We start from the raw sequence: 60948 nt of genomic DNA, 5'->3' as shown, positions 1-60948 counted from the left end.
GGGAGAAAGAACTCAATTTATGTGGGGAATACGTCGCCACGTCACAACGTCTCCATTCATGCCGTCACGATGTCGTCCGTCATTGTAGTGTCAGGAAGCTTCTCGTCATGAAATCATTGTCTATTCGACTGAAAATACAAGGCACACCCCACAAATATCCATCTTAACGTGTATTTACCATACCTTCTTCTCCAGGCTTCGTCACGAGCCAAACTCAGTCTTTGTAGAATGTCAACCAAGCCCAAACTGTTCTCATACTTGGAAATAGAAAGACTCCTAGTCTTCAAATCAAGGTTGTATAATTCAACCAGGGCCAGTGATACACGAACAAACGCATGCTTTACAACATGAGAGAAAACATCGAGGAAATCAACTCCCTCCACTTGACTGTCACCCTTTGCGACCAACCTTGCTTTAAGCACTCTGCTTTATCTAAAACTGGTATAATCTGAAATTTGTAATTCCATCGAACTTCTTAATATTGAAATCTATTGTCGTCATTCTTAAATGGGTCGATTGCGAAATTCAAACCAAGCTTTGATACCAGTTTATTGGGAATCGACTTGTATAAACAACGAAATAGAAAAGGTAGAGAATATCGAACACAAATTTTACGTGGAAAACTCCTCCAAAGAAGATAAAAACCATAGACAAAAGAGGCTTCAGCTTTTCACTAAATGAATAAACAAATGAAAGTACAATATGGAGAAAATAAACTTAAATATACTAAACATACAATACCAAAATCTTGAAAACAAAGCGCTAACTCTCATAGACCAATCCCGAAAATAAAACCCTAACTTTCATAGAGTTTTCTCAAAAATGGTACAAAATTTTCTCCATAGTTACCACAAAAACTCTCACCAAAACTCATTTGAGTCTACATCTTGTTGCCCTTAAAAGAAAAGCCCTATAGTACTAAATCTTTTATTACCTCTTAATTGACCTCTCAAAATAGTGAGACAATGACCATTTTTATAGGCTAAGATTAGAGGTCTAATCAGACTAAAATATCCCTAAAGTATTGAGAGTTTAATTGTAAAAAGATAGAAGACTTTAATAAGTATATTTGTCACATAAATTTTTCACCTATGTTGTTTGTGTGCCACAATCTAATGTTTTATAAACGGTTTTTATGTTTGCACATTAATAAATATCAAATAATAAGCATGATAATGATACCACAAAATAAGGTTAAATGAGTAAATTAGGGTACAACCTCTTAAAGATTGTTCAAATAAGAGCTAAACATTTTAAAATGAATACATAAGGGCTAAACGTTTACGAAAGTGCTTACATAAAAGCTTTGCACACATTTCAGCCGGGTTTGTAAAAGTTAAGTGAATGCTTGATGTCTTAAAAATAAAATATATGACAATTGAATAAAATATTACTTAAAAAGGAAAAGAAAAGAAAAACATAATTTGAAATATGATATATAACATTTAAAAAGCTATTATTTGAGCATTTAAAAAAGATTTGACCCTTATTTAATAATTTTGAAAAGTTTTAATTTTCTTTTAAGAAAGAGAGAGCGAAATGTTTAGCTTTTATTTGAGCATTTTGACAATAATTTAACCTTATACAAAATTTTAAAAATTCAAGTAAACACAATTTGAGCATTTAGACAATTTTTAAAAATAATAAAGATACATAAATGATTAGACCATAACAAATTTATTTATTTGCACGAAATATTCAATGTATAAAAGTAAAATTATTTTCGATTAAGTTTTAGTTCAGTTGGCATCGGTATTGTTGCCAATACAAGAGAACGTGAGTTCAAGGGTGCCGAAATGCATTATCCTCTTACTTATTTAGGGGCTGGGATGCTCCACTCATATGAAAGAAGTAAATAAAAAAAATGAAATTATTCAATTCTTAGCAATATCTGTTATATATCTCTTTGTAAATTCTGCTTGTACTATATATTACAGTTTAAATTGCAATTACATAAATTTACAACAGTTAATATCAATCTTTTTTTTATCAGTGCCCTATGTCATTTTGAAGCTATGAATGAGAGAAATCAACTCATATATATGAGTCAGATTTAGTATAAACAGTGCTATTACATAACTGGAAACAATCTGAAATGGATCAATCACCCCTAATCTGAATGTATAACTAGTTTTTTGGCCACCAATCTGATGCCCGCATTCTACTGATAATCATAAGTATCCAAGCTGAAGAATGCATCCACAAAGATCCCACATCTGGTTAAGTTACCAAGCTCTGCAACATCAAATTCGCTGAATATAAGCTTTTGCATAGTACCGGAGCTATCTTTCTGATGAATCTCAGCAGCATAGCGGGCGATATTGTCGTTGACTACAATCAGTATGTTGCCAGAAACAAATCAAAGAATCAATGAAATGATTAAAAGATTCAAGTCAATATCTTAGAACTATCTGAAACATAACATTTAAGGTAGGGGAACTTATTGCAGTCTCACGGTCGGATTGTTTATGTAATGATAATTTCTGCCCAGGATAGGCTTCCACTCGGAACTGCTTCTGCAATCTTCAAAAATTGTTTTGGCAGCATTGTCACAAGCATTAAGAATCTCTCATAAACTCGGAGAAGCGTCAACTACGAAGCTCAAACGTGGCCAGCCACCTTGATCAAGAAACTTCTCATTGACTCCAAACCGTACTTTCAAACTAGGACAAAAGAGTTACAGACCAACATTATCGTGTAATAGTTTTATTTGTTAGGTGCCACGGTGACATGGGACCAGAGATGCATTAATAGAAGTAAGAGAAACTCCATCAAGTGCTAAGAACCCTGCATAACTACTGCTACCTGTTAAAATCTGGCTTTTTCTAATTATTCACAAGAAATTACACTGATATATATACACTCCCCCTCAAATTGGGAAGTGGATATCATCCATTCTCCGCTTGCTTACTAGTTTCTAAAAGAACTTCCCAGACAATCCTTTGGTAAGTATATCTGCCAGTTGACCATCAGTGGACAAAAATAGAGTGCAAATTAAGCCACTGTCAAGCTTTTCTTTTATAAAATGTCTGTCAACCTCAACATGCTTCGTACGATCATGTTGAACTTGATCATGTGCAATATTGATAGCAGACTTATTATCACAATACAACTTCATTGGACCTTCCCACTTGATCTTCAAATCTTCCAAAATGATTTTCAACCATAATAGCTCACAAATCTCGAATGTCGTTGCCCTAAATTTAGTTTCTACATTAGATCTAGCCACAACATTCTGTTTTTTACTCCTCCAAGTCACAAGGTTACCTCCTAGGAAAGTACAACAACCCGAGGTTGATCTTCTATCAACAATAGACCCTGCATAATCTGCATCAGTATAGGCTTAAAGAGTTAACTTCTCCCATTTCTTAAATAAAATTCCTCTGCCTGGCGTGCCCTCTAAGTACTGTAGAATCTGATACACGGCTCTAATATATGATTCTTTGGGGTTGTGCATGAATTAACTTACAATACCAACTGCATAGACAATATCCGGTCCAATATGTGACAAGTAGATAAGTTTCCCCACAAGTCTTTGATATGAACATTTATCAACTGCTGCATCTTCTAGTGCATCTCTAAGTCTGTGGTTAACCTCTATGGGCGTCTTTGCTGGTTTGCATCCCAATTTGCCCGTCTTTGTCAACAAATCAATTATGTATTTTTGCTGACATATGAAGATTCCTTCCCGAAAATGTGCCACTTCAATACCGAGAAAATATTTTAATTTACCGAGCTCTTTGACTTCAAATTATTTTACTAGGCATTTCTTTAAATTCTTCATTCCTTCCAGATCATCACCAGTGTCATCTACATAGACTAATAAAACAGTCACTCCCCCTGAAGATAAGTGCTTTACAAATAGAGTGTGATCTCTTTGGCTCTGTTTATACCCCAACTTGAGCATTACTTTGGTAAACCTTCCAAACCAAGCTCTCGAGGACTATTTTAGTCCGTACAAAGCCTTTTTTAGTCTGCAAACTACCTGTCCTGTATTTGGACCGAATCCTGGTGGAACATCCATATAGACTTCCTCCTCAAGATCACCATGTAAAACGGTATTTTTGATGTTAAATTGCTATAATTTCCAGCCTCAATTGGCAGCTAGTGACAACAACACTCTCACAGTGTTCATCTTTGCAATAGGAACAAATGTCTCAAGGTAGTCTATTCCATACATTTGAGTGTACCCTTTAGCCGCCAATCTTGTTTTGTACCTCTCCAAAGAACCATCTGACTTATATTTCACTGTGAACACCCATCAACATCCCACTGGTTTCTTTCCTCTCGGTAATTTCATCGAGTCCCATTTCTTATTTTTTAAGGGCTTTTATTTCAACCTGCATGACATTTTTCCAATTCTTATCATCTAATTCCTTGAATATGGTTTTGATAACGGAGATGGAATTTAGGCTAGTAAGAAAGGCTTTGTGCTTATGGGATAATTTTTTGTAAGACATGAATAAGTATAGGGGATGTCTTGTGCAGGCTTTAGTTCATTGCTAATAGCAATGGCAAAATCATAGTCTCTCTGATCTAAATTTTCAGTAGTTTCAGTATTAGTATTCAAAGTAGGTTCAGCAATTACCTCGGGTTGTATAGTAGCAGGTTGTATAGAAGAAGATGATGATTGAACTTGCATCGATGCCTTTTTCCTTGAATAAACCAGTAAAGGACGAGTAGTGTCCTGAATCCCTTCTTGTGATTTGGGTGTATTAGGCTTTGTTTCAGGTTTCATAGTTTCAAGTTGGGCAGGCTAGTTGACTGGCAGGGACTGAGTGTAGGACTGAGTGTTCGGCTGGGCAGAGGACGGAGTGTAAGTGTTTGGCTGAGCATGAGCTGGAAAATCAAAGAGAAATAATTCTCTGTCCTTATCTTCCGTGAATGAGGTCTCGCCCCGAAGATAATGACTAGTAAATTAATTCTCTTGTTCTGCAAAAGTAGCATCAGCTGATACATAATATTTTTTTGTGGCTGGATGATAACATTTGTACCCCTTTTGAGTGGAAGAATAACCGAGAAAGACACATTTGACAGCACATGGATCAAGTTTTCCCCTGTTTTGAGAATGTACATGTACAAAGGCAACACAACCAAATATTTTGGGAGTAAGGTTATTTGAAGTATTGAAATTATGAAAGAATTTTGCTAGAACTTGTATAGGACTTTGAGATTCAAGGACTTTTGTAGGCAATCTATTTATCATATGAGTAGTAGTTAAAACAACCTCCCCCAGTATTGTTTAAGGATATTTTTTGGAACAAGTCTTGTAATAGCTAAAATGTGACCATTCTTTCTTTCGGCAACACCATTTTGTTAGGGTGTGCTAACACAAGATGACTCGTGTATAATGCCTCTTTCTTAGAAGTATGGTGAGAGAAATTGATTAAAATAGTCATTGGCATTGTCTGACCTAAACTTTTTTATTTCAGCACCAAATTGTGTTTTGATCATATTGTAACAGATTGGAAAGACAGACCTTGCATTAGATTTCTATTTTAAAAGGAATATCCAAGACACACGGGTACAATCATCAATAAAGGATACAAACCACCGAGCCCCAGAAATGTTTGAAATAGTGGATGGTCCCCAAACATCACTATGAATAAGAGTAGAATGAGCGGATGTTCTTTTATTGCTTTCCAGAAAAGAGGTACGTTTATGTTTTGCAAGTTCACAGACATCACAATGGAATTTTTCAACAATTAACCCTTTGAACAATGAAGGAAACATAACTTTAAGGACTCTAAATGATGGAATTAGAGTCTGTGGTAATTTTTTGGATGGATAGAAGATTGGTAAACAGTTTTGGAACATGAATGACATTTCTAAGAGTAAGAGTTTTGTTTATAACAATATCACCCTGACCAACCACTGTGATAACAAAACCATCAGCTACTGCTATCTTTCTATTACTAGGGCAAGGTGTATATGAAACAAATTTTTGTGAGGAATGGGTCATGTGGTCTGTAGCTCCTGAGTCAATGACCCAAAAACTTTTGGTGGGTATATCCGAGACTTTAAAATCTTGAGAAGAGGATATACTTGAAAAAGCCAAACTACAAGTACCTGTTGGAGAAGATTTTTCCAATGATCCCAGCAGATTCTTCAACTTCTCAATTTATTCTTTATTGAACTCAACAGATGATTCTTGAGAATTCCCTTCTCCAGCCAGTTGTCTTGCTGTATGTGCTTGCCCTTGTCCCTTTGGTTGTCCACATTTTTTTGAAAAATTTTTATTCGTTGTTTTTAGCTTTCCATGGAGTTTCCAGCATCTTTCTTTAGTGTGACGGGGTTTTTTGCAGTAGGTGCACCATAAGGAATCCCTGTTAATAGGCCTTGTAAGTTCTGTCTGCCTACTAACTTTGCTAGTTGGCTGCTCCAGGCCAAATCTCCTCTCATTTACAACTTTTGTAACCAAGGCTGAACTATCCACCTGACTATTCTCAATCATAACTCCTCCTCTTCCTTCATTGGCACGAACAATCACAATTGTCTCATTTAGTGATGGTAGATCCTCTTTTCCAAGTATTTGAACTCTTACTGAATCAAACTCAACATTTAATCCAGCAAGAAAATCATAAATTCGATCCTTTTCAACGAACCTTTTCAAGAGTGTTGCATCTTCACTGCACTTCATCTGAATGCATTGGTAGTGATCCATATCTTGCCATAAGCTTTGCGACAGATTTGAATACTCCATGATTGATCGACTTCCTTGCTTGGTAGAAGAAATCTTAGTCTTGATTTCATAAATTTGGGCAACATCTAGAACTTTAGAATAAGTCTACTTCATAGCTTCCCATATTTGTAACAACCCGATTTTGGGCCTAGTCGGAACAATGGTTTCAGGACCACAAATTCGACGAGGAAAAATTTATTTTTATTATATTTTTATGGTCTAAAACTTCACTAAATGATTTTTAGAAAATTTCGTTCGAAAATTTTGACTTTTGGGCACTCAATTTAGTAAAAAGGACTAAATTGTAAAAAAGTACAAAAGTTGAGTTCTACATGTTAGAGGTGTCCAATTGTTATGAAATTTTAAATTGGAGGTCTTTATATGATGATTAGACCATTGGTTAAGTTATGGACAAAAATGGACATGAGATAAGTGAAATAGGAAAATTTTAAGTTAGGGGTAATTTGGTAATTTAGTAATAAAAGAAATAAAAAGGGAAAAAATGGCAAAATGTGCTCATCTTCTCCATGGTGGCTGAATATAGCAAGGGGGAAGCCATAGTTAGGGTTTTCAAGCTTCCAAGCTCCATAGTAAGTGATTCCAAGCCCCATTTTTAATGTTCTTTACGTTTTTAGAGTCTCGGTAACTTGATTTAGCTTATTCTAGCAATAATTTAACCTAGGGTTCATATTTGGAAAAATACCCATAGGTAAAATGTGTTTATTTTGATGTTTTATGATGAAATATGAAGTTTGAAATTATGTTAGAAAACTTTTGCTAGGCGATTTTAAGTGAAAATGAGTAAAATGACATAATTGGTAAAATACCTAATGTTCATAAGTAAGTGTTAGAGTGGAATTTGATGTTTTCATAGAAGGGAAAAATGTTCAACATGTCATAAAACATAAGAATAAGGGATGATGTTTAATTTCCGAGCTTTGGGGCAAAAATGTAAATATGCAAAAGTTTAGGGGCAAAATCATAAGTTTTCCAAAGTTTGAGTCAAGGAATGTTTTGATAAATGTGAGTATTAAATAAGCTAAATTTTCTATTATTAATCAAGAAAGACGAGAAATTGACCTTGATCAGTGAAATAGAGTAAGTGAAATTATGAAAGAGTAAATTTAGCAACAAAACAGTTTTGGACAGCAACAGTTGTGTGATTTTGAAAAATCACCAAAAATGGTGGAAATCGAATTATAGGTTGAATAATATATTAAATTAAATATGAATGAGTCTATTTTCACATAAAAGAAACAGAGTAAGCAAAAGAGTTATATATTTTGAGATATTTGAATTTTAGTAAGACAGGTCAGAATAATTTTAGAATCCCTGTTCGACTTTGGAAAATCATTAAAAATTGTAAAAAATATTTATGAATTATAATTTATAAGTTTGAATCCTAAAAGAGTCTATTTTAAAGATAAATAAACGATAATGTCATCTGAACTCTGTAAAATGAGATAATTAATTTTAGTGAAGAAAGGTCGAACGCCAAACAAAGTGAAATAGGGAGAATTTAAAGAATAAAATGTACTTATTGGATAAGTAAAAATTATTAAAATTTTATGGTAAGAAGATATATGAGTATAGTTTCTGGGAAAATTAATGGATATTAATTTGGAGCTCTGTATCTCGAGATATAAATAATTTAGTGACTCGACTCGGATAGACACTTTGAATTTATATATAAGTAAACAAAGAAAATATAGTTAATGTTGTTTAAGCGTGTTATATACATTAAGGATGTGGAATGGAGAGGAGAAGGAGGACAATAAAATATATGAATGAATTGTGTATAAATGGTTATATACCCGATTTTAATCGGTAAATGTTAAATTTAATGGTAAATACGTATTGATATTGAAAGAATTATTGCGGTATTGAAAAGCAATTGATCAAATATTTAAGAAATTTAATCATAGTATATATATGTGTAGTAATTTTGATATATGGATGTATTTTGGTTGTGGATTGATCTTGATGATAAAGGTTAGATATATTTGGTCTATTAAATGACATAATTGAGAAGTACGATAGGTGGGTCATTTTATGTGTGAGATGATGGTATGATTTGGCTTGGTAAAGTAAGTTAAAAGGATGATTACATCATTGAGGTTGCATTGATTGATTCGGTAACTAGGTGAGGTGCATTATGATTTGCGAAGCATATCTATATTCGGTAATAATAGATAAAATATATTTATGTCATGGGTGAATGGTTAAACATTTGGGCTAGTATAAGGTGTATATTTAGTAATGTTAGTTGGTAATGAAATAACAGGTTTTGGTTTAACATCGAATAGAGAAAATTTGTACTATATTTCTGGCTAATATTGATAGCTAAATGGGAGATGAATGGATAATGTATATGTGACACTTAGCTTATGAGATATTAAGTAATTGATATATTACAATAGTTAAATAGGAAAAATGTGACGGTATGAGAATATGTAATAATATGGATCAATTCAGGTACTCGTGATGAAATCAACAAGTAACTGAAAATTTATAAATTCATACGACGAGGAAGTGAAAGATTGTGAGTATATTGGGCCACGTAAACCCTAATTAGTGACTCAAGAATAACAATTTGAAAGTTTTAATTTAGATAAAATTTTATAACTCGGTTTAATACGGTTAAAAGTGTATGTGTTCTGGTAATACCTCGTACCCTATTCCAGCATCGAATACGGGTAAGGAGTGTTACAATATTTCTTTGGCTGTGTTAAGAAACATGCATGTATCACTGATTTCTGGCATCATAGAACTCCATAACCAAGACATTACCATAGAGTCTTGTTCATCCCAAGCATCAAACTTTGGATCTCCTTCTTTAGGTCCAGTTTCGACCAGGTGACTTAGTTTTCCTCTTCCCTTCAAGAACGTGCGAACCAGTTGAGACCACTTTAGGTAATTCTTCCCATTTAACCTGTCGGCTGCTTGGATATTCTGCAACTCACTTGTTGGGTTTGAGTTGTTCACAAAGACTTCTGAGATATCCCCAGTGTTGCTGGTTTTGACAGTTTCAGCCATGTTTCTTTTGAACAAATTCTACATGCTTGAGGGTTGATCGGGAATGAGAAGAAGTTGCCAGACAAAGAATAAAAAAATCCCAGAGATTAAGGGAAAAAAGAGCTCTGATACCATGTTAAAATCAGGCTTTTTTCTAATTATTCACAAGAAATTACACTGATATATATATTCATAGTTGAGCCTAACTTAGGAAACTCTATACTAGGAAACAGACTAATTCTAGGAATGTTGACCCTAAAAATAGCCTTAAAGTTAGGGATAACAATCATTGAAATATTTACAGAATCCTAGCTAATACACACACAATATTCCTTATTTAGGAAACTGTAATCTGACACTACCTTTAGCAATATCTATGTCCTGAGACTCTTGCTCAGTTTTTACTTTCATGGTGACATCTGATTAAAGGGCATCAGTTTTATTTCATTTCTAAGTAGACCCATGTTAAAAGGATCCGGTTGGACCGGATTAGACAAATCAGTATTTTCCCCTCCGGTGTGATGAGTCAGAAGAGAAATTCTAGGATGGTGTTCACTATTTCCTACACCTGCTAGAGAGATTTGGAACATTTTCTGAAGTTGGACTTGAAGAAAGGGTATGCATGTTTGGACTAGGCTGCTCGGGAGATGACTTGCTGACATCACTACTCGGTGATATCGGGGAACCCTGTGGTTCCCCGTGATTATATTTGGGAGACTTGATTCCTGAAGATAAATATAAGGCTTTAGTAAAAAAATGTCTGATTAAACATTTCCCAAGTTGAGGCAAGTGAAATATGGTGCTTAAATTTTGTGATACCAAAGGCACATCGTTGAAAAAAACACAAGTGTTACAACATTTGCCACTCAAAAACTAGTACCATACCAAGAACAAAACGGTTGCACAATGCTTGACAACTTCGAGGTTCATGCGAACATCATCCAAGCTCCTGAAGGATCATATAGCAAGATGTTTATTTCAGTGAAACAAAAAATTCCCTCTCATCCAAGGTGAAAATAGTTTATATATTCATTAAAGACTTGCATGTGTGACTGCACTCCAATCTCAAAATAATTGGCAAGAGTTGCCATCTGTATTTAAGTTCATCAAACAAAACTCCATATCAAGTGCCAAAACTTGCAATATGTTGGAATTAGAAAAAAAAATCAAACTAGTCGTGTAACACCTCTTAACCCTAAACCGTCACCGGAACAGGGTTACGAGGCATTACCGGACATATCAAACAATTTACAAATAATTTTTAAATAAATAACCAACATATTAAAATAAATCATAAATTCATATAAATTTTAATAATTGATTACATTCATTCTTTTTTTTTTTATAAAAATTTCGGCAGCATTTCTGTTTATTTTTACATATAACCCCCTGCAAAAATTTCAAACATAACCAACCCAATTCCAGTATTTCAACCAAAGCATTTATACTTAAATCTTACTTGACATATTGACATAATAACTTAATTAATAAAAGTCCTATTATCATTTCTAATTAACACAAAACTAATCAAGCTATTTCAATTTAATACCAATGCCATAAAAGACTTCTACCATTTGACTAACATAATCATCAAAACACATAATATCTTACTTTACAACAAAACTATATAACATACCAAAATAACTATTATAATTCTTATGTACATGCCACTTTCAATTAAGGAAGAAGACATCACCAAAATCTCTATGTCGGAGTCAGGATTGTCCTGGATGCTGAACCGAGACTCTGACCCCTTTTTTTCCTTTCCCCTTTTCTTCCCCTGTTTTCGTCTCTTTCTCTGTTTCTTTTTAGCAATTCTGTTTCTATTTCTTCTTTTGTTTCTTTTATTCTTTTATTTTATTCCTTTTATGCATTAGTTAATAATAATAATAATAATAATAATAATAATAATAATATATATAATATTATTTACTTAAATGATAAGTAAATATGTAATAATTACTAATATATGTATTTCATTTTTCCACATGTCTTCATATGCACCATACATTTGTCAACTTTTTTATTTAAAATATAATAATAATAATAATTTAATAATACTAATTTAACAATATATTTTTAACACATAAAATTTTAGATTTTTTATGCTTATGTCACTAATCTTAAGCCATTGGCTTATTTACCTATTTAGTCCCTCTTATTTTATTTTAATCTATAATTAAACTTTCACTTCTATTGTAATTTAATTCTTTTTACTAATTACTCTTAATTAAGCTAAATTCACCTATCTAAAACCTAATTAAACACTCAACTAGTTTAGTAAATAAAAAAAATATATTTCTAATAATTATTTTCGAACTCAATTTACTAAGACGGAGGCCAGATATTATACTTTTCCGATGCCCGTGAATTTTTGGGTCATTACATTTCTCCCCCCTTAATAAATTTCGTCCTCGAAATTTACCTAAGAAGAGATGAGAATATTGTGCTCTCATCGTCTCTTCCGGTTCCCAAGTCGTTTCTTCCATACTATGACTTCTCCATAAAACTTTGACTAAAGGAACTCGTTTATTTCTTAATTCTTTCACTTCTCGAGCTAATATCTGAACCGACTCTTCTTCATAAGTCAAATCAGATCAAATTTCAACATCTTCAGTGGGAATAACATGAGAAGGATCCGATCTATATCTCCGAAGCATCGAAACATGAAAAACATCGTGAATCTTTTGTAATTCCGGAGGTAAAGCCAATCGATAGGCAACCGGTCCGATTCTTTCAACTATTTCATCCCGGCCTCAAATAAATTTTAGTGATGTGCCTTTCTTTTGATATTGTGGCATGTATCTAATATCTAGGTAATGTATTGATTAAAGTATGCTATGTATGTTATTTATTTGTGAATTAGTGATAAGTCATCCGATATGTTCGGTAATGCTCCGTAACCCGGTTCCGGCGACGGATACGGGTTGGGGGTGTTACAAGTCGGACTTTCGATCCCCGGCTCAACTGGATAAATCTGGCAGTCTGATATTTTCTTGATATTTTAGGGTTTTAATGCTTCACACACTGATTATAAATTGACAGCGACTATATGTGTATGGATGATATGTATACATAAGGTTGATAAAAGATGGCTAAGGTTTTCATAAAAATAGAAAAAAGGCTAAAAGCTTTTATAAGCAATAAAAATACCTTCATATTATCGGCTTTCCTTCCGAATCTTTGAGTCAATAACGCCAATGAATCGATAATTCTCTTAGGCTCCGAATCTATGTGAAAATTACGTAGCTAATATGTATATATATATTTGATAAATTATGATTTAACACTCTTGGTTGTTGGTTAAAGATCTAACAATTCAATCATTTAAATAAATTTTTTGAATAATTTAGTAATCATTTTGTAACATTTTGAAGTTAAGTGATCAAAGTATAATTTAATAATAATTGTAAGAAAAAAAGGATAAAAAGAATTAATTAAAAAGAAAAAGAAGGGCCTAGAGTAGGGAGAGCATTTGATTTTTGGTCTTTTATAAAATTAAACTCACTTAATTAACTATAATATACAAAACCAACCCAAATTAGAGCTCCAGAATCAATATAAATGAACCTACTTAAGTTATTAAGCTTCAATAATATATATTTATTATATATTATAAAATATAAATATATTTTAAAAAATTTTAAAAAAGTAAATTAAGTAAAATTTTCGATCGAGCCAGTTTGAAAATTTAAAAATCAGTAACCAACAAAATGGATCCAAATCACCCTAATCAAAATCGACTAAATTAATTGGATCCATTTTCTGGGTTTTAACTGAAAATTGATCTCCCGTAATCTAGAGAACTCATGACGCGAGAGAGAAAAAAGACGGAAAAGAAGGGAGATTGTATCCCGGGTCCTGAACCTTTTGGGTTTTCGCGTTTCAGTCATTGGTTTTAGCCAAAATTAAACATGGTATGTTTCAGATTTCTCAAGGTGCCGAGTGATCTTTGAAATTATCAGAATAAAATCAACTTCTAGAAAAAATGAGAGAAGGTGAGGATATGGATGACATATGCGTATACCACATTTTGATTTTTGGAATAATTTATGTGGCATTTGAAATTCTTTATACATAGAATTTATTTTAAGAAAATGGAAATTGCTATTTGAAAAATCTCGAGTGATTTCGTTGAAATCTTGAGGGCATAAAAATTATTAATTTTCAAAAAAATAAAAGTTATATATATATATATATAAATATTTAAAAATAAAATAAGGCAATATTTCCACGCGATAATGAAATATTCTATTGGAGGTATCAAGAAAGGACAAATAAAAATGCATCCTCCTATTCCATCGACATGTGATACCAAGTCTTTTAAATAAAAAATGATTTTCCTTGTATCAATGAATCCATATTTTGCATTTATGGACCATAAATAGTTGTTTAAATAAATTTTAATTCGTTTTTTAAATTTATTAAAATAATAGCGAATCACACGTAATAAAAAAAAATCCGCGGTGGCTTGTGTTTTCCAAGATTCGTCTAGCGCTCGAAAAACTGTTAGACAACAGCCACTTGTAATTTTAAACGATATCCAACCCGTTGAGCTATAGGCCTCACCTTGCTGACACCGCGGTTGGTACCTTTCCTCTCCCCAGCCATCCATTTCGGGTTAGGAAGATATGAAAATGCACGTGTGAAGTGGGACAGGGGATTTCTTTACTTGAGAAGGTTTAACCATCTGGACTTGGTAAATGATGAGTTAGGGTTGAAAGGATTTACCATGTTTTAAGCCTCTGAAATGGGTAATTACGGAAGGAATGACTGCAAATCCCTGCTCTATGTATTACTCGACAACTGGCATTGCTTCGAATATGTCTAACTCGTACCCTTGTTGCTTTGCCTGTCTAGTAACTTGCCAAAGGATATCATAGATTGAAGATGTGTGTCTACTGGTGTAGTCACCTGCCTGGAAATCATGAATAACTCCATCAATTTGAACCCGACTCCGACCTGCAGGCTTTTTCACACCCGATTCGATCATTTTCTGTCTCACATTAGCAACATCCTGCCACCTCTTGGCCGTAGCATACACATTTGACAACAACACAAGATACCCAGCAGCATTGTTGGGATCAAGCTCGACATCAAATTTTTGAGCCACTTGAGAGGCAAGTTCAACATTCTTGTGAATCCTACAACCGCCAAGTAGGGCACCCCATACTGCATCATTAGGTGTTAAAGGCATGGTTTCAATAAGATTCAATGCTTCATCAAAGAAACCAGCACGGCTGAACAGATCAATCATACAGCAATAGTGCTCAATCCTGGGCTTAATTCTCCAATGTGTAGTCATTTGAGTAAAATAATGCTGACCCTTCTTGACAAATCCGGCATGACTACAAGCAAAGAGAACTCCTATGTAGGTTATTTCATCAGGCTTGACTTCTCTCTCACCCAAGCTTAGCATACATTCAAACACAGTAATAGCTTCTTGCGCAAAACCGTGTTTTGCTAACCCCGTGATCATGCTTGTCCAAGAAACCGTACTTCTTTCTGGCATGCATCGAAGTACTTCATAAGCTTCCTCAATCAAACCACAACTAGCATACATGTGAATAAGTGCATTGTTCAAAGACACCAACAATTGTTGGTTTCGAAATTGAGACGTCTCTTTTATGTAGGAGTGAATCCATTTCCCCAATTCCAAATCACCCAATTCAGCACAAGCTGATAATGCCGCCACCAACGCTACCTGATCCAGTTCCACACGTGCTCTCCTCATCTGTTTAAAAAAAGACAAAGCTTGCTTACACTTCCCATTCCTAGCAAACCCGGCAATCATTGTTGTCCACGACACCACATTCTTATCCGGCATCTCATCAAAAACTCTCCTCGCCGTATCAACGTCCCCACACCTAATATACCCAGCTAACAGCGAATTCCAACTCACCGCATTTCTCTCCGCCATTTCATCAAACAGTTTACGCGCACGTACGATGCCATCGCCGACCCTAACCATTCCATATAAATTAATCAAATTTGTTCTCACAAACACATTGGAGGAATACCCATCAACCAAAACTCTCCCATGAATCAGTTCCCCTTCTCTCAACATCCCCGACCTCGTGCAAGCACTCAAAACATACGAATAAGTAAACCCATCAGGAATTGCCCCCAATGCAACCATCTGCTTGTACAATTCAAGTGATCTTTCAGGGATTTCAGTTCTTGAACATCCTCTGATGACCTGGTTCCAGACTGTAGTACTTGGTTTTTCGATAGATCGAAATAGTTTAAACGCCTGTAGGAGATTACTAGAAGTAGCATAGAATGAAAGAAGGTGAACTAGGATGTAATTTTTCTGGGAAAAACCGTTGATGATGATCTGGGTGTGGACTTGGGTAAGTTTTTGTTTTATGATCTTAGGGTTTTGAAGAAGGGAAATGAGGTGTTGCTGTAGAGCTCTGGAGTTCGGTGGATTGGCGAGAATGGCTTCTTTAACTAACATTTGAAAGACAAAAGTTAAACAAGACACAAATGAAAGTGGGGCTGGTATGGATATTACAAATAAATATTAGCCATCAAAACGCAAGGGGCCCAAAATGAACTCCAGTGCTCCTTAGATTCTTTATGAAAATTATCAACTGAACACGGGTTCAGTTGTATTTCACTTTGATGATGAAAATCTTTAAGAGGGTTCATTTAATCCGAACGAAACTGTACAAGTTTTCTGCAAGTGCCCATCAATCCACATCCCATCTTCACTCAAACCTTAAACCACCCAAAGCAAACCAAACCCTTAAAACATACCTCACCTCCAATTGCAACGCCAAAGCCATCCTCTTCTTTAGACAATTATTACGACACAATCCTTCGTCTATTGACAGCTTCTCTTTCTTATTTGTCATACAAGCTTGCACCAAAAGCCCTTTCTCTCTTGAAGGCCAACAATTACATGCCAACCTAATAAAATTTGGGTTTCACTCTGTCATTCACCTCCAAACCTCACTTTTAAACTTCTACTCCGCATTAGGGAATCTTCTTTATGCGCATCACGTGTTTGATGAAATTCTCAGCAAGAATACGATTTCCTGGACAGCCTTGATTTCGGCTTATGTTGTCAACCAGAAGCCCCAAAAAGCTGTAGAGTTGTTCCAGAAGATGCAAATGCTTGATGTGGAACCTGACCAAGTGACACTGACGGTTGCTCTCTCTGCCTGTGCTCACCTTGGTGCACTAGAGATGGGAGAGTGGATTCACGCATTCGTTCGGCGAAAACCAGAGCTCATGGCAGACGCGGGCCTTAATAACGCTCTCATTAACATGTATGCGAAATGTGGTGAGATACAAACGGCAAGGAATTTGTTTGATAGCTTAGGAGAAAAGGACGTGACAACCTGGACTTCCATGATAGTGGGACATGCATTGCATGGACAAGCAAATGAAGCTCTTGGGCTTTTTGGTGAAATGGAAGAAATAAAATGGAAGAATAGCAAGAATAAGGAAGAGGGTAATCGTGGAAGTTCAACGATTCTTCCTAACGACGTTACTTTTATTGGGGTTTTGATGGCTTGTAGCCATGGAGGAATGATTGAAGAAGGAAAGAAATATTACCGACGTATGGTTAATTATTACGGTTTGAAGCCTAGAGAGGTTCATTTTGGTTGCATGGTTGATCTTTTTTGCCGAGCTGGGCTGCTAAAAGAAGCTTACAATTTCATCATTGAGATGCCTGGTCAAGCTAATGCAGTGACATGGAGGACATTGTTAGGAGCTTGTAATATCAATGGAGAAATTGAGCTTGGTGAAAAAGTTAAGCTCCAATTGCAGGAGCTGGAGCCTGGATATGTTGGGGACAGTGTTGCAATGTCGAATATCTATGCTGCCAAAGGGATGTGGGATAAGAAAGTGGAAGTTAGGGATCAGATAAAGCAGCTGAGAAGGGCTCCTGGGTGTAGTTCAATTGAGGTAGCTAGTGAAATCAGTGAGTTCATCTCTGGGGATGATGATCATCCTTTAAAGACCGAGATATATGAAGCCCTCAAATATTTGACCATCAGTATGAAAGCATATGACTACTCTCTTCAAATATCAAGCCTGCTTGAATTCTGACCAAAAAGGTTTCAAACTGTAAGTCTGTTGCGCTATGTTATCACGGTTGTGGCCATTATTTGAATTTCAGATTCGGTTCTCCTGTAAACATATCCCTTAGCTGTTAATAATCATAATATTCTGAATCATGACACTTCGACCAATCCAATTGCTGTTTGTCTGATGATAGGAATTTGGACAACGATAAAATTTAGGCAAATGGGTCGTTTCATTTATAACAGCCGTCGAACAGATAGGCCTGCTAGCTCTGTTGTGTAATACATACAAAATGCATTACTTGCATAGAAAAAGCATGCCCATCGATTCTTCCTGTTATTATTCTCATTTTATCCTATTTGAAAGGCAATTACTGTTGCATAACTTGAAATGAATAGCCAACGGAAATCTATATTGAATTACATTGTGTTTTAGGATCCTGGAACACTAGGATTGGCCTAAATTTGCTATGTTCCATTCCATGCTGCGTTGGAGCTACTCTCTGTTAAAGACTTCATGTCCTAGGTTTTCTGGTTCAAAAAGGCAAAAAGCTTTGCCTGATCTCTCTCTGAACGTAAGCCGGATTTTAGTTAGTATGAAGAATGAAGAGCCTTAGATCACTGCTCGGTATGAAAGTATTACTCTCCAAATACATGAAAAAACTTAGAAAAAAAATTAAACATACCCATGTCAGATGCATCCATATCCGACATTATAGCCAAATCCAAGTAACATAGTCAACAGAAAGTAGGAATTGTATTATAGTGTCCTCAAAACAAGCCATGTTAGAAAAAGATTTAATGACAAAAAACTGGCATGAAAGCTTGCTTTATTACTGAAATGAATTGCAGTCTGCAGTTCATTGAAAAAAATGCTTCACATGCATATGAAACATTGAGTTCCTGAGAAAGACATGATACACTAAGCATGCTTCATTTATCGACCATATGACATCAAGATTCAAGATCTATCTGACAAGATATTAATGATTTGTTTATTAAACAGCCATGACATGCATATTATCTGCAAATACTGAGACAGCCATGACAAATTAAACAACAAAATTTATCAGAAAGAATTCAAACTAGCTTTTCTTCATGTATCTGCATTTCTGTTCTAAATCATGTGTAGCAGGATTCATGCAATCCAACAAGTATATACAACATTCAGTTATACAATCGAGCAAAATTCTGTAAGTTAGAGGGTAACATACATGGGAATGTAAAATATAGATATCATACATTGGAGCCGATCACATCTCCTGCAGTATAATTACACTGCCACTGCTTCTGGCCTTTTGCTGGTTTTGATTCCTCTAATAGCTGTTTAAAATGTTGGTGCCATAAAATTTTATTAAAATGCATTCATTTATATGCATGAAAAATAATAAATAATACCTTATCTTTACCTTCAGCATAATCTTTTGCACCAAATACAGCTGAACCAGCCACTAGAGCATTTGCTCCCGCCTCAATAACCTGCCGGCAAAGCGAGAAGGGGGTGAGAGGGAGAGTTTTAACAGAGAAACCACCCAATTTTTTTTAATAGTTATGAATATCATGAATAATATTAATAACATGAAGAACAACTCATATCCTACACTCACACTCATCACACCTGAGTCAGAGTAACATAGGTCAAGAAAAAGCAACAATAGGGCTCAACAAGTGATAATGTCAGAATTTAGGACACAGATTATGCATGGAGTGTATAGATTAATGTTGTCTGAAGTTAAACCACATGATTCTAATGGGGTACCTTATATGCATTCTTTGGACCAACTCCACCATCAACTTCAATCCATGGATTAATACCCTGCAAGGAAAATATATGAAGAAAATTTGACCAAATTCTAAAGCAGGAATAGATAAAAAGATGAATATATAGATAGAAGCAACTGATACCTTCTCCGCGCACATACGTCTCAAGTCAGAGATTTTCTTGACTTGACTCTCAATAAAGCTCTGCCCTCCAAAGCCGGGGTTGACCGACATAATCAAGATTAGATCAACCACTGTTCAAATGCAAAACAGAGATTATCAAGTCAGTTTTTCTTTTTCCTTCAATTTAGCCAAATGAACTCAGAACACCTGTACTGGAAAAGTTACAATGATGCAGAAGGACCTCTCATCATTCTACGCATAGCAATCAATTGCTTCTGTTTTAGTAAGATAAAGGAGGCCATTCTTAGAACATCCTTTAACTATTCCTTCATCCTTTATTCCTGACTTATCAATAGGCAAGGCCTAGCATCGATCAACTACTTGGCTCCGGTATGCAATAAGCTGCATATAAAATCATCCTTTGACGGAAAGACAGGAAAGCGGAAAAGAAATCGAAAATAAAAACTCACCATCTAGTACATATTCTATCGTACTAAGCGGGGTTGCAGGGTTTAAGACGACTCCGGCTTTAGCGCCCAGATCTTTTATCTACACAACAAGAAAAGTTTTCAGAAATTTGTGGGCAGTTTCATAAAAGAAACGCAGGCAATAGAGAAAGCGAGGAAACAAGATATGTTATTGAGCATAGGATGGCAAACAATAAAAAAATTCGCAATAGTATCAGCAACACCTTGATGGTCATAAAACAAAAACCTATAAAAGGAAATTTTTGGACATGCTGACCACAAAGTTTTAAGAAGCAATAATGCACGGTTTAGAGTAGGAGAGAGGCTGATAAACCTAATACTTTAAAAAGCTTTAACTGCAAAAATTGAGAATCAATGACTGATTCTTAAGTCATGCCCCGGAAGAATAGTTAAGGCAAATAAGTTCAGAACATAGAGTTAGCTTGAACAGGATGAATTCAGTAGGATTTATTGGCTCCTACGAATCCTGAACATTCCTTCCCAATGTCATGTGGTACAAAGCACGATACACCAAAAATGATTCATCGTGCATTAATTTCTTTATCAGTAATTTTTAACTAAAAGTCAGAACCCGTGCAGCAAAAAGCTTAACATAAATAATATGACAACTTCCAGTTTAAAAAGCAAGTGAAATTTTGCATTAAAAAACAAAGGTTTTTGAGCTCCACTTGATTTGAAGATAATATTTGGTAGACTCCATTTCAAGATTGTATGTATAGTGTTAACTTTATCATGGAAAATATGTAAGAACGGCTCGGGGAAAGAAATGTCTTACTTGATTAAGTGTACGATGCAAATGAATGGTTGATGATTGCTCACAGTGAACACTGACTATGTCTGCTCCAGCCTTAATAAAATCTGGAACTCGCTGCTCTGGTTCCACAATCATCTGCAGTGCATCAAGCTCAGGGTGAGAAAATATCTCTATTACTGATACTGGTTAGTTAGTTATGCAAAGCAGCATACCAAATGCACATCTAGTGGAAGATCTGTCACAGGTCGTAAGGCATCAACCACAAGAGGTCCAATCGTAATGTTTGGAACAAATCGGCCATCCATTACATCAACATGGATCCAATCACAGCCTGCCACTTCTACGGCTTTCACCTAGAAAAAACGCGACATGTGAACTTCAAAGACAATATTCAAATTGAATTCAATACCTAAAGCAATAATGCAGCTGAATCAAAACCTGCTCCCCCAACTTAGCGAAATTAGCAGAGAGTATAGATGGGGAAACAATGATATCGCTTTTCGAAAATTTATCGACTCGAGCAGTTGCCTTCACTACTGTAGCAGTTCTCCTAACCATTTAAGAAAAGAAAGTTACAAAAGCATATTAAAATTTCTTATGAGACCTTGAAGAACAAAGTTCAAATCTGATTGAAATCATACGTCTAATTTGTATCTTTTCACTGCAATACAGTGATAACATCTATTACATTTGCAACCCTAAAAGGCGCATCCAACATAGCAATTTTGCTCCAAAGTAAGCACAAAACCATGCAACTAAAGTTTCATCGAATTGCTTAGGCAATATACCAAACATTAAATAATCAATAACACTGTCATAAAACCCCTAAACCTTATTTGCTTTATTACAATTTAAGTACCAAATATTCTAGATATATATATTTAATTGTACAAGCCCTTTACTTTCATCACAAACCACCTTCATTTGTGTTGAAAACATTACAGAATAATTTTAAAAAAATGAAACTTTTTGCTGTAAAAAAGGTTTAATTATCGAATTGCAAACAAAATTAAGGTCCTTCACAAGAAAATGTCAACATTTCTGAACTGGATTTTTTCGCAATACACCAATAAATTTGCTTCTTTACCATCTAAAACTCCAAGGAATTCAGAAGAGCAACCCAGAAAAGGAATTCAAAAATGAAAAAGATTACCTAGTAAAAGAAAAGGACTTGGGTTGAGAAAGATGGGTTCTTAGAAGCCTAAGTCCCCCTCCAAAGCCATTAACTTGAGTTGATGAACAAAATGAAGAAGCTGTTGACATCTTTAATTTCCTTTTTCCCTCTCTTTTCTTATCAAAAACTGCTCTATCTATTATATCTAATCTGTAAAGGAGTTTGGAAATTAGAGCCTTTGTGTTTTTTTTTTTTTTTTTTTTTGTAGGTTAAAATCTCACCAGAGGGTGACTTGGAGAGAGAAAATGTCAAAGAAGGCAATGACAAAGACAATACTAAATTCTTCAACAAAACTCGGAGAGACTCAAGAAGGAAATTATGTAATGGTAACACGTGTCGCTTTGATCTGTGGGTTACTTTGCTTATCTTCAATGGCTGGCGCTGCGTACTGCTCAGATGTGCAAATTAATGGACACAATTAGAGTTAGGTTTAGGTGTACTTCAGCTTTTTCTTCTTTTTCCATCAAAATTGCAATATCGGAGAGAGACGAGGGACCATAAGATTTGAATTATGTCCTTAATTTGCTTATTTATACTCGGCTTAATTTATGATTTCACTAAGTATACATATTTTTATTTTATTTTGGTACTTACTTTTTTATCTCAATTTAGTACCTAAATCATGCAAAACTTATATTTTCCCCTCTTTTAGTAGACGTTAACAAAAAAATATTGGATAGATTTGACCAATGAAAATGTGCCATTTAGCATATTGTGGCCAATAAAAAGCACGCTTGACCTTCTTTTATAAAATGTGTCATTTTCTTTGAGAAAATATGTACAAACTATAAAGAATTGTAAAAAATAGAAATAAAATATAAAAAAACATATATGTCAATTATAAAATTATAAATGTATATATAATCTGAAATATGTATATACATTTTTTTTCTTGAATTTTTTATATTTTATTTCTATTTTTATAATTTTTTATGATTTATACATATTTTATCAAAGAAAAATTATATATTTTATAAAGAACACCAAGTGACACTTTTTCATTGGCCACAACATGTCAAATGATACTTTTTCTGTAACACCCCTAACCCTTATCTGCCGCCGAAACAGGGTTACGGAGTATTACCAGACTTTTCAGATCAAATACGAATATTTAATATCATTTAACATACATATCAGAAGCTAATCTTAATCACTCATATTGTCCTTTATATGAGCCCTTGAAGCCCAAAATACACATTTGAAATAAATTGGGACTAAATCGGGAACTTAGAAAATTTTTTAAAAAATATCAAAAACTTTCAAATGAGTAGGGAACACATGCCCGTGTGGCCAAGCCGTGTGGACATTCGAAATAGGGGCACACGGCCTCGTCCCAGCCTGTGCCCAAATTAGGCTGCTTACCGACTTGGGTCACACGGCCAAGCCAGATGCCCGTGTGCTAGGCCATGTGAGCATACTAACTTGTAAAATTAAGATACAGGAGTCAAATGGCCAAGTGACATGCCCATGTCTCAGGTCGTGTGGCATATGAGGTAGGGCACATGCCCGTGTCCCTAACCCATGTAACTCTCTGACTTGTAACTTAATTAAGTGCAGGGGTCACACGGCCAAGTCACACGCCCGTGTGCCAGGCCGTGTGAAAAATACTGAGAATTCTGTTTTGAATTTTAAGATGTAAGGGACACACGGCTAGAACACACGCCTATGTGCTAGACACACGGCTGAGACACACGCTCGTGTCTTTGCCCGTATGGACAGAATAAGGCTAGTTTCAAGCCTTATTCATCACCCAATTTCACCTTTCACCTACATAAACACTTAAACATGTTCACCAACCAATTCAAGACTTTTAAATCAAGCCAAAACTAAGTCTTATGCATGACAATTCATCGCAAGTATTCATGTATTTAAGCTTACCTAATTAACCAATTTCACATATCCAACACATTAAAGCCATATTTATAAATATACATATATTTCAAAATATACCAAGTTCAAGCCATTTCAATGGCTAATTACAACCAAAATATTTGTATGCCAACTTTGGCTTACCAAACCTATACATGTCATTATATCCAAAAATAATTTCATAATTATACCGAAGTGAGCTAATGGATAATGTGAGTGATCTTCACCAAGCTTCCAACCCAACAAGCTTCCGAGTACTATAAAACAAAGAAAATAAAATCGAGTAACCACTTTGTGCTTAGTAAGTTCGTATAACGGGAAATAAACTTACCATTCATTTGTACATTAAGTAAACATACACATGCATTCCAAACAACTTGGCCATAGTCTAAGCACACAATCTCATCAAATATGTTAGTCTCATCAAATATGTTAGTTATTAATTTCATCTAAATATCAATAACAAAGATGGGTTCATCAAATACCAAGTTCCATGCATTTCATGTATTTTTCATATATTGATTTTATTTTGATTTTCACTTGTGTTCATGTCAGAATTTCACCCGTTGAATCATTTGAAATATCGATGGATATGAGGGTAGTACACATAAAGTGTACAAATCAGAAATCCGTCAATTCATGTCCGGGAGTACTCATTAGAGCACTTAAACAGAAAGCTCTCTCTCAAGCACTATAACGGAAAGCTCATTAAGTCATGTAACGGGAAGTTTATCCGAGCTTAATAACGGGAAGCTCACAAAGAGCCTATATCGGGTAGCTCCGAAGAGCACTTAATGGGAAGCTCCGAAGAGCATTTAATTAGAAAACACCGGATAGTCATATAACAGGAAGTTCAAGCGAGCACTAACAAGAAGCTCCAATGAGCCTTTAACGGGAAGCTCACAAAGAGCCTATAAACAAAACACTCATAAGAGTGTAGGTGTGTCTACAACATATGCAGAACACAACCAGTCGGGATGCTCCGAAGAGCATTTAACGGGAAGCTCGCAAGAACACTATAACAGGAAGCTTGAGAGGGCTTGTAATGGGACGCTCTTTCGAGCTATGGTATGTCCGTAGCATATGCAGGACCACTACCGTTTCGGGAAACATAACCCTGTATCTAATCGAATTTCATTCATTCAAACGGGATTAAACATTTATCGGATATGTATTCAGATTTCATATTCATGGCCAATACACAATTCATTCGAATCAATTCAACCATATAATTACACAATTAAGTTACACGAACTTACCTCGACTAATTGTTCGTGACTTGTAATCTACTAATCCGATACTTTTTCTTTCCAATTTAATCCGATACTAATTGTTCGTGACTTGTAATCTACTAATCCAGATCTATACGAGTAAATTTAGCTCAATTTAATACAATTCATATTCATTTCTATCCAAATCATATTTTAGGAAAAATTACCATTTTGCCCTATACTTTTAATTATTTATGATTTCATCCCTAGGCTTGGAAAATGAAATTCATGTAATTTATTCCTTATTCCAAGCCTAGATATTCTCATATATATCAATAAAAACTCAAGAATTCCATGAAATTTTAGAATTTCACATAAATTCAATAACTTTTCAAATTAATCCCTAAAACATGATTTCATCCAAAATTCCTTAATAAATATCTTTAAATATTCATTAAAATCTAAATTTTATCATCTAATAACTAAAATCATATGAATTCATCAATGGTATCTTCCAAAACTTTCAAAAAATCAAAAACTAATGAAATAGTAAGTTGGACCTAGTTGTAAAAGTCCAAAAACATAAAAATTTCAAGGAAAAAAGCAATAATTAAACTTACATGAAGCTAAAATATGAAAGACCAGCTTAAAACCTCTTCAATGGCTATTTTGGACAGAAAAATGACGAAGAAAATGTCTAGAAATTATTAGAATCACATTTGGCCATATAAGCTTTGTTTTAATTCCAATTTTACCCTTAATCGCATAAAATCTTTAATTTTTTTCAGGCTATGCCACCTCAACCATATAAAATGGGTCCATTTGCTCTTTTAGCCCTCCCTTATTTAATTGTTAAGCTATTTAATCACTTTAGCAAGTTTTGCACCTTTTCCAATTTAATCCTTTTTAATTAATTGAATATCGAAACGTTAAAATTTTCTAACAAAATTTTAATACTACCTTAATGACACTTCGTAAATATTTATAAAAATATTTATGGCTTATTTTATAAAATTGATGTCTCGATACCTCATTTTCTAAATCAATTAATCTAATAAATCCTTAAAAACACAAATTTACTAATTTAAAAATCTTTTAAAGACCACATTTGGCTCATAAATATTAAATAATAAATTTACGAGCTCATTTTTTGGATTTGGTGGTCTTGAACCACTGTTTCCAACATTATTGAAAATCGGGCTATTAGAACTTACCTAATCTTACCAAATCAAATAACGACTTACGGATAAGAGTACTCGTTATCAGAAGCCCGAAGGTTGAACAGAAGCTCATGAGAGCTAAACAGAAACCCATAAGGGTTGAATGGAAGCTCGTAAGAGCTGAACGGAAACCCATAAGGGTTAAACAGAAGCTCGATAGAGCTAAATGGAAACTCATATGAGTTAAACAGAAGCTCGTGTGAGCTAAACAGAAAGTAAACACGAAAGTTTGCAACAAATGCTGAACCTCGATTTACTTGGGTAATTTGCTGTAACTTTCCTCCAATGCCGTCAATTCATCGGTTGCTAAATGTACTTAAATCCAGCGTTCCATTTAATCTGAATATTCAATTCAAATTTTATAACTTTAACAATATTTTATTTTCAACAATAGAATAAATACATAATACCATTCATCAATTCAATATAAATATTAAAGTTTCACCTACGAACTTACCTGGGTTAAATTGTAATATTTACAGTAGTTTAAGGACTATTCCGCTATTTTTTTTCACGAGTATCTACGGGATCTTGATTTAGAATATATAATTACTCATTCATTAGCATATATTTTAGTTCCAAATCACTTCACAATTAGTACCCTTCAATTTTTCAAATTTATACAATTATCCTAAACTTTTACAACTTTTACAACTTTTACAATCTAGTCCCTTAACTAGTTAATCTATCAATTGAATAATTTTCCTTAAATAATAATTTATCTAAATATTCTAGGCTATCGTACATCCCTTAATAAAATAGAAATTTAATACCAAACTCTAATATTTAACCTTTTCACAATTTGATCCTAAAATCAATATTTAACAAAATTACTTTATAAAATTATCATATAACAAAATTAAAGCTCTAAATCCATGTTATGTATCTAAAAATCTTATATTCATCAATGGAAACTTCCAAAATTTTCAATGAAATCAAAAATTAATGAAATAGATAGTTGGACCTAATTGTAAAAGTCTTAAAAATATAAAAATTTCAAGAAAAGAGGAATAATTAGACTCACATGGAGCTAAATTGAAGAAGAATTGCCTAGAAACCTTTAAAATTTCAATTTTATATGTTTAATTTCAATTTATTTACAAATTTTCTCTTAATTCATATTATTTTATTATTTTTATCATGTCGTCCCACTATACCAATTTGGGTATATTTGTCCTTTAAGGCCTCTTCTATTTATTATTTAGGTCAGTTAATCACTATTTCTTAGAATTAACAAGTTTTGCACATTTTTCAATTTATTCCTTTTTAATTAATTAACTATCGAAACGTTAAAATTTTCTATCGAAACTTTAATACTACCTTAAGGGCACTCTGTAAATATTTATAAAAATATTTACGGCTTGGTTTATGGAAACGAGGTCTCGATACCTCATTTCCTAAAACCACTTGACCTAAGATTTTATCACTCGAACCTAATAATTCATTATAAAACTTAAATTGCCAATTCAAAATCTTTCTAAAACCACATTTGACTCATAAATACTAAATAATAAAATTTACTAGCTTACTCGTCAAATTTGGTGGCCTCAAACCACTATTTCCGACACCACTAAAAATCAGGCTATTACAATTCTCCCCCATTTAGCAAATTTCGTCCTTGAAATTTGTTACCTGAGAATAGATTCAAATATTGTAATCTCATTTATTCTTTGGTTTCCCAGGTAGCTTCATCTAAACTATGTCGATGCCACAAGACTTTTACTAATGGTACTTGTTTATTCTGCAACTCTTTAACCTCTCGAGCTAAAATTTTCACCGGTCCTTTTGAATATGTCATATTTGATTGTAGCTCAATCTCACTATGAGGAATCGCGTGTGAAAGATCAGATCTCTACTGTCTGAGCATCGATACATGGAACACATTATGAGTTTTCTCAAGTTTAGGAGGCAAAGGTAATCTATAAGCTATAAGGCCGATTCTTTCGACAATTTCATATGACCCGATAAATCTTGGTCTCAACTTCCCTTTCTTAACAAACGGTAACAGTTTTTTCCATAGAGAGACTTTTAATACTCGATCACCAATTGCAAATTCTATACCTCTTCTTTTCAAATCTGTATACGATTTCTGACGATCAGAAGTAGCCTTCAAACTATCCTAGATAATTCGAACTTTATCTTCAGTCTCTCGAATCAAATCACTCCTACCAGTTCGGATTCACTCAGTTCAGACCAATACAATGGAATTTTACATTTCCTCCCATAAAGAGCTTCAAATGGTGTCATTTTTATATTGACACCATTTTCCAGCTACCTCCAAACTCAAGTATACAACATCTCAACATATCTTCCATAATCTGAATCACTCGTTTTGATTTCCCGTCAGTCTGATGATGAAATGTTGTGCTGAAATTAAGCTTAGTGCCTAGAGCCTCTTGCAGTTTAGTCCAAAATCTTGATGTAAATTTTAGATTTCGATCTAAAATAATGGATATTGGAACCCCGTGTAACCTCACAATCTCAGCTATATATAGTTCAGCTAACTTCTCAAATGTAAAACTGTTCTGACTGGAATAAAATGTACCGATTTAGTCAATCTGTTAACAATCACCTAGATGAGTCTTTCTTTCTCGGAGTCACAGGTAAATTGGATACAAAATCCATCGTGACATGCTCCCACTTTCATTCAGGAATCATGATAGGCTATAACAAACTCGTTGGTACCTGATGTTCTGCTTTTACTTGCTGACAAATCAAACACTTAGCTACAAATTCACAAATTTCCCGTTTCATACACGGCCGCCAATACATTCGTTTCAAATCACCATACATCTTCGTACGTACCCGAATGAATAGAGTACATGCTACTATGAGCTTCAGAAAGAATATCATTTTTCAAATCCATACTATTTGGAACACAAATTCTATTGTGATAACGTAACATACCACTATCATCAATGCTATACTTTGAACTCAGATTGTTCTAAACCATCTGTCGTTTCAACACCAACTTCAGATCATCATCTTGTTATTCCCAAATTAATTGAAGAAACAGAGGTTTCGTTCTCAACTCTGCTAATAAGGAACCATTTTCATTAAGAGTTAAATGAGCGTTCAACGCTCGAAGTGCAAATAATGACGACTTTCGACTAAGTGCATCCGTAACTATATTAGCTTTTCTTGGGTGGTAGTCAATAACCAAATCATAATCTTTCAGTAGTTCCACAGCCTCTGTGTCAAATTCAATTCTTTTTGAGTCATCAAATACTTCAAACTTTTGTGATTCGTAAACACGTAACATTTCTCACCGTATAAATAATGTCTCCAAATCTTCAAAGCGAATACAATTGCAACCAACTCAAGATCATGAGTGGGATAATTCTTCTCATGCAGCTTTAATTGTCGAGAAGCATAGGCCACTACCTTTCCTGATTGCATCAGTACACAACCCAAACCATTTAGAGACGCATCACTATACACAATATATGGTATGCCAGATTCTAGTTGAGTTAAGCTTGGAGCTTTTGTCAACATCTTCTTCAACTGATTAAAACTCTGCTGGCACTCATTGGACCAAACCAATTCAACATTTTTCTGTAATAATCGGGTCAACGGTGAAGTAATAATCGAAAATTTTTTCACAAAACAGCAGTAGTAACCTACTAAACCCAGAAAACTTAACACTTCTGAAACATTTTTTGGAGTTTTCCAATTTATCACAGCAAAAACTTTACTTGGATCAACTCGAATCCCATCAGTTGATACTATGTGACCTAAAAATCCAACCTCACGAAACCAAAATTCACATTTGCTAAACTTTGCGTAACTGATTTTCTCTCAAAGTCTGTAATATAATCTTCAAATGTTGTGTATGCTCAGATTCTGTCTTGGAATATATTAGTATATCATCAATAAATACAACCATGAATTTATCCAAATAAGGTTGAAAAATCTGATTCATTAAGTCCATAAAAGTAGCAGGGGCATTTGTCAGACCAAGTGGCATTACCAGAAACCTATTGTGACCGTAACGAGTTCTGAAAGCAGTCTTTGGCACATTACATTCTTTAACTTTCAATTGATAATACCCGAATCTGAGGTCTATCTTCGAGAACATTGGACACCTTTCAATTGATCAAATAAATCGTCAATACGTGGCAAAGGGTATTTGTTTTTAATTGTGACTTTGTTCAACTGTCTATAGTCACTACACAATCTTAAAGAATCGTCTTTCTTTTTCACAAATAAAACAGGTGCACCCTAGGAAGACATGCTCGATCTGATAAACCCTCAGTCTAATAACTCTTGCAACTATACCTTTAATTCCTTTAGTTCAGCTGGTGCTATACAGTATGGTGTTACTGATATCAAAGCAGTTCTAGGAATCACATCAATTACAAACTCAACTTCACGATCAGGTGGTAAACCTGACAATTCCTTAGGAAATACATCAGCAAAGTCACTAACAACCGATAACTGATCTACATTTTCGCATTACCTTTTCGCATCAATCTCTGAGCAGAAAAAGCTGAAATAATTCTAACAATTTCTTTCGAATTCTCAAACTCAACTGAAATCATCTCTCCTGTCTGACATTTCAAATCAATCTGTTTCTATCTACAATTTACCACAGCATCATGCAAAGATAACCAATCAATTCCCAGAATAATATCAATTCTCGAAAGGGTAACCATATCAAATCAGTAGGGAATTCACAGCCTTTCACTTTCAGTGGACAATTACGACACACTAAATTAATTATCACACTTTGACCTAGTCGATTTGTAACTTGAATGTAATAATTAGTAGATTCAACAAGTAATTTATTTTTCGTTACTAATGCAGTGCAACTATAAGAATGAGTTGACCCATGGTCAATCAATACATAAATAGTAACATTAAAGAGATATAATGTACCAGCAATCACATCTGGAGTCGTAGCTTCCTCTCTTGCTCGAATGGCATAGGTACGTGTAGGTGCTCTAGCTTCTGACCGAGCAGCAGTATCTTTCATTCCTAAACGAGAAGTCCTAGTGGCACTGTTTGGCTCGAACGTCTACTTCTCTGAGAAGTAGCCAATTGCTTTTCTTTATGCTCTTTATCCTCTTTTTGCAATTGAGGACAATTTTGGATAAAATTATCAGTTGATCCATATTTATAACAAACCCCCAATCTACTTCTACACTCGCCAGGGTGATATTTCCCACAATATCTATATTTAGGCTTAGGAGTATTTTGCACACTACCCACACTAACAACGGGTCTAGTAGATACCCTATAATCATATTGAGTCATCTTGTTTTTATTCGAACGCTCAGGCATTGAGGTAGCTCGACTAAAATCATCTTTAGTCTTTTTAATTGGCGATGTCGTAAATGACTTGGAAGAGCCTCTTTTGTAAAGTTCTCAATTCCGTCTATCCCGTTGCATTTTTTGGTTGTACACATTTTTTATTTTTTGTGCACGATTTAACAAAACAACAAATTCTCGTATTTCATTTCCTCTAATAATCATTTGAATTTCATCATTCAAACCATCTTCAAACCGAATGCACATTTCTTCTTCATTTGGCATAATTTCCGATGCATATTTACTGAGGTATACAAATTCCCCCTCATACTCAGCTACTGATCTGTTTCATTGGCGCAACTTAAGAAATTCCCTCTTTTCTTGTCTAGATACCTTTTGCCGACATATTTCTTCTTAAATTCAGTCTGGAAGAATCCTAAGAAATTTTCTCCTTTGGCACTACAACCACTATTGTCGACCACCAGTTAGATGCGTCATCTTTCAGTAATGAAACAAAACATCTCAAATAATCATCAGGGGAACAATCCATTTCTTCAAAAACCCTTATTACATTTTGAAGCCAATACTCAGCTTTAATTGGATCATTTTCTGACCTACTCTGAAATTCTTCAGCTCCACACTTTTTGAGTTTCTCAATCGGAGTACATTTACTAGATTCAGTCACTAGAGGAGGTGGATGTGCAACTAGAGGCACTACAGGTGGTACAGTAGAGGGTGGAGGTTGTTGAACTAGATTTCTTTCTTGCATAAATTCATTGAACCACTAGTTCATATACCCAAAGAACATATTTTTAAATTCTTGTTCTTGGGCTGAAGAAATCGAGACATTACTACTCGTCCCATGTTCAGAAGTCTGTGCTCTACTATTAACCTCATCATTATTAGCACGTTCAGATCCATTTGACATCTTCACAATCTATAAGAAAACAAAGGTTAGATCGGGTCATACACATCACACTATCACAAATTTTTATGGCATGTATTTCTAGACATTTCACACGCTACGTTCAATCCAAAAATCAACTAAATCATAGCTCTAATACCACTAAATGTAACACCCCTAACTCTTATCCGTCGCTAAAATAGGGCTATAGAGTATTACTGGACTTTTCAGATCAAATACGAACATTTAATATCATTTAACATACATATCAGAAACTAATCATAAGCACTCATATTGTCCCTTATATGAGCCATCGAGGCCCAAAATACGCATTTGAAATAAATCGGGACTAAACCAGGAATTCAAAAATTTTTTTAGAAAATATCAAAAATTTTCAAAGGAGCATGGGACACACGCCTGTGTGGCTAGGCCGTGTGGCTCACACGGTCAAGAGACACGCCCATGCCTCAGGCTGTGTGGGCATTCGAAATAGGGGCACACGACCGCATCCCAGCCCGTGTCCAAATTAGGGTACTTACTGACTTGGGTCACACGGTCAAGTCACGCCCGTGTGCTAGGCTGTGTGAGCATACTGACTTGTAAATATAAGGTGCAGGAGTCACACGGCCAAGCCACACGGACAAGCCACACGTCCGTGTGCTAGGCCGTGTGAAATACCTGGGCATTTTGTTTCTTAATTTTAAGGGTGCAGGGGACACATGATCAAACCACACGCCCATGTGCTAGGCCGTGTGTCACATAAGACTGAGACACACGCCCGTGTCTCTACCTGTGTGGACGAAAATAGTCTCTTTTCAAGCCACATTTCTCACTCATTTTTTATTTCAACCTAAACACTTCAAATTGCACACTCATAAACCATAACAAGACCTTCAACACAACCAAATCAAGCTTTAAACATATCATATTATCACATACATTTAAACATTCAAATTTACCATATTGATCAAAGCACATATTTAATTACTTATACCAAATATACTTTATCAACTTATTCATTAAAATGACTATAACCTATCTATCACTCAATCACACTAAACATTTATCAAGCATGATAAGACCATATATATATATATATATAAGTTAGTTGCATAAGTAAACAAAATGTAATTCATAATATTTACACAAACAATCTTTGATAAAATCTACACCAACCCTACACATGCCATATAAACCATATTGAACATACAAAAACTACCGGAATAGGCTGAACAGTGTGACTTGATGTGTTGATCCGATCTCCCAACCTCACGATAATCTATAAGGACATTAAACAACACAAGTAAGCTTAATGAAACTTAATAAGTTCGTTAGGTTAAACATAAATATTCCCGAACCTAATATAACGAATCAATAAGCAAATTATTCATGCAATCTCCTTGTCAATCACAATTTTGATCGATGAACATACTTATTTCAAATCAATACCAATAATAACAATAAGTCTTTCAATTTCAATTACATAAGTCACTTACCTAATCTTACCAAATCAGAGAATGACTTACGGATAAGAGTACATTGTTATTAGAAGCCCGAAGGTTGAACAGAAGCTCATGAGAGCTAAACAGAAACCCATAAGGGTTGAACGGGAGCTCGTAAGAGCTGAACGAAAAACCATAAGGGTTAAACAGAAGCTCGATAGAGCTAAGCGAAAACTCATATAAGTTGAATAGAAGCTCGTGTGAGCTAAACAGAAATTAAACACGAAAGTTCGCAATAAATTCTTAACCTCGGTTTACTTGGGTAATTTTCTATCACTTTCCTCCGATGCCGTCAATTTATCGGTTGCTGAATGTACTCAAATCCCGCGTTCTATTTAATCCGAATATTCAATTCAAATTTTATAACTTTAACAATATTTTATTTTCAACAATAGAATAAATACATAATATCATTTATCAATTCAATATAAATATTAAAGTTTAACTGTATGAACTTAACTGGGATAAATTGTAATATTTACAGTAATTCAGGGACTATTCCGCTAATTTTTCTTGTGCACGATTATCTACGGGATCTTGATCTAGAATATAAAATTACTCATTCATTAGCACATATTTCAGTTCCAATTCACTTCACAAAGATTACCCTTCAATTTTTCAAATTTACACAATTATCCCAAAGTTTTACAACTTTTACAATCTAGTCTCTTAACTAGTTAATCTATCAATTGAACTAATTTTCCTTAAATAATAATTTATCTAAATATTCTAGGCTACCATACAGCCCTTAAAAAATAGAAATTTAATACCAAACTCTAATATTTAACCTTTTGAATTTGATCCTAAAATCAATGTTTAACAAAATCACTTTATAAAATTATCATATAACAAAATTAAAGCTCTAAATCCATGTTATTTATCTAAAAAATCTTATATTCATCAATGAAAACTTCAAAAATCAAAAATTAATGAAATAGATAGTTGGACCTAATTGTAAAAGTCTCAAAAACATAAAAATTTCAAGAAAAGTGTAAGAAATAGACTCACATGGAGCTAAAATATGAAAAACCAGCTTAAGGGGCTCTCCTATGGCTGTTTTTGGCTGAAAAATTGAAGAAGAATTGCCTAGAAACTTTTAAAATTTCAATTTGTATGTTTAATTTAAATTTATTTACAATTTTTCCCTTAATTCATATTATTTTATTATCTTTTATCATGCCATACCACTACACCAATTTGGGTATATTTGTCCTTTAAGGACTCCTCTATTTATTATTTAGGCCATTTAATCACTATTTCTTAGAATTAACAAGTTTTGTACCTTTTTCAATTTAGTCCTTTTAATTAATTAACTATCGAAGCGTTAAAATTTTCTAACAAAATTTAATACTACCTTAAGGACATTCCATAAATATTTATAAAATTATTTGCGACTCATTTTATAGAAATGAGGTCTCGATACCTGATTTCCTAAAACCACTTGTCTTAAGATTTTATCACTCTAACCTAATAATTCATTATAAAACTTAAATTTCCAATTAAAAATATTTCTAAAACCACATTTGACTCATAAATTCTAAATAATAAAATTTACGAGCTTACTCGTTGGATTTGGTGGCCTCGAACCACTATTTTCGACACCATTGAAAATCAGGTTGTTACATTTTCACTTGCCAAATCTACCTAAAATTTTTTTAATATTTTTTAAAAGAGAGGCCAAAAGACATAACTTTGGTATACTTCAAGTACTAATTTGGGACAAAAAAAAGTTCAGGTATCAAAGTCAAAAAAATGGGTACACTTTGAGAGTTAAATTGTGAATTAAGCCTATATAGTTTTGCCTAGAGGTGTCCATGGGTCGGGTGGCCCGGCCCGACCCGACGGCCCGCCCGAATTATGGGAGGGTTCGGGTAAAAATATAGGCCCGAAATATGGGTTTGGGCAAAAAATGAGGTCCGTTTAGAAAACGAGCCTGGCTTCGGGCAAAATTTTTTTGGCCTGGGCCCGGTCCGGCCCGAAAATATATTAAATATATATTTTTTATTTTTAAAATATAATAGTTTTAGTTTTATTTTAAGTTTTAAGTTTTGTTTCATTTACTTTCACTTCCCCGACACAGTCTTCCAAAATCCCTAACCCTATTGTGTCTTCCTCTTTTTTTTTTCCCCATTTCCAAAATCAAGTTGTCTACCTGTCTCCACCGAATCACCGATCCACCTCCACCGTCAAGACCTCCACCGATCCACCTCCGGTCCTCCACCTAATTCCAGAATCAAGCATTTAAGGGTTTGTTTATTCTCGAATCGCCAACAAATTCGTATTTAAGGTAAACCGTTTGTTTATTCGTTAATGTTCAATTTTTCATAACTTTATATGAATTTTTTTGTTAATTATTTTGATTTTTGGGTAATAATTTTTTCAAAGTTATGAATGGCCTAATCTCTGTGGGTTTAAACAAGACTATTACTGTCAAAAGTATGACCGAATACCCATAAAGTGTTGTGCATTATAGTGGGAAGAAATTGAAAGTTGGGTTGCTTTCTGGTTTCTTCCATTTGTGTTAGGGTGATTTAACTGTATAATAAACTGCATGTACATTGGTGGTGCTGTGCCATATTTGTATGTACCCAATATCTGTATGTAACTTACAAACCTTGAAATTGAACAAGGATTTATTTAGTAACGAAAGTGGACAAAACAAGATGTGTCTGAACTCCTGTTCTGATGCATTTGAAACATGTGGTGAACACAATTCCTTGTAGCAATAAGAATAACGTGTCTAAGGCTCGTTCTTTGCTAGCTTGCTTTCAAGATGTTGGAAACATGATATGTTTGCTTGCCTGTAATATCACGAGAAAACATCATTTGCAAATAATTCTTTGGATGATGGTGGAATGCATATGGCATTGTTTGATTCCTGAGGTGGTTTTATTTGCAGGATATCAGTTTGGCTTTGTGTATGATGGACCATACTCAAGCATCCACGACTCACCGGTAGCTCCGGACAACGGGTCAATGCTACGCAACCTTAAGGTGTACATCTCTCTATCGATTATTCTTAATCCCTTTCTTGTGTATTTTCACTGTGTAGTGGAAAAGTCGCCTTAAATTCTGGGCGTCATCGAAAAGAACAGATAAGCTATCAGGTGTGCTCTGTTCTTTAGAGAGGCTTTTGGGAGGGGGATAATTTTTTTGTGATTAAAATGTTTGATTTTTTTAAGAAATCATTAACAATGGACCCCTTCCATTTTCTGTCTGTTTGTTTCTGGTTAATCCGGGTAACTTCATTTCCTTCTTCTTATTCTTCATTTATGAAATGAAATTTGTCAATTAGCTTTCCGTTAATCTATGATTCAATCAAATAATTAAGCGGTAAACGTTTGTTTATATGTTTATATCTGGAAATGAAGTTATCAGAATTTTAAAATTGCATGGGATTCGAGTTTAATGAATTTATTATAATGTTTACTGAGATCACAAACTTAGTTTCTTCATTTAATCTCATCTTTTTTGTTTTTGCTTTGTTTTATTGCAGAAACAATTGACATTGAAATCGATTTGGCTTACCTTAGCTTCCTTTCCAGTAAGCTTTCATTTACATTTTCTTTTTACAATTTAATTTAATTTGATTTTCCTTTATTTTACTTTGTACAACATTTTGCAGATTAGCAGATTTTCCCGTAAGCTAAAATTGCTTATCTACTAGTAGGAAAATAATGGGATTGAGAAATAGAGATGCTTCTATTTATGATTTTGGATTGGATTTATGCGTTTGAATTTCATTAATTTCTTTTTGGTACATATGTAATTTAGCTTATAGAATAAGTATGACTATCTCAATTGTTTAAACGCAAAGGATGTTTTCTAGTTTAGGTTTATATTATACATTTAATAATCGCCTATTGTTTATATATAAATTTGAAATCTAATAACTGCTTTTTGTTCCATTCAATTCTTATTCCTTTTTGTTTGCATTTTAATTTTGTTTATGTTTTCCTCTACATAACAGTAAGACTTTCAAAGTTAAACTATTTTATCTAGTTTTCATTTGTAGACCATGATATCTTTTTAAAATTATTTCAAATTTTTTTATACAAGGTAATTTTAAAGATAACTGATTGTAGCTTAAAATTATTTCAAAAGTTAGTATGAATTTTATTAAAAAACATTTAATAACAAATTATATATTTATAATTTTTAAAAGATTAAATTAATTTTTATTATTTTAAAGATTTCAAAGTACAATTTTATTATTTATAACAAATTAAAAAGTTATTAATTTAAAATTCTATATATTATAAAAGTATGCATCTAAGCGGATGGGTAGTGTTTTTTTTGTTAATATAACAACAAGTTAATTAGTAGTTTAAAGAGTTATTAATTTAAAATTCTATATATTATAAAAGTAAGCATTTAAAGAGTTCAAAGTATGCGTCTAAGCTTCATTGGTGACTTCCTATGAAGCAAGCAAATAAAATATTATGCTCAACCTTTTAAAATTATAAATGGAACATTAGCCTATTGTTTATATAATGGTAATAATGATTCTTAATATGAAGTAGATGAAAGAAAAATCATTACCCTAAATAAAATGTAGGTACATTAATTAGAGTCGCCGCATCATCCTATTTGTTTTAACCTATTTGTTTGGCATAATGACACTGTTGTGCTCAAAATTTCACATTATTGCCTTGCTCTCCTTCTTGATTGGCTGCTCAATCGTGGCTGTTATACAATATTTATGTTCAGTTATTTAATAAAATATTTGTATATATATATTCAGTAACCGAGTTATAAATAAGATTATTTTTGGATTTCAGGACTTGAATTTTTATGACTATGGCTAGTTCGAACACTCCTACACTTGTGGACGATGGGTTTAATGAGTATGAAAGTGCTGTCAAACGTCAAAAGTCTACCACTTCAAAGATGTGGGATGAAATGACAAAGCTTGAATGCGAGAACAAAAATGAATTGAAGACACAATGTAATCACTGTAAAATTATCTTCTCTACTAAGTCTTCTAGTGGAACCTCTCATTTAAGACGTCATCTAAATAGCTGTTTGAAAACAGTTAATAAGGACATCACTCAATACACCATAGTCACTCAACCATCACCAGAAGGTGTTCCATCTATAAAAAACTACAAGTTTGATGTTGATAAGTGTCGTCAAGCTATTTCTACTTTTCTTGTGTGTGGCAAGCATTCATTTAGGACAGTTGAAGAACCGGGATTTAGATACATGATGAGAATTGCTAGTCCTAATTTTAAGAATATAAGTAGACAAACAGCTACTAGGGATGTCCTAAAGTATTATGCAAAAGAGAGAGATCGTGTTAAAGAAGAGTTGGCTAAAACACCTGGTTTAATTTGTCTAACTTCTGATAATTGGAATTCGGAGTATACTAATGATGAATATATTTGCATTACTGCTCATTGGGTTGACAAAGATTGGAAGCTACAAAAGGGAATCATAAGGTTTAGAGCTTTATTTCCTCCGTATGATGGTTTGAACATAGCGGATGAACTTGTTTTATGTTTATCTCAATGGGGTATAGATAAAAAAAATTTTAGCATCACTTTGGATAATGCTTCTTATAATGATGTTATGGTTTCTTGTCTTAAAAATTGTTTTCGTGCAAACCGAGCTATTTTGTGTGATGGTGCTTTTTTTCAAGTTAGATGTTGTGCACATATATTGAATCTTATAGTTAAAGCTGGTTTGGAACTTGCCGATGATATTGTTAGTAAGATTCGAAAAGGGATTAGGTACATAAAAAAGTCAGGAATTCGTAGGAAAAGATTTTATGATGTGACCGACAAAAGTTTTCATTTGAATGTGACCAAAAAGTTACTATAAATATGTGCTAGATTATTGAGGCCAACGGGATAAAGATTATCAAATGTTTGCACTTTCTAACGAGGAGTGGAGAAATGTTGCTATTCTTTGCAAATTTTTGAAAGTCTTTTATGATGTGACTTGTGTTTTTTCTGGTTCTATTTATCCAACGGCTAATCTTTATTTTAGAGGGGTTTGGAAGGTTCACAAGGTCTTGCTTGATACAGTTAAAGATCCTTATTCATTTTTAACTCCAATGGTTAAGCAAATGCAAGAGAAATTTAATAAGTATTAGGCTATGTATTCGTTGATATTGTCATGTGCTGCAATTTTAGATCTTCGTTACAAGTTGAAGTATGTGCAGTATTGCTTTAATACAATCTATGGTATTCATGCTTCAGATTTTGTTGAGACCATTCTTAGCAATCTTAGACTCTTGTTTGATGAGTATGTTAAGAAATCCAAATCCACGTCTTCCTCTTTGGCTGAGAGTTCTAATGTTTCGGATAAAAATCCTGTTGATTCTGGTTTGGATGAACACAATGATAATAGTGCTGATTTTGGGGGATAATTTGATGAGAGTGATGATTATAAACAGTATTTTAATGAATCTAGTACTAGGAGTGAAAAGTCACAGTTGGACATTTATTTGGAAGAACCAGAGCTTGAGTTGAATAGTCAAATAGATGTTTTAGATTATTGGAGCAAAAGTTCAGTTCGATACAATGAGCTTTCATTATTGGCTCGTGATCTTTTGGCAATTCCAATATCGACTGTAGCTTTCGAATCGACTTTTAACATGGGTAAGAAAGTTATCACACCTTTGAGGAGTTCACTTAAGCCAAAAACGGTTCAAGCCGTTGTTTGCTTGGATGATTGGATGCGAGCTAAGGGATTTTCAGCAGGTAATTATTATTCTCGTTTTATTGTTATAATTTTATATTATTTTTTCGTCAATTTGATTATCTAATTATTTATTCTTATTTCATGTTAGAAATTGGTTGCAAAAAGGACGATGAGGACGACGACGACGATGAGGATGATGTTTCTTCAGTTGCTTTTTAAGATACTTTCTTTCTAAATGTTTAAAATTTAATTTAGCTTACAATTTATATTTTGTTATAAAATTAAATATGTTGATGGATTAATGTATGAATATTATGGTTTGTTGTTTATTGCTATAAAATTAAGTATGTTTAAATATTTTGTTATAAAATTTAGGTGACAGGATAGAATTGGAAGTGATAAAATTGGACTTATAGCAATGAACTACCTATGGGAGATTTGAGAGTATTGTTACTGATATTACAAAGGTTTGTTCAAGAGTCTTGAATACAATTTGCAAAGAACAAAATGTTACCTTAATACAATTAATAAAATGTTTATCTCAGTTAAACTTGATATAATTTGATATAATTTGATAATTTTACTAACAAAATGTTAGATTTTGTTACAACAATTTATACAATTAAAAATTAATAATTTGATATAATTTGATAATTTTACTAACAATTAATACAATTAACAATTAATAATTTTACTAACAAAATGTTAGTAACAATTAATAATTAATAATTTGATATAATCTAATAATTTTAGTAACAATTAATACAATTAACAATTAATAATTTACTAACAAAATGTTAGATTTTACAAAATGTTGACTGGTACAAAAAAATATAATTTGATACAATTTTAATAACAATTAATTTTGATAACAATTAGTTTTAATTTTAATAAAAATATAATTTTAATTTTAATTAAAAGCGGGCCGGGTCGGGCCGGGCTCGGGTTCTATATTTTTCCCCGGGCCGGGCCTAGACAAAATCTCAGGCCCATATTTCGGGCCAGGCCGGGCCCGAGCCTAGGAAGCGGGCTGAAAATTTTTTGGGCCCGGCCCGGCCCATGGACACCTCTAGTTCTGCCTAATTTTTTTTTAAATCAGACTGGTGGTCGAATATGTCAAGTCATTGATTCATCGATCTAATCAGTCTAACTAGTTTGATTTAAAAATTATTAAAAATTAAAAAAATATTATTCAATCGATTCGTATCAGTTCCTGGTTAAATCAATTCAAAGCCACTCTCTAGACTAGTAACTTGGTTGGTTCCCGGTCCAATCAGCCGATCTAGTCTAGTTCAAACCACACTAATTCTACCCCATTACTCTAATAAGTGTTCGTAGTTTAGCATTATTTTTTAATATTTTTTTAAAGTTTGATTTAAAATTTAGTTGATTAGTATTGAGTTCAAAAAAATGATTTTGAGAAGATAAAATTTTCATTTTATACATAATATTGTAAAGTAAAAAAAGACCAAATTTTATTACTAGTTCATGTACTATATGTAAGTTACGGACTTAATTCTTATGTTCTAATTTAATTAGTTTTAGTATTTTATACTTTTCAAATTTTAAAATTTTGTCTTGACCTAAACACGAGCAATTAAACCCATTAGGTCAAATATGTCATTAAACATGTGGTATTATGTGTGCTACATAAAATTTTGAAAATAACACGATTTAATTTATTGGATTTAACATCTATCATTTGTGTTAGAACTAAAATTTTAAAACTTGAAAAGTACATAATCTAAAAATGACCAAAACTTAGAGTACAAAGATTAATAGCAAATTTTGCTCAAGTAAAAATATACATTTACTAGTTTGTATACCGATGCTATGCAGGGATTAATTGTATTTATAAATTAAAATATATTAGATAAATAGCTATGTTTATTTTAAATTATAATAAATAAATTAAAATATATTAAAAATTGTATACAGATTATTACAGAAAGTTAGTTTTATAAAATTGTTTGTGTAAAAATAAAATTAGAAATATTTTAAATAAAGTTGACAATAATTAATAAATAGTACTAATTAAAATAAATACTAAAAAATCATGAACATATGAATTACTTTTAGTATTAATGGACTGAATATGTAATTTTATAAAAAAACATTATTTTTACATGAATTTAATTAAAAGCGATGAATAGGAAACCAAAATTTGTCTATACTATATATATAACCAAAATTTTTGGCATATTTTAAATAATACTAAAACACTTGTCTAAAAATATTTCTTTTTCAAGTAAAAAATTAAAATATCCTTAAATAACATAACTTGTTTTAAATATGGAGGGTCATTTTTTGTAATTTCCTAATTAAGTTGGACTTGTGACGACATCAACTCAATTAGGGATTTTATTAATAGTACAGATTATTAAACAACAAATCGGTTGAATTGGTAAACGGATCAATTAGACTGGTCAAACCGAGAACTGATGATATGATCGGTTGGACCATCGATCCGATTTTGAAAATATTGTTTTAAGGGTAACAGTGCCGTCAACTGCTTTCTTGTTGCTACTGGTCAGTCACCATTTCAATCCGTAAGTACCTTCCTCCGCCTTCAAGAGCCAATCAAGAGTACCCAAGATAAAAGTTAGAGATGAAAAGACGAAACCAAAAAATAAAATCTGAAGAAAAATGAGAGATGAAAAGTTTAGGCGGCAAGGAAATTAGGGAAAACAAAAAAAAGAGAACAAGTGGAAGGAAGTAGGCTTTGTTTTCGGCCATGGGCCTAACCATATTGGGCCTTAACAGTAATTTATAAATTAAAAGATTGGTCCAAGTTATATTTTAAGCTAGTGTTTTTTTACTAAAGAGGTTTTTTTTTAAATAATTTATTATTTTATATTATTAAACAGTAAATCAATTAAACTGATTGAATCGGTCAAATAAAAAATTGATGATCTAAATGGTTAGACCACTAACCCAGTTCTAAAAACATTGTATATGAAAAGAAGAGAGGAAAAAGTAGGGAAAAATGGTTGGCCAGCGTTGATCAGAAGCAGACCTAAGTTCAGTCCACAATTGCACGGGGCCATTTTTGTTTCTTCTAATTTGGATCTTTTAGCCCAAAAATCCATTGGGTAACCTTTCTATTCATTTAAGTATATTGTAAGTAATTGCTTTCAAAAAAGGGTATATTGTAAGTACACCCTTAAAAAAAGTATACAGGGTATACGAATTCTTCTAATTCCAAGAGTTTAGGACCAACCATTTTTTTTCGATTTTTGAATAAAAACCAATTTTAAAGGAGATCAAAATAGCTCTTAAACAGTGAAAAAAATGGAACCATTGAAGCATTTAATGGGATAAGTTAAAACCTTTTTCTTTAAGGGGGGGGGGGGATTAAATTCTAAGAGAGAAAGAGGATTGATTTTTGGGACAGTAAAATGAAAAAGAAAAATTAGCTCTTGGAAAGAGGATGAATTCTCTACTATACAAATGGTTATAATTTTAGGTTGAAGGGTTTGACCGCGCAAATTTTTTTTTTTTTGTAAAATAAAGAAGATGAATACAATTAGTTGTAATAAAATGATAAGCCTCAGGCTTCATGGTTAAGTAGCTTAAATATTCAGCAACTTAAGATGAAAATCACATTAGAATATATATTAAATAGAGTAAAAGTTCAACAATAATGGTAGTAGCCCAATTGGTTAAACATGCTATTTCCTTTCCCAATTGACCTAGGTTTGAATCTCAATTTTTTTTTTTAATTTCATAATTTTGCCAAAGACACTCCAAAATATATCTATATAATTAAGTGTCAAAATTTAATAAGAAACGGGAAATACCCTAATGGTTAAGGCCCCCTTTAAATGACCAAGGTTTGAGCCGCTTCGTCCTCCCTTTTAATTTTAATTTCAAATTTCGGCAAAATCTTGGGAAAATTGTAGGTGAAGCCCCTAGGAATTGGCCCAATTCTTTCCTAATTAGGATTCATAACTTACCCTTCCTCAAAATCCCAATAGAATTAGAACTCTACCATCTTTTTATCTTCTTTTCCTAATTAGAATTTCAATTTGCCCCTTTAGAAATCTTGATAGAATTTGCCTTCCATTTTTCTATTTATTCTCTATTTGTTTTCTTTCCATTTTATTTACACCATTTTTTATCCTAATTGTTAATAATTATTTTTGCTTTCGATATCAAATCAATCCCTAATAAATTGATTCTCTATAGATTGTTGAATTCATCATTAATAGCCTATGTAATTCCATCAAGTTCGTTAAATGCATCTCGATCTTAAGTGTAGGACCCAAATTTCATAGCATTTCTATCCGATATTGATCTTTCAAATCAATTAGTCGATCTTTCGCAATTCTTGATGAATCTTTCATTAATATCGTTGAATCTTGATAAATCTTAAAAAACAAACCCTAACCCGTGTACAAATATCGTTTGAAGGACCCGTTACAAATGCATCGGACCAGATTTGAACGTGAGGGACATCGCTTGGAATCTCGGTGACAGATGTTGATACATGCACAAATGGGGTGAAATTTATTAGATTCCAACCATCAAAACTGCCAATATTCAGGCTTGGGAAACCAGTAGACTTGTGACGACTTTTTGGAAGGATTTTGGCATTTTTGGGTTGATATGTCTCATGACATTTGAAGATCTATCTCTTAGCTTTGAAACGCATTTTGAATCACTCGATTTTGAGTTCGGGAGCTCAAGTTATGACCGTTTTAATGAAGACTGCGCAAGCAGAATTTCTGAATGAGATTATTACGGGAATTACGAATTTTGGGCTTTTAATTCGAGTTTAAATCATATTGGGTTCGGGTTTTAGACTTAATTTTTATTATATATGAGCCCAATATCATATTTGTCAGATCTTATTATTTTATTATGAATTTTTGATAATTATTAAGTATTTTAAGTTATTTAGGAGTTTTATGTTAACAAGAAAATTTAGTTTAAAATTACTTCTTGTTTAGATTAAATTAGAGTTCTAGTATAATTAAGAGTTTTACTTAGATTTATTTAGCTAGCCTATATATAGGTCTTTGCATTGTACACAATTCATTATTATTCTATTTGTAACACCCCTTACCCGTATTCGACACCGAAATAGGGTACGAGGCATTACCGGAGTTTGCTAATTAATTTTCAGACATTTCATTTTTTTATCTAACATTCATATTTATAACCAATCAAAATCAAAACATTAGTGAGCTAACGTTAACCAATTTAACTTATACACGCCATTATAACCAGAATCAAATCATCCAACAAGCTTCCGATAAACATTTCAAAGCATCTAATAATTATACATATTACCAATAATAATTCGGTTCCAATATAAAACATACATATATATAATATTCGATACCTAATAGCATTCACTTTAATTGAAATTAAACAAAATATAGTAAAGTAAATGGCATGTATATAAAGAAACTTGGTATATAAAGAAACTTTATTTTGGAAATCAATGGCATGTATAAGCTAGTAAAGTAAATGTTAATGTGAAATGAATGTATGGTTAGCCATTGGTATGGCTAACAAATTTTGGTTTTGGTATGTGATGAGATTACCTTATGAATATGTTAAATCTGTCTTGAAAATATGTTGGAATGAATGGGTTATGTTGGATTGGTCTCGGCTTAAAATTGCAGGGAAGATTAGATACTGGTAAAAGGGTTATACTGAATAAAAAAATTTGTTCGGTAAAATCTGGTAATGCCTCATACCCTATTTCGGCGACGAATACGGGTAGGGGGTGTTACAAAAATGGTCTGAAAGTTCAATTGATTTTATCAGTTTATCTATGTATTTAAAGTTTACTTTTGTTGCATTCAACAGGTTTATTAAAAAACCTCATGCATTTCATCTTGCAACAAAATCTTCTACCTTAGACTCTAAATATGAATTTTTACATAATAATATTAAACTACTTGATTTTTATAATTATGTGAAATTCTTGACTCATCGTTGGAAATTCTTATGGATGACCATACATATTAAAAGAAAGTTATAGGTTATTTTTTACTTGAACACTCGTGTGCCTAATATTTCTTTGTCTAGTGTTGATGATTTGTTTTTGAAGGAGAGATACTTTGATCCTGGAGATAATTTTGGTGCACAAGAAAGCTTATACAGTTTTGGCGCACAAGAAAGCTTATACAGTTTTGGCGCACAAGAAAGCTTAGGTAAGTATTTTATTCATTTTATTGTTAGTTATTCTAATTGCTTTTCTTTTTGTGTAGCTAAATATTTGGGGACGAATCTTCTTGAGGAAGGGGGGAATGATGCGGATCTCAAGGCACAATTTCAGACCCATAAATGTGATGGGTTCACATTACCTCAAGGCCCAACAATAATGTCAAAGGTTAAGCAAATCAAATCAAGACTCGATCAAAGACAAGATTTGAGGATGAATCTTTTTAAGGAAAGGAAGAATGATACATGTACAAATGGGGTGAAATTTATTAGATTCCAATCATCAAAACTGCCAATTTTCAGGCTTGGGAAATCAGTAGACTTGCGACAACTTTTTGGATGAGATCCTGGCATTTTTGGGTTGATATGTCTCACGGCGTTTAAAGATCTATCTCTTAGCTTCGAAACGTATTTTGAATCACTCGATTTTGAGTTTGGGAACTCAAGTTATGACCGTTTTAGTGAAGACTAAGCGAGCAGAATTTCTAAATGGGATTATGACGGGAATTACGAATTTCAGACTTTTAATTAGAGTTTAAATTATATTGGGTTCGGGTTTTAGACTTAATTTTTATTATATATGAGTCCAATATTATATTTTTCAGATCTTATTATTTTATTATTATTTTATTCCAAATTTTTTATAATTATTAAATATTTTAAGTTATTTAGGAGTTTTATATTAACAAGAAAATTTAGTTTAAAACTACTTCTTGTTTAGATTAAATTAGAGTTCTAGTATACTTAAGAGTTTTATTTAGATTTATTTAGCTAGCCTATATATAGGCCTTTGCATTGTACACAATTCATTTAATTCATTATTATTCTATTTATCTTTTGAGTTAATAAATTCTCTCTGGGTTTTTCTTTTTAAGAATTTCTCTTGAGTTTTTTTTTAAGAATTTCTCTTCAGTTTCTTTTAGAAGAGTTTTAACAATCTTTTTAGATTGTGGGGATCATCTTCAAACTTTTTCTTACCAAGGTTTCTATCTTGGAGGGGAAATTCGAGCCGCTTGAAGGGGGTTGTGGATTCTTCGTGTTTTCAAGGCTTTGTAGGACTTCTACACGCTACGTTCGTAGGACTTCTACACGCTACGTTCTATCTTTTCATTTATCTTCTTTATTCGCTTCCTTAATATTTTATTTATTTATTTTAATTGTTTTATCTGACTTGGATTCAATTTCGTTTCAAGTTGTGTCAAAATTTAAGTTTCTTTCCGAACGTTTAGAGCTCTAAGTCAAATTCGCGACTTTGACAAACTTTACGATTCGCTTTCGCGTTGATCCTTCTCATCCTTTATCAGATGTTTATTCTTTTACAAGTGAATTGAGGAAAATCGTGCCTCGGAATAGGGCCACACAACTAGCCACAAGGACGTGTGGGCCACCCGTGTGGACCACACGACCCTTCACATGGTCATGTCTCCCTAAAGCCTTAGGTTTTTTTATTCTCACACGGCCTGCCACACGGTCATGTCTCCTCCGCACCTTAGTTTTTCAATTTCCACACGGTCTCAGTCTGTCACACGACCTAGCCACACGGTCGTTTACCCCATCTACACGGTCTAGGGCTTTCCACACAGTCTGATCACACGACCGTGTGTCCCCTATTTTCCAAATTTTATAGTTTTGCCCCTATTTTTCAAATTTTATAGTTTTATCCCCTATTTTTCAAATTTTTAATTTTTGCCCTTATTGCTTCAAAATTTACATTTTGTCCCCTATTTTCCCAAATCTTACAGTTTAGCCTTTGTTTTTCATATTTTACAATTTTGTCCCCTATTTTTCAGATATTATAGTTTGCCTCTATTTTTAGATTTTATAGTTTTGCCCATATTTTTAAATTTTATAGTTTTGTCCTTATTTTTAGATTTTACATTTTTCCATATTTTTAAGATTTTATAGTTTTTCCCCGATTTTCAAGTTTTAAGATTTTACTTTATTTCTAGATTGTTTTTAGTGTTTTGTTTTATTCGGTTAAGTCTCGACAAAATAAATAATGTTAGAATCCATGATCCGATTGGTTGAATTATTAATATTTTGTATATGTATGATATATTTAGTTTAGTCCTGTGTATGCTTGGAATTGTCTTTAGAGTTTTTATTTGCTCAATTTAGTCCCTAATATTGTGTTATTCTGAAAGTTATGATTTAATGACTGAAGTGTTATGATTATATTGTATGTGAAGTGCATATTACATGCTATTGACATTGAGAAACAAATAATCTGTTAGTGTTAATAATGGCACCAACCTATTGAAATACATGTTAAAGCATGTTAATTGCAAGTGATGAATCAAATACATGTTAAGCATAAACACTGCTAGTGTTGATTTATTCTATTTCAAAGCGTGTCATATCCCATTGCATGGGGTGGGATGATAGTTTAATCTGCAAACAATGTGATTCGATTATGAACCAAGTGTTAGTTTGTTTAATCTGCAAATATGTTGTGCACTCACAACAAGCAGCAGTAATTGCAAATAGTGTGGTTCGATAATGAACCAAGTGGCAGTTTGTTTAATCTGCAAATATGTTGTATACTCACAGCAAGTGGAAGTAACTATAAATATGTGGTTCGATCATGAACCAAGTGGCAGTTTGTTTAATTTGCAAATATATTGTGCACCCACAACAAGTGGCAGTAATTATAAATCAGCTGTGGTTTGTCCACAACCCGAGATATAAAGTTGGATTAGTTCTGGGGAACTCATAGTGTGGTGTGTAGCAGAGGAGTATGATATTTTCTGTTAAACTAAAACTGTATGGCATTTATAAAGCATGTGCACACAAACTGGATTTTCTGTGATGACATATTTATATTTTGTTTAAATTGTTGAGTGAATTGAAATACCAATATTCTAAAATTGCTATTATGAATCCTGAGATACTATTGATGGTTAATCTAAAAAATTGATACTTTGATTTGCTATTTATCCACAATTATTCTATGTGTTATTATTTAGTATGACTTATCAATTGTTTGCACTGGTTTTGCTTGTAATGAAACTCACACTTCATAGCTCACTCCCTTTTTAATTTCCATCTTTTCAAATAACCCACCAGGTTAGGACACGAACACAACAAATAAAAGGGCTCGACTTAGATCTATTTTTTTATATAAATATTTTAAAATTATTATTTGATAGTTCATTATTTAGAGATTGTATGAATTTATTTTTGAACTGTGGCATGAGACTTAGGTTTTTGTTTAATTTAGCGTGCATGACATTTAAATTAATTTAAAATATTATTTTAATTAATTAAGCATGAAATATAGGTTTTATTAAAACTAAGTTAAAATCACTTTCCACTGCTAATTTGTAAATAAACAGTGGGTAATAAATAAATGAAAAAATTAACTAAGTTTTCGTAAAGAAATCACTTTTACTTAGGGAAGTTAAACTAAAACGTTTTTTTTTTTATAACTTGACAACTTTTCTAAAAATAGACTAAATTTTCTTCTAACATAAATAAATATTTTAAGTTGACTATTTTATAAACTCTAATCGTACCATGTCATCTCGGTGACCGATGTAATCTCTTGAATTCGAGCCTAACGTTTAGGTTGGGTTGGGGCGGTTATAGAATTTCTATTAAAAACACATTTATAACACAAAATATACCTATGCATGAAGTTGGAATAAGTATTTTTTAACAAAAAAAAAATTCGACCTCAACATTTTAACCGAACTAATTAAAAGTATCAACTATTTTAACTAACTAACTAACTAATGATATTACGTAGAAAAATTGAATTATATCGAATTAAAGTATAAATAATAAAACTTAAATTTAAACATAAGAAAACAACCATAATCATAATTCAATATAAAATAATGATTTGTATTTTGATTTAATTCAGTTGGTATAAGTAACATATTTGGACCTTCAAATGTTTAGTTTATAATTTGGTCCAAAAATAATAGCCCAATGCGGATAGGGAATCATACTAGTTTATCAATAAAAAATCAGAACAAATATTTGTCTAGGTGTCAAACTATGGGTTCAACATAATAGTTTCAGCCAAATCTTCATACTAGTTTATCACTAATAATGCACATTCCACTTCGTATCTATTTTTTTTCAAATTCACTTGTTACTATCACATAAAATTCAAATAAATCCTTCTCCACAGAATTTAGCAAAGACTTTAAAGCCTTTGGTTACGTAGCCCCCTCATGTATTTTTCATGCTTGGGATTTGGCATTTATTGGAAATTGAAACCGATAGCAAATAAAATTGAATTTTTTAAAGGTTGACAGCTGGCTAGCTTAGTCTATATCTTGAGTGCTTCCAAAACAATATTACTCTTTTGAGACATTGATGTATCCATGAAAGATTTTCACATCTCTGTTTTTCTTTTCATTGATGTATATATTACATTGGCTATTGAAAGAAAATTTATAAAATTGATTTTTGCTTTTACTCCTACGGAGATTGAAAAACAAAACTAGTGAATACTTCAAAATAAAATTAAGGTAAAAGAATGGGGAAATGTCAATTACTTTATTCAACATCCAACTTAATATCAACTTATTATGGTGGATAGTGGTTCGAAAGAGTAGAAATAGTGTTCTTCTTTGAGTATTTGAATTAAATTGAATATTGGAATCTTTCAACCCGAATAAAATTAGTCTCAAATTATAAAACGGATTAGAATACTTATTATAACAAAAGCAAAATTAAAAGGTATATCTTTAATATAAAACTACAAATAATTTACATTTTAACCATGAGATAACATCAAATTAGCATTAAGATAAAATAATAGTAACAAAAGATAATTAAGTATATAGTAGTTATAGACCGTAGTCGTTATGGAAATTGTTTAGGGACATTGACTATGGCACTAAGTAGTTGACTCAATTTCAGATCATGATTATTCATTGGTAAAATAATAATATAGCGGATGCTTTAGTGAAAGCGGGTATATCGATATCTTTTTTAAAACCTTATGGTGAATTTGTTAACATTCTTTTACTTGTTGTTGTGCGGAGATTTTTATATTTGGCTGTCAGTTGTATTGTTGTTAGTTGTATTGTTGCTGTACTCCTACTGTTCTTGAAAGAGTTGGTGGTCCCAACATCTTTCTTGACTTATTGCATTCGAGTGAGAAAAAAAAAGTATATAGTAGTGAATAAGAAATTAACTAAAAAGAAAAAAATAGAGAACAATTATATTCGTCTAGTTTCTTTCCTCTAAGGAATCAACTACATTATTTTCTTTTGAAAAATCCTATTGATAATTATTGTGCTGAAGCTTGTAAAAGAGTAAAATTATTATACTAAAAAATCACACTAAGTTCAATTCTCAAGAAAGAGAGGTGGATCACAAGGATCGCTTCAGTACCAGGTCTTTCCTAGCCAGACTATCCCTCAATCGTAATTTAACAGCACAATAAATCACTACAATCACACTCACAAAATATGCAGAATAATACCATAAAGAACATAAGAATTTTAACGAGGTTTAGCAAATTTTCCCTACATCCTCGGGCACTACCAAATATATTTCACTCCAAAATACAAGTGAAAATTTACAAAGAGAGAGAGAATAATGCCTTAAGTAGAGAATGGAAAATATATGATACTATGAATGAGACATGGTTAGGCCTATTTCTAGTTGAGGTTCAGGGATCAACTTGCAAAGTCACTATATAATTTGGGACCAAATATTGTAAATATCTCAGATTTCTTATGCCAATATTTCGATACCTATATCTTTGACTTTCCAATATTTGATACCCAGATATTTGACTTTCCATAATATGGATGATTTCCAATAATCTCCACTTTGAAGATTTGATTCGAAAAATCTTATCTTCACACAATTCTCTCTACCTTTGTCAACAACACTTGATAGTGCCTTCTTCAACTATTAAACTTGCAGAATATTGGACCTCCAGCAAGTGTAAACTCATCACCAGCATAATTAGAATCAATGTACCCAATAACACCTTTACCAAGTGTAGTATCCTGCTTGAACAGTAATCCAATATTCATGGTCTTCTGAATATACCGTAGAATCCATTTCATAGCTTGCCAATGTCCTTTTCCAGGATTATGCATATACCTGCTCACTATACTAACTGTTTGTGAAATGTCGGGTCTTGTACACACTATTGCATACATCAAGCTACCTATTGCATTAGAATACAGAACTTATAACATGTATTCTTGTTCCGTATTCGTCGAAGGAGATAGTTGTGCAGAAAGCTTGAAATGAGAAGCTAACGGGGTACTTACAGCTTTTGTATGCTCGTTCATGCCAAACTTCTATAGTACCTTCTTCAAATATTGCTTCTGAGACAAACTAACTCTGTCATGAGCTCTATCTCTACATATTTCCATGTCAAGAATATTCTTAGCTTCACCTAGATCTTTCATCTCAAATTCAAGGTTGAGTTGAGTCTTTAATCTTTCAATTTCAACTTTATTCTTAGATGCTATAAACATATCATCAACATATAAGAGCAAGTATATGAAAATTCCTTCTTGTAGCTTCTAAAAATACACGCAATGATCAAATTTACTTCTTGTGTACCTTTGCCCTTTCATGAATTGATCAAATCGCTTGTACCACTGCCTTGGAGATTGTTTCAATCCATAAAGCGACTTTGTCAGTTTGCAAACCCAATTTTCTTTATTAGCAACCTTGAATCCATCTGGCTGAGTCATATTGATTTCCTCTTCCAAATCACCGTGAAAAAATGTAGTCTTCATATCGAGCTGAACTAGTTTAAGATCATATTACGCAACCAAGGCTAGCAAAATCTGAATAGACGAATGCTTCACAACTGGAGAAAACACTTCACTGTAGTCTATTCCTTCTTTCTAAGCGTAACCCTTTGCTACAAATCTAGAATTGTATCTAATTTCATTTTTACCAAGAAATTCTTCCTTCTTTACATATACCCATTTACATCTAATTGCCTTCTTTCCTTTGGGCAGTGTCACCAAGTCCCATGTCTTATTTTTATGAAAAGACTGCATTTATTCATTCATAGCTTGCTTCAACTTTACACCATCAGGGTTACTTCTTACTTCTGTGTAAGTAGAAGGAACATCATCATCTGTAATTGGAAGTGCATAGGCCACCATATCATCAAAGCGAGTAGGCATACGAATCTCTCTTCTTGGCCTCTTATATGCAATTGAATCTTGTTCCAGTAGAAGTTCTTGGGTCGAAACTTCATCATCATTTGTTCCTTCAATTTTAGCTGGATCATCACTACCCTTTTCAAACTCCACCTATTGCAAAGTACTACTGGTTTTGTCATCTTTTTGTGAATCATTGTTCTTTATCATGGTTGATTCATCAAAAGTCACATCTCTACTGAAAACAATCTTTCTTGTATTAGGATACCAGAGACGGTATCCTTTTACTCCACCAGTTATACCTACGAATAATTTTTTTTTTGCTATTGGATCTAACTTAGATTCTTTTACATGATAATATGTAATGGAACCAAAAACATGTAAAGAATCATAACAATTAGCAAGTTTACCAGTCCACCTCTCCATAGGAGTTTTTCCATTTATTATAGCTGATGGCAACCGGTTAATTAGATGGCACGCATATGTAACTGCCACAGCCTAAAATTCCTTACCCAATCCAGCATTGGACAACATACATCAAACTTTCTCCAGTATATCCCGATTCATACATTCTGCCACCCTATTCTATTGTGGTGTGTCCCGAACAGTAAAGTGTCGCACAATGCCCTCATCTGGACATACTTGTAGAAATGAATCATTCTTGTACTCAGTACCATTGTCTGATCGAAGTCGTTTGACCTTTTGACTAGTCTGGGTCTCCACCATCTTCTTCCATTTCAGAAATGCATCCAAAACTTCATTGTTTCTTTTCATTAGATACACCCATACTTTTCTTGAATAATCATCAACAAAAGTAACAAAATAGTGCATACCTCCCAAAGAAGACACTTTAGTAGGTCCCCAGACATCACTGTGAACGTAGTCTAGAATTCCTTTTGTATTGTGAATTGCTGAACCAAATTTTATCCTCGTCTGCTTGCCCAGAACATAATGTTTACAGAATTTCAATTTGCAAGAATTTGCACCTTTCAACAAGCCTTGCTTCGCCAAACTCTGCAAAGTTTTTTCACCAGCATGTCCCAATCACATATGTCATAACCTGGTATCCTCTGAATCTGCATCTTTTGCAGAAGCTGTTGATGTTGATCCAATAACTGTACTTCTATTTAAATAGTACAGGTTATTCCTTCTTGTGCCTTTTATCATCGTTAATACCCCAGGTACTACCTTTAGTAATCCATCTCTCAAAGTAATTATGAGCCCTTTAGATTCTAGGACCCCTAATGAGATGATATTTTTCTTCAAGCCAGGTATGTAGCGAACATCTGTCAAGACTTGAATTGAGCCGTCGTGATTCTTCAATTGGATTGTACCTACTCTATTGTCTTACAAGCGCTGTCATTGCCCATAAAAATAACTCCACCTTCTAGTTCTTTAAGACTAGAAAACCAGTCCTTATTAGGACACATATGGTAAGTATATCCCGAATCCAAAATCCACTCATCTGTATGACATGCCACTGTCATGCCAACCAAGCTAGAGTCTGACTCTCCATCATGCTCCACTACACATGCATCAGAAATAGCCTTGCCATTTTGTAACTTAGGACAATTCTTTTTCTAATACCCTTTCTTACGACAAAAAGCATATTCATCTTTGGCAGGTCTCCCTTTAGACTTACTCTTTCTACCAGATTTGTTGCTGTGCGAATGACCTCTTACTGTTAAGACTTCTGCGGTTGTATCTCTGTGATCTCTTTTATATTTCTTTCGAGTCTCAGATCTATACAACACACTACAGACTGTATCAAATGTGATTGTATCCTTCCCATGAAACAATATAGTGGTAAGATGATCATATTCATCAGGAAGAGAACTCAACAACAATAATGCATTGTCTTCACCTTCAAATTTCTCATCCAAATTTAGCAAGTCTGCTAAAATTTTATTGAATGAGTTTACATGGTCATTCATTGACATGCCGGGTGCATACGTGAATCGATAAAGTTTTTTTCATATAAAGCCTATTTCCAAGACATTTTGTTAGAAACTTTTCTTCCAATGTATCCCACAACTTCTTCACTTATATCTCCCTCATGACAGAGTACTTCTGCTCTTTGGCCAAACATAGGCGGATTGTTCCACATGCCTGTCTATTGATCTTGGCCCACTCCTTATCACCCATATTGTCAGGTTTTTCTTCAAAGGCTATATCCAGCTCTTGCTGACATAAGACATCCAGGATCTCACATTGCCACATACCAAAATTATTGGTACCATCTAATTTCTCTACTTCAAATTTTACATTGGTCACTGTAGTATTTACTGATGACGATGCCTTTTCTATTTTTCCCCTCAATCTCAATTACTGCACGTGAAGAGTGCCATAAACGATCGTATTCCCCAAGTACGAATTCAGCTCTGATACCAATTATTGTACGGAAGCGTGTAAAAAATTAAAATTATTGTACTAAAAAATCACACTAAGTTCAATTCCCAAGAAAGAGAGATGGATCACAAGGATCGCTTAAGTACCAGGTCTTTCCTAGCCAGAATATCCCTCAATCGTAATTTAATAGCACAATAAATCACTACAATCACACTCATAAAATATGCAAAATAATACCATAAAGAAGACGAGAATTTTAACGAGGTTCAGCAAATTTTGCCTACATCCTCTAGCACTACCAAATATATTTCCAATATTTGATAACCATACCTTTGAATTTCCATAATATGGATGATTGCGAATAATAATAAACATTCTTAAAAGTTAAAGAGTCTTTACGTCTTTTTGAATAGAGATCAGATGTTTAGTATCTAAAATTAGACTGAGAGTAAGATGCTTCTTGTATAAGGAGCTTCTGATATGCTCTCCAATGCTCAAGTTTGATTGAAGGAGATGGTATAATGAAAAAACAAGGGAATACTTTTGTAGAGTGACAATAAAGGAGATCAAGAAAAAATGAAGGTGATAATGGTATTGGCTTTTGAGGTTGCCTTGGTGGCTAATTTTTTTATAGCTCAGAGGGGATTAGTTGATCGTATCTTAGGAGCTGTCAATGGAGTTGGTTGAAATGAGCACCACTAGGTTCTAGCAATGCCTCTAAGCATAGCAGGGAAAATATGGCCCTAAATCAGATTAGACACACATTAAAGTTATTGAATGAGCACAAGTGATTCGCATAATCCATGAGGTTCATGGTTCCATTGTATGTATTTAGAGATAGTGTAACCTTTGGAGGAACCTCCACTTGCTAATCAACTAGTTAAAAGGGTCTATGTTCTGCATACAACGAATTAAACTTATCTTTGTTGGTTGTTTTAGACTTTTTGTGTTTTATCTCAAAGCTCAATTTGTTCTACTAGCTCTGTGTACAGGTACTGCTAAGCATTAATGCTCGGTATTATATTATATTTTGTTGTATGTGGGTTTTTTTCTCTATTATACGACCCGTATTGTTATACAAATGAGCTAAAGCTTTTCGAACATTTGGTGGGAAAACATTGTTATTCATGGGAAAGTTTGGGTTGTTGCTTTTGGTTCTGCAATAGTTTCTCCTTTTATTCAAAAGTTTTATTGTGACTAGTGTCATGGGCTTAGAATTTTTGCCTCACAATCCGTGCGGCCTTAGGCAGTTTCTTGCTTCCAAAAATGCCTAAGTCAGCCTAACTCTCACAAGTTGAGGATTCAATAGAATTCCCCTTTGAAACTAACACAAACGAAAGCAACTCGAAGATCAAACAAAGATGAACGAAGAACGAAATAAGAACAAGCCACAGAATATCAAGAACACAAGAGAGAGAGAAGTTTGAGTGAATACTCTCAAGAACTCTTATTACTCTTCAAAACTCCATTGATTTACAATGAGGGGAGAGGCCTTTATTTATAGTAGAGCCTCCCCAAATCTCACGATACATATCAAGTACATCAACGGCTAAGATCAAAAGGTATCTACAAATTAAATCTCTAAGATTACAAAATCATATCTTCTAAGATTACATATCATATCTACGATTGCATATCCTCGAAGATTATGTTTCCATATATGACAAGCTTCTAGATGGGCCTTCAATATCTTCAAGCAATGGGTCAGTCCGAAATTGCCAAATGACCTCCTTCCCACTTGATGGATTACACGAATGTATCATGGTTGTGGGCTCTCATGCGCAACCCATGACATTCTCTCCCACCGATTCTAGCGACGTCCTATTCGCGTCCTCTGCATGGTACCAATCTATCTTGTCTTGAAATTGCCACAAGGCTTCGGTGGGTTCCCAACTTGTCTCACTATCAGGAAATCCCTTCTATCGGACTAGATATTCATGCCGCGATCGATAGTACTTCTGTCTGATCACATGATCTACCTTGATGTTTTCAACCTCTCTATCATAGGCGACTTTTACCCCCATTGGTGCTCGTTTGGACTCGTTTCGATTTGGGTCTTCTCCATCTTCATGGAATGGCTTAAGTATACTCACATGGAACACTGGATGGAGTTTGAGTTTTTCAGGCAACTCAAGCTTGTAGGCCACCTTGCCTACCTTCTTCACAACTCGAAACGGCCCCTTATATCGTCACACAAGCCCCTTATGCAACCCATTGTGTCGCAAAATAAGGTGTAGTTTAGCAATGACTGAGTCACCAGCCTTTCTCTTAGGTGGCAATGCTTTGGGCAACTCCATGGGCATTACATCTTGAAATGCCTTCAACAACTGCTTTACTTCCTTTGGAATTTCCCCCTCGAATTTCTCATTCACATTGTCTTTTTAGGTGGCTAGATAGGAGACTTCATTTCTACGTACTCCTTTGGCAAATTGGATTGCCAACAATATTTTTCCTTCTATGTTTCCCTTTCTTTTCACTCATACCATATATCAACAGTTTGAATCAAAGATCGTCATGTAATTCTCGAAAGAATGAATATCTGCATTAAGTCAGTAAAGTAAGCTTAATCCGACCATAAAATCATAACCATCAAGTGGAATTACCTTAATGGTTGCCTTGCCGGTCCACTTGCCAAGCCTGAGTTCCACTCCTTTAGCTACACCCGTTATGGGAATGCTTTCCGAGTTCACCGTTTTGATTCGACCCAAATCTTCCTCCGTTTTGAGATCGAGTTCCTTTGCCATCTCTTTGGACATAAACAAATCGGACGCACCGGTATCAACAAGGGTATTCAATCTTCTACCTGCCACAGTGATATCCATAAACATCAGCCCACTACTCGCTTTGTCTTTGGTACCATCGGCCATGCCTACGGTCATGGCTACGGTCAAATCAGTGATACCTAGAAGACGCAACTCTTGCGTAGCCCACATTTTTAGCCCATCCTCAAACTAATAAAATGCTTCATTCTCATTCAAGTCTGAGATCCGAAGCATCAACTCACTGAATTCCCAAACATAATCTCGAATGGTGCCTTGTTGCGTAAGCCGGCGTAACTTAGATGAGTCTCCTTTTCAGCATGCTGCTGATAAAACTGCTTCTTTAACTCTCTTTGAAACTCCTCCCAAGTCCCAATAGCTGTTCCTCGACGTTTCTCATCCTTGGACCTACGTCGCTACCACAAGAGAGCAACATAAGTAAAGTAAATCAAAGCATTGTTTACCTTAGTGACATCATTCTCAATGCCCATTGCTCGAAAATATTACTCCAATTCCCACAAGAAGTTGTCCATTTCTCTCCCGGACCTAGCCCCCTTAAACTTCTCGGGTTTTGAAACATCCACATGACGTTGCTTCGGTTCCGAAACCAACATCCCACTTCCCTGGGTGGCCTTAAGCTCAGTAATCTCCTCTTTTATGGCAGTCACCAAGACCTCAAGAGCTTCGTCCCTTACCGTCAACTTGTTCGAAGTGAATCTAAGAGTGTCAGGCACAAATTCCTCCATATGGGTCAGGACCACTTTGAGTGTCTCCCTCATGTCACTAACAGACTCCTCGAGATTGACCACTCAATTTTCCAAGCTCGACAACATGTCCCTCGATCGACTAGCCTTTCTAGCCCTCCCACGGGTCTCCATTGGTTCATTCTCACTAATTTCTTTCGACATCCTTCAACAGTGCTTTCAAAAGATTGGCTCGGATACCAACTGTCACGGACTTAGAATTTTTTCCTCACAATCCGTGCGGCCTTAGGTAGTTTCTTACTTCCAAAAATGCCTCAGTCAACCTAACTCTCACAAGTTGAGGATTCAATAGAATTCCCCTTTGAAACTAACACAAACGGAAGCAACTCAAAGATCAAACAAAGATGAACGAAGAACGAAATAAGAACAAGCCACAGAATATCAAGAACACAAGAGAGAGAGAAGTTTGAGTGAATACTCTCAAGAACTCTTATTACTCTTCAAAACTCCAGTGATTTACAATGTGGGGAGAGGCCTCTATTTATAGTAGAGCCTCCCTAAATCCAACGGTACATATCAAGTACATCAACGGCTAAGATTAAAAGGTATCTACAAATCAAATATCTAAGATTACAAAATCATATCTTCTAAGATTACAGATCATATCTACGATTGCATATCCTCGAAGATTATGTTTCCATATATGACAATCTTGTAGATGGGCCTTCAATCTCTTCAAGTAATGGGTCAGTCCGATCGGGCCAAATGACCTCCTTCCCACTTGATGGATCACACGAATGTGTCATGGTTGCGGGCTCCCATGCGCAACCCATGACACTAGAGCTTAGTCATGAGCGCGATTAAGTATCGGCGAAAAAAATAAAAGGGGTTTTAATTATTCCAAAATAATAAAATAAATGTAAATAAAAGAAAGCAGAATGTAAAATAACAGTAATTCAATTTAATAAGAATAAATAAATATGTTAAAATTTCAGCATTACTTGTGATATTAGCCTTAGTATTGATATAGGTCATGAATTTATGATGTCTTCTTATTTAATGATAAGTGATTATAGGGTTTAAAGAACAAACCACAAATATTTCCTTAGATTGTAAATTAATTATAAGAACAATTTGACAATTAAAATAAACTTTTAAGATTTAATTCATCAACAACCTTACGAACTAGAAAAACTTGACTCTAATCAATAACTCAAGT

General features: G+C 33.6%; 3 protein-coding genes, 1 long non-coding RNA gene and 1 pseudogene across 4 annotated transcripts; 2 read left to right on the top strand and 3 right to left on the bottom strand.

The window, feature by feature from the left end:
- Positions 1-2085: 2085 nt before the first annotated feature.
- LOC105764668 (protein NEN1-like) lies at positions 2086-14308 on the bottom strand (annotated as a pseudogene).
- LOC105764665 (pentatricopeptide repeat-containing protein At5g66520) lies at positions 14061-16157 on the bottom strand. Its single transcript, XM_012583328.2, has one exon. The coding sequence runs from the start codon at positions 16155-16157 to the stop codon at positions 14493-14495; it is 1665 nt and encodes a 554-aa protein (XP_012438782.1). The 3' UTR covers positions 14061-14492.
- A 167-nt stretch (positions 16158-16324) lies between these two features.
- Positions 16325-17892, top strand: LOC105764666 (putative pentatricopeptide repeat-containing protein At1g74400). Its single transcript, XM_012583329.2, has one exon. The coding sequence runs from the start codon at positions 16325-16327 to the stop codon at positions 17759-17761; it is 1437 nt and encodes a 478-aa protein (XP_012438783.1). The 3' UTR covers positions 17762-17892.
- Positions 17893-18801: 909 nt separating this feature from the next.
- LOC105764667 (ribulose-5-phosphate-3-epimerase, chloroplastic) lies at positions 18802-22296 on the bottom strand. The gene is made up of 9 exons (XM_052625077.1): positions 22016-22296; positions 21301-21412; positions 21075-21215; positions 20884-20997; positions 20091-20169; positions 19642-19751; positions 19496-19552; positions 19146-19215; positions 18802-19059 (listed from the first exon to the last, which is right to left on the bottom strand). The coding sequence occupies exons 1-9, from the start codon at positions 22123-22125 to the stop codon at positions 19010-19012; spliced, it is 843 nt and encodes a 280-aa protein (XP_052481037.1). The 5' UTR covers positions 22126-22296; the 3' UTR covers positions 18802-19009.
- Positions 22297-40585: 18289 nt separating this feature from the next.
- Positions 40586-40997, top strand: LOC128035285 (uncharacterized). Its single transcript, XR_008191628.1, has 2 exons — positions 40586-40699; positions 40789-40997. It is a non-coding gene; the product is annotated as an uncharacterized LOC128035285 (long non-coding RNA).
- Positions 40998-60948: the final 19951 nt, after the last annotated feature.

Source organism: Gossypium raimondii, chromosome 12, assembly GCF_025698545.1.
Source record: "Gossypium raimondii isolate GPD5lz chromosome 12, ASM2569854v1, whole genome shotgun sequence".
Classification (NCBI taxonomy): domain Eukaryota; kingdom Viridiplantae; phylum Streptophyta; class Magnoliopsida; order Malvales; family Malvaceae; genus Gossypium; species Gossypium raimondii.
This window is presented reverse-complemented; position numbering and strand designations above follow the sequence as displayed.

Coding starts and splice junctions, on each gene's coding strand:
- LOC105764665 (XM_012583328.2), bottom strand. CDS start 16,157: ATGTTAGTTAAAGAAGCCATTCTCGCCAATCCACCGAACTCCAGAGCT.
- LOC105764666 (XM_012583329.2), top strand. CDS start 16,325: ATGATGAAAATCTTTAAGAGGGTTCATTTAATCCGAACGAAACTGTAC.
- LOC105764667 (XM_052625077.1), bottom strand. CDS start 22,125: ATGTCAACAGCTTCTTCATTTTGTTCATCAACTCAAGTTAATGGCTTT. Junction 21,216..21,300: donor TCGCTAAGTTGGGGGAGCAG/GTTTTGATTCAG, acceptor CGTTTTTTCTAG/GTGAAAGCCGTAGAAGTGGC. Junction 20,998..21,074: donor TTCCACTAGATGTGCATTTG/GTATGCTGCTTT, acceptor GATGCACTGCAG/ATGATTGTGGAACCAGAGCA.